Raw genomic sequence first — 71,775 nt, forward strand, 5'->3', positions numbered from 1 at the left:
TAAGAGACCTGCGAGAACTCCATCTTTTCCTCCTCTTTGTAGGCGGCGGGAGCTAAAGGACCTGCGAGAACTGAATCAAAGGTCCCGGGGTATTTTCTCGGTGGGGGCTCTCCGATGCTTAAGTTAGCACTCCTATTGTAGAGAGCTTTGGAGATAATATGAGAGAGCTAGAGAGCAGGGGTTACTTCCCTTTTTTCATCCCCCTTCCCTTTGCAGGGTGAGGTCTTTATATACCGGAGTCCTCGCGGATTAGGTGGGTGAAAAGCCTCCAAACGGTAAGACTCATCGCATCCTGTCAGAACCGGGGTACGGTGGTGAACTCCTCGAGGTCGTCAGACTGGCGCTTGTGTCAAGCGGCCAGGTCGGCGCCTGGGCCGGGTTGTCAGAGGAGCGCCTGCGTCAGTCGGCGGGTCAGTGTCTACACCAGGTCATCAAGCTGGCGCCTGTGTCAGTCGGCAGGTCAGTGTCTAGCCAGGTTTGTCGGTGGGCGCCTTATAGGCAGCTTAGTTGGATCATGCGCTAGGCTGGTCCAAGTCGACCAGGTCGCACAGGTCGCACGCCGCACGCAGTTCGCGCAGGCCGTGTGCAATACACGCAGTTCGCGCAGGCCGCGCACGCGCAGGTCACGCCAGGCTGGCCAGACTGGTACCCGGGTGGGTCACCAACTTCGTAAGTTTGTTGGTTGGGTGTTTTCCTAGTTGTCACGAGGTGTCACGTGTCACAATTTCACTGGGGGGCCAAATCTGCCCTCATCAATAGCACCCCACTCCCGAGCTGAGAGTAACTCAACGAAGGGAGTAGATTTCTTTTGGCCCGTAAGTTGATGAGTTAGTAAGTGTTGATCCAATTACTAGTGTGGCCCGTAGGCTTTGGGAGCGACTAGTAGTTTACTCTTCTTTAACTTTTGCCCGTGTCGGAGAGGAGATCGGGTCTTTAGTAGTAATGTGGCCCGTAGGCTTTGGGAGTGACTAGTGGTCTACTCTTTTCTAACTTTGCCCGTGCCGGAGAGGCGACCGGGTCTTAAGTAGTAATGTGGCCCGTAGGCTTGGCCTGCATCAGCTTTGTAATGCCGGTCACCTACTCCTACAAGAAGCTACTAGGGGCTCGACCTTCGGGGGCAACACTACTAACTTTAGGTTGCCAGCTCACATGAGAGCCTTGGAAGGCTCGACTAGTAAGGGCGCCTATGTAGTCAGTTGGCCGCCAACTCCCCTGGAAGCCATGAAGAGCTCATCTTTGTAGGGGGGACCTTGCGAAGAGGACTAATGTGGCATTATCTGAATTGAAAGTAAGGCTGGTAGAGCTACTTAGTCCGTTAGCTCCCTGCATAGTCTCTGAGTTCATAAAAAATGTAAACTATAAAGCGATAGCTTCAATTTCTAAAAAGTGAGGAGTTAGTTTTGGCAAGATGAGAACTTAGCTTTCGTAGGATGAGAACTTAGCTTTTTGTAGCGTGTTCCCACAGACGACGCCAATTGATGTGACCGTTTTCGGCCACGTACCAATGTTTTGTGATGTAAAATTTTTTGGCTAAGTACCTCATTATTTGACCCGGTGGTGGCGTGCCTTAGTGATGAGCTACTTGGTGGTGAACTGCCTACTGGCGAACTGCTCGGTGGAGAACTACCTGGGGGTGAACTGCCTGGTGGCGAACTGCCTGGTGGCGAACTGCCTGGTGGCGAATTGCCTGGTGGTGAACTGCCCGGTGGCGAGCTGCTCGATGGTGAACTGCCTGGTGGCGAATTGCCTGGTGGCGAACCGCCTAGTGGTGAACTGCCTAGTGGCGAACTGCCTAGTAGGCGGCCGGTGACTTAGAGAATGCTGGAGCTCCTTGATGCGGCGCAATCCGACTGCTCTCAGCATGAGGTGGTCTTCTTTCCTTTGTAGGCTGCGGGAGCAGAGGGACCTGTGAGAACTTCATCTTTTCCTCCTCTTTGTAGGTGGCGGGAGCTGAGAGACCTGCGAGAACTCCATCTTTTCCTCCTCTTTGTAGGCGGTAGGAGCTAAAGGACCTGCGAGAACTAAATCAGAGGTCCCGGGGGTATTTTCCTGGTGGGGGCTCTCCGACGCTTAAGTTAGCACTCTTATTGTAGAGAGCTTTGAAGATAATATGAGAGAGCTAGAGAGCAGGGGTTACTTCCCTTTTTTCATCCCCCTCCCCTTTGGGGGGTGAGGTCTTTATATACCGAAGTCCTCGCGGATTAGGTGGGTGAAAAGCCTCCAAACGGTAAGACTCGTCGCATCCTGTCAGAACCGGGGTACGGTGGTGAACTCCTCGAGGTCGTCAGGCTGGCACTTGTGTCAGGCGGCCAGGTCGGCGCCTGGGCCGGGTTGTCAGAAGGGCGCCTGCGTCAGTCGGCGGGTCAATGTCTAGGCCAGGTCGTCAGGTCGGGAACCTATACAAGATTTGTAAAGGTTTCGTTACCTTTCTCTTTTTTTTCCTACTTTTTCCTTCAAACCAAACGCAGCCTAAAGTTTCAAACGCAATAAAAATGATATGCCAAAATCAGATCATGTCAAAGCTGTGATGCATTGATGATTCTTAACCCTTTTTAATCAACTCCTATGCTTTCTATCCCTCTAAACTTCACGGCTCTCTGACTAGACGAGAATCCAATGCCCAAATCATCTTTAGCGAAAGTGAAATATATCTTGGCAAATGTTTATATATGTATCACTATGTCATGGACATATATAAATATAATGAGGTTTTGTGGGTCTAAGGCCATGTGCCTTTCACTTTACTGGTCACGTTCCTTTGTCTTTAATTTACCCCACCACCACCACCATAAACTATTCCTCTCCTTTAGACCATCCTCACAAGCACTGAAGCACTCAGAAGAAACCAAAAGAGGCTCTGTCCTTTCCAAAAGCAATTACTCTCCTTCCTTCCACATGATTCCAATTTACCAGCTAGCACCTTACTTTTTCTTTCTCATCTTTTCCATCCATCCGTATCAACTTTCTACCAGACCTTAGACTCCTCTATCTACCCTCCCCCCCAATACCTCTTCAAACTACCACTGCATTACTTAACACATACCATTTGTTCAGTTGAGGGTGAAGATATATTCGCCCAGGCCTCAGGGATTCAGCTCTGGTCATTCCCAGAAGGAAATAATCAAATAGGATATGTATGCTAGGGAGAAAACAAAAACAACTCCTTAATTTAATTTTTGGTCCAAGAATGTGCAGAGAGAGGAGAGAGAGTGGGGGGGGGGGGTCACTAAGTGTTTAAAACACAAACAAGAATCACAAATATTTTTATTCATCTAAAGTCAAAATGGTACAGAAGAGTAGTAATGTCCAATCAATCTCCAATCATCCTCATCACCCCTCACAAAAATCACCAGAAGAAAGAAAATAGAAAAAAGAATACACAAATAATTACCTTAATCTACACCACCAAGTAAACAAAAGTAAAATTCCATATAGCTATCAATGACAACCGTTCTAGGCAAGGAATGCAACTCCTCCGAGCAATGTTGCGAGTAATGCCAAGCCACTTCCATGTATAAATGCCCCCGAGGTGGGTGACCCTGGCTCCGACGCTGGTGCCGATCCTGCGGATGGCGGCACGGCAACGGATGTAGGTGGTGTACCAGCAGATGGCGAGGCTGCGGGAGTGCTTAACGAACTGGGCGACGATGCGGGTGCTGTTGGTGGTGCAGGGGGGCTCGCAATGGGACCACTTACTGTCGGGGCAGATGAGGGCGGTGGCGATGAAACGGGAGGAGTGGCGGTAGGGGGCGGAGACGCAGCGGTTGGTGGTGGAGATGATGCAGTGGGAGGTGGGGTTGAGGCAGTAGGTGGAATCGCCGTGCTTGTGGGTGGAGCCGCGGAAGCCTGTGGCGAGGCCGAAGGTGATTGAGCAATGCAGGTGGCCAGGAGAGCTAGCGACATGGCAAGAGCGAGCATGGGACGCGGCAGAGCCATGATCTCTGCGTGTAAATGAGTGATGAACCTAGAGAGAATGTGAGGGTGAGGGTGAGACAAGAGAGGGAACGTTGTGAGGGAGAAATGTGAGTGGAGCGAAGATAATATATAGATTGAAAAGAGGAATACAATTCTTTGCTGGGGGACCTCCGCCTCTCTAACTAGTAAGAATTAAGATGAATGAACAATAACCAGCCAAGCAAGTGCAAATGAAGTGGGCCGAGGTTTTGATGGGCTTGGGCCAAAGTTATGTGAAGGAAAAGTCTGTTGGAATTTGGAACTCCTTTCTTCGGTTATTTTAATTCTGATAATCATGCTGAGTGTGAGTAGACCCTACGCGTCATAATCACACGCGTTTCCCACTATATTATTTTTTTCATTAATCATAATTTTCCACATAACAAACACCTACTAGAACAACTGCAAATTTGATATAAATTAGAAGGGGAGGCCCACCGAAACCGATTGAATTTGAATAGTGAGGATCAATTGAAGGAAGGTGCTTAGGGTGGCCATTTAACTTGCGCATTGTGCGTACGTAATCAATGAATACTACCCCAGTCCCCTCGCCGAACCCCGTGACCAGCCGGTGGCTTGCTTTGCTTGAGTCACGGGGATATCACTTATCAGGTAGCGAAGATTAAAGTCTTACAGGAATATTGTTCCATAAGTGCGCACTTTATGTAAGTTCATGGCAAGGCCAAAAAAGTCAGTCTAACAAATTGTAATTACCATCTATGGTTATAGTCGATACGCGTATCTACCTTGACTTTTTTTGGAAGCTTCGTGAAAACAGATGGGGGGATTCGGGAACCAGAGTGGTGAGTACTGACTGACTACTCAGTGGTGGTGTGGTGTGATTTCTCAAAATGGATCAGCGAGTGACCGGCAACTGGAATGGTTAAAATCTAACATACGTAAGGATGTTTTTGTCATTTTATAACATCTCTTTAGACTTTTCCGTCGCTTTGCTAAAGTTGCTTGCCACAGCCCTGTGTACGGACAACAGACCCTAGTTTCACTTTGAGGGAAAATATACTATTTTAAATCTCGACATCTCGATAATGATTTATCCTTTTCCATCTGGTAATTACAAAATAAATCCACTCTTAATTGTTATTGTAGCTTTTGAAATGTGCAACAAAGGAGACAACCAGAAGAACCAAGACTCGGGTGACTTGTAAACACAAAAGAACATTAGAAACCCCGGAGTTGTTTCTCGGAATGGATACTCCAAACCGAGAAATTGTGAAATTATTAATAGTAGAGGTGCAAATCGAGTGAGTTGGATCCTAAGAATTAGGGCATGGGGCCCGAGCTTCAGGTCAAGCCTGATTTATCTAATAATCCGAACTCAATCCACATTGCATCTGAATTTGGGTTCGGGCTAGTAAATCAATCTACCTTAAAAATTTAATATTATATATAATGTGTTTATATGTGCATTTATATATATATATATATATATATATATGAATTTGGATTCAAAGAATGTTGGGTTAGGTTTGGGCTTGGCTCAGGTTGTCTGAGGGTTAGGCTTGAGTCCAACATGAAAATTAAGAAAGCACAAATTTTTTAGTCCAACCCCAACTCGAGGATTGAAGATCCAAGCCTACATCATATAAAATTGCAAGCTGGATTGACATGGATCAGTGTCGTTACATAGAGGAAGAGTCTGGAGATGTTTTAACCGCACATTGGGAATATTTTTTCTACTTAATTTTGATAAGAAGATATTTTCAATACACAGTGAGATGTGGCTGTGAGGTCAATATGAAAAACGCTCTATGAGAAGCAGATTCCAGTTTATAAAGGAGTACTGGTCAGAGGAGAATTAACTTTCCTTGTGCAGCTTGGTTTCTTATTTTGCACAGTTTTGCTTGCCTGGCTTGGTTTTTTGATGGTCATACCTTCCAATTCGGATTTCCCCCTTTCCTAAAGATCAAATCAGCCCCCCACAACATCCCACAGAACATCTCTGACGTTTATTGGGCATCTCCCTCATGATAATCCCAGAAATAATGATGTCATCATCAAGAGATGTTTCCAATACATGGCAGGGATGTGCTGTGGGATGTTGGGGGGGGGGAGGTGGGCAATCTTGTGGGGGGCTGATTTGGTCTCCCTTTCCTATTCTTTTATGTCAGCAATTTTCCCAATTTGCCCTTTGGTGAGGCCATATGTCACCTTTTAACTGAGGGAGAATGGCGGTTCAACCCAGGATCAGAATTTGCAGGCTCAAAGTACATTTGGGGTATGTGTCAGCTCAAAATTGATGCCAATTCACGGACAGGTATGGGTGCATAGAGTATGGATTTTTAACATTTTGAATGTTTATAGCTGTATAGTGGAAATCAGAAATCTGCATTAGGCCTCTCTGTACTTCTCCGTTTAACTGATGGTCTCAAAATGATGACATATCAGTTATTTACAAAATAATTTTTTTTATTTATCACTAATTAGATCCTATCTTGCCGAGTAGAAACATTATTATTTACAAATACACACACAAGCTTGATAGAAAGAGGTGAATTAATTATCAAGTACCTAAGAACAACTATGCAGCTTGATATCGATTTTAGGGAATTGAATACTTTAATAAAAGAAGGGATTATATATATATAATAAATCTATACTACTTTAAAAGAGCACAAATAGCCTCTGTAATATTTCTGAAATTTTTTGTAGATAAAATTTATCATTTCATATTTAAATTTATTGACAAAAAATGAGGGCAAAAGGATAATCAATTATTACTATTAAATGAGTTGAAAAGAGACAATTATAACATATTCAACGCATTAAATTTCCTCTTATTAAATTCAACACTTAGACTATGTTTGGTTTGAAAGAAAAGGTAGGGAAACTCATACAAGGTTTGTAAAGATTTCCCTAACTTTCCTTTCCTTCCCTACTTTTTCCTTCAAACCAAACACAGTGTTAAGGTATTAATTTGCATTCACCTTCATTGAATCATATATTTGAGGCATCGTTATTTTTTCTCATCATTAAATTCTATTAATTAAATCCATACATAATAAATTAATAATTCCAATAACATAAAAAACATACTTATAAAATCATCTTAAAAAATAGTTTTTCATTTAGGTAGTGATAAGAAATTAAACCATTTCAGGTCAAATGGGTCAATCCATGATGTCACAATTAAATAATAAAATGCAAAAATATAGAAATTAACAAAAATTGAGAACATTTTTAACATCGACATATTAAACAATAGCAAGTATGATAAATAAGAAATGTTTTTATTAATGAAGGAAATAGAAAGTAAATTTTAAAACCAATTAGAAATAAAACTATTTTCCTATTTTCTCTCATTAAATCTCATATTAAGGTATATTCTCTCATTAAATCCACAAATTAATTTTAATATTTTGAAAACAAAACTATTTTCTTCCCTCCCAATGGTGGGTAAGCAATGCAACCATTTTGGGTCAAATAAGTTAATAAATAATGTTATAATTAAATAAAAAATTTAAAATGCATAAAATATATAATACAAAAAATAAAAAGAATTGGACACACCTCTAATATTTCATATTCATTATACTAAATTAAAATACATATGAAATGTCAGAAGTAATTTTATTAATTATGAAAATGGAATGCTAAAGTTAAAATCAACTTATAAATGAAATGACGTCACAGTTAAATACTAAATTTAAAAAAATAGAAAATATAAATAATAAAAAATAGAAAAATTTTGAGCACAAATCTAATGTTATATATTCATAAAAATAAATATTGGGTACATCTCTAATATTATACATTCATTATCAATGATGGAAATGTAATATAAAATTTAGTGTCAACCCAAAAATCAAATTATTTTTCATTTTGGGTTGTGAGTTAGTGGTTTGGGTAAAATGGATTAATTAATGATATTATAGTTAAATAATAAATCTTTAAAAAATAAAAAAAAGTATAAGTAATCAAAAAAATATATACAAAAATATATATTGATTATTAGAGGGGCACGACCATGTGGTCCACGGAATGGCATGGCACGACACGATCGAGCGAGCCACGCCGCCCGTGGCCTGTAGGTTGGCATGGCCTAGCTCGTAGCTTGGCCGGTGGTATGGCCCATATATATATTTTATATATATTATAATTATATAATAATATATAGTATATAATATATTAATAAAATAAATATTTTTTTTTAATTTTATTATACTAATTTATTTAATTGTTGCATATATAAGCAATTTTATACACAAAATTCATATAACTTTAAAATTTTAAGTTTTTTTGTTAATTTTTTTAAAAATAAATAGCTTTAGCCCAATGCACGGCTTGACCCGGCCCAAGGCTCGGCCCACGGGCCAGCCCGGCCCGTGGCACAGCACAGGCCCACATGGGCCTGGGCCGTAGGCCATGCCGGGCTGACCCCCAAATTTTTCACTAGGGAGAGTGGCACGGCCCATAGGCCAACATGTGCCGGCCTGACACGACTCACTTTACACCTCTATTAATTATGTCAAAAAATTAAGTATGATAAGTAAAAATTATTTATATAATATAGATGACATATAATAAATATTTAAAAAAATATAAAACACAAACAATTAAAATGTACAAAGTTCTGTCGCATTTGGGAACATTTATTATATTATATATTCATCATAATAAATACAATATTTTTAAATTAAAATTTATTTTACTTATGGCAGAAATGGATTACAAAATTTAATAATAATAATAATAATAATAATAATAATTGTTATTGTAATTTAAAATTTCTACATGCAACATACGTCTACATTTACTAATTGGTTGGCATTCATTGAATCCAGTTGTGTGCGTGTCAAAGATAGCTTGTCACTGCCCTCAAAAAAGAAAAATAGATCTATTACTGTTATATGAAAAAGATAATATATAATACTGAAATAAAAGACAAGAGTCTCTCTCCATCTCTATCTCTTGAAAATGATGGATCAGGTCCACCTGTGGAGTCACAATTACAGAGGTCTCTATAGGTGTCCTTGACCCAGAAGATAACATACAGTTGGTACGTATGTGTAGGGGGTGGGGGTGGGGGGGGAGAACTCAGAATGTATGTTGACGAAGGAAAAAAGAATTGAAACATATCCTTTCCAGCGCTACTGCTTAAAGATACAGAGAAAGTTATGTATCCTTTTCACCAAAAATCATATATTTTGATTGTTTAGGCCATGGTGGTTATGTCTTTGCCTGTCAGGTTAATGCCACTGTGTCCTTTCAAAGTATCAACCGTTGGAATACAATATTTTAATGGAAAGTTCTCAAGTAATTTCTTTGTATAAGAAATTTCTCTCAACCTTCTGTTTCTATCTTTATTTTGTATTAAACCAAACATAACGATTAAAAGTGTGCTTATAATTTAAATGGCATTAAAGGAGTGGTGAATTAGGATTCATATAGCAGACCCCATATAATTGGGACAAAGTTGAAATGAATCTGTTATTAATTCAAGTGTTATAGCTTATTTGAGTTTGTATCAATTAATAATTTGAGAACATGATCCAACTCAAATTAGTCAAATTCACTAATTCAGTATTAAAAGATTACCCAATTCCGTTGCCGATTTGGGAAGGATGAACTTGATACCATGGTTTTTAAAAACGAACTAGTTAGAGGTCCAATTATTGGTTCGAACGATCTAACCATTTATCCCGAATGGCCGGTTCATTCTGACATAAAAATAAAATAAAAAATAAAAAATTGGAAAACCGTTCAAACAGTTAATTGGCTGATTCAGCGATTCGTTGACCAAAATCAACAGTTTTGAAGAAAATAACTGTTTTGGAGGAAAACAGAACCGATCAAGTGACCAGTTCCTGGTTTTTCCGATCTGACCGTTCGATCCGATTTTGAAAACAGTGCTTGATACAGACCTAACACCTAGCATTTTGCACAAAACCTCTGGTCTAAGTTTCAAAATTCAAACCTATGCTCTAGAACTTGTTAGCCTGATACTTCACATTACAGGATCATATTCTTGTTTGTAGAACTTTCTTTTTTGCTTGATGACAGTAATAGGGGGTTCCACCCTCCACCAAGCAAATCAATAAAACTTAGCTTATAAGGTTTAACCCTTAAGCTTTACAGAATGAAAAGTTTCCTCTTCCTTTACAGAGATGCAAGTGAAGATTGGGAACCTATCTATAATGCAGTCTGGGTTCCAAAACCCTGATAAGATGCCTCATTTATATTCCAATCAGGACGACCCACCAATGTATGGCTGCCACCAAAGGGAAGGACACACACATGCTAAGAAAGGTTTGTGTAGTAGCATTCATTACCTGTGGGAATTTTCAGAATTGTAGTCCAAAGCGTGCTCCAAAATAACATCTTTGCTTTTATATATGTTTGAAGCTATTGTTTGGATTCCTAAATCTCCATATTGGGACTACAGAAGGGAGTGTCCCTACTCCCTAGCTAACCTCTGACCATGACACACCTAACAGGCTAACAAGCTATGGAACCTCAAATGGCTTTTGTAGGAATTGTGGCCCTAAAATTAAGATTTTTCCTCAATTATCAATTTATCATTTATTTCAGGTTCTTCCGTAGAAGGTTTCCAAAAACAAAAATCAACAATGCAATGGCTTTCAGCCATCTCATTTACCTGAAAAATACATGCAATGGAATGGTAAAATGAAAGATTTGTAGTAGCTAATGGGGAGGGGATTTAAGTAAACTTTAACAAAAATGGTTTTCAACTTTCATGAATCAGGCCTGGCCTGGGTAATGATAGGAGATGTAAATGATATGATAACTTCTACAGACTATGAAAGAACCAGCAGCTCTTCGCATACTTCGATCCCTCTGAAAGAAGTAACTTTCTCTCAGAAATAGGAAGCTCCAAACCCTATTTCACTTAAACCAATAAACAACAAAGTTTGGAAAGAGTATAAATGCGAATATGTAGAGTGCAAGACCTTATATTTTGAATTATTTTGTATATATTTATATTGTACATATTTATATTTATACTCTTTCCAAACTGAGCCTTATGATCAATTGTTTTTCAGATATTTTATCTTTTCCATATCATAGTCAAAGCAAAATAAAAAGTTTTGCACTCTACATATTTACATTTATACTCCTTCAAAATTGAGCTAAGGGAACCACATGGAATCTGCCCTGACAGGTTAACCCAAATCAAATGCCATTTTTAATACAAGCCCAATCCTCCTCCCTTGCCTATATTTGGGCTTCGATAATTCCAATTTCCAAGCAGTGACTATCACTTATGAGCCCACAGTGTGCTCAGGGTTTTCCATGGACATTTTCCAAGCCATACCCAAATAATCATACCGAAGACTCCTAGCTACGTCCAATAAGCTAGGGCCGTTAATGGATCAGGTTAGAATCGAATCTAACCCAATTAAAATAGGTTGGGCAGACCAATGTGTTTTATTGAGTTGGATCCATGATGTTATAGGATTGAATCTGATATAATTTGAATATCCAAACAAAGCTGAAGCAATCCTTGAAATCCTTGTTTGAATTCATGGGCTGGGTACAGGTTTGACTTTTGTCAAAATTTAAATAGGGCCTGGCCTGAAGTTCAAGCCCGAAGCCTGGCCTATGAACATGTCTAGTTTGGAGCATCATGTCTTCAACTTCTCTTTCTCTCTCTCTGCCATATATCTAGGACAGCCAGCTAGCTCTGAACAAGTAAGACCATACCAGCGGCCTCTATTAGCTATAGTTGGTCTTGGTTCATTCCTAGCACTGCCCATGGGCCCATAGTGTGCTTAGGGTTTGACATGGACACCTTTCAAGCCACACCCAAATAAGCATACCAAGGACTCCTACCTAGGCCTAATAAGCCTAGTGCCTTCAAGGCTTAGTTTGGAAGGAGAATAAATACAAATATGTAAAGTGCAAAATCTTGTATTTTGTACATATTTAGACTGTACATATTTGTATTTATATTCCTTCCAAACTGAGCCCAAATTACAAACGAGATGAGTGTAAATTACAAAACCCGCTTTGCACGCTCACTTGAACTAGAGAGGATGTATTTGTGGCGTGCAAAGTTTGCACTTCTTTCCAAATGAAGCCCAAGGGTCATGGATGAATGGAGATGATAATCTTACATATGGTGCATTAAAAACATAGAGTGGAAAATTAGGATGATCCTTTTGGGTTAAAAAATACATTATTAAATACTTTTTAATTGTTAGCAACCAAAGTTTTATTGAACAAAGCATTATATACTAATATGTTTTTTATTTTTATTTTTTTTAACTTTAATACTAGGAAGCCAAGTCTAAGTCCTAGCCTTTAGTTGTTTACCAAAAAAAAAAAAAACTTAATTGTAGGCAAAAGGTGCCAAGGCAAGTTCAGCCTCACTTTGGTTTGGATACAATTTTTAGCTAATTGATTAAGTATGTTCTTACTATTTGAAAATTGATGAAGTATGTATTTGGTACCGTTTATGTTTATTAAATAAATCTTTGTATTTTATTTACTGGTAAAACCGAGAAATGTAATAATTATAACCGTTTATGACAACTGGGTGCCACTAGGTGCCATTAGGCACCACTTCAACGTAACAGTGAATAAATGCCTGGCCGTTTGTAAAAAATTATAAAAGTAACTTTTACAAACAGCTAGTATGCACATAAACCAAAATTCACTTTTTATATTTTCAATGTATGCAAAGAACAAGAGAGAGAAAATGCTGAGGTGGTGCCTATGTGGCATTATCAATAAATGTTTACTAAACTAAAGGGCACCAAACATCACCTAAAGCTACCCCTATTGTTTATAACAATTGACTAATAATTCTCTATGGTTAATATTCCGTCATAAACCATTCAAATATATATCACCCTTATTGTTATTATTTTCAAAAATACCCAATTCACCCTTATTATAACTTCCAACACTGGCACCGGCGGAATATCTCATTGTCTCCTCTGGCACCGGCACTGGCATCTCCATTTTTCCATCTGGGACAAGCACAGGGATCTCAGAATTCTCCCTAGCTCTCAGAATTCCGGAAAAGAAAGGTTTTGCGTCCAAAGAGAAGAGAGAAGGAATAATTCAAATTTTCAATAAATTAAAGACAAATTTTCCGGAATTCTCCCTAGCTCTCAGAATTCCGGAAAAAAAAAGGTTTTGCGTCCAAAGAGAAGAGAGAAGGAATAATTCAAATTAGACGAATGAAGACCGATAATCTCTTGCATTAATAATCTCATCAGCGATTGATGGCTGATGGCTCAAGAAGAAAATGAGACTGGAGAGAAAACAAATATAATCAATATCTGCACCAACTCACCATGTACAAAACTTATCTAGACGTTCTTTAACGGCCAACAAGAGCTTGTAATTATCTTGGTCTTCTGTCGCAAAAGCCCTCGACGATCAAGTTTCCTGACATTGATCGTCTGCGCCTAAGATGGCAACATTCGTTTTTTTCGAGATGGTAATATTGCGATCGAGGCCCAGATAAGTTCTTCCTCGTCTTTGGCAAGCGATTCAGCGTTCGAAGGACGAATAAATGAGTCATTTCCGGCTTCTAATTCAAGCGATTCGCGACTCCCGTCTTTGAGATCTCTTACAGATAATAGCCACCACATCATAATCCCAAAAATCAACCAACAACTTCTATTATTCACAGCAAAAACAAAGAAACCACCATAGCTCGGCGGGGGACCAAGCTTTGATCCTACATCTTCCGAAGGTAGTATTAGTCAATTTTCAAACAATAAGGATACACTTAGTCAATTAATTAAATCATAAGGGTAGTTTAAGAAATTTAATTTTTTTTATAAGCATGCATTTGTTTAGAGCGCAATCACAAAAATGTATGGTGCACATGCAGAATTGTATGGTTCTGGTGAGAGGTTGGCTTCTCTCAGGGCAAAAGAAATTTACCTTTTGCAACCTTGTATAGGGAATATCTTCCCGTGAAATACAATACATAAGTACAAAGATATTCTCAATGTAAGGCAGTAAAGACTATTCTAACGAGCTTTGTCCTAATTGAAGCTGAACTCTTCAGAAGAATACATTCTTGAACTATTTTTTTTGTGTAGCTTTGTACTCATCCTATTTGGTTGTAATCAAATAAAATAGAAAGACTATTTTATGAGGAGCTCACATTGTTTATCCCAAGTGCTTTCTATGCTGAACAATAGAAAACTGCCACACCACATTTTGCTTTGAAACTTAAATTTAACGAAGTCTAGACTTAAGTGCAGTTTAGACTCCAACACTCATTTTAATTTTAAGGAAATTCCCAATTATTATCCGATACTTTGGTCACTGAACTTTAAAATGCGACAATTCAATATATGAACTTTCAAAACATGACAAATTAGTACTTATTATTAACTAGACGTTAAGTGACATTTGAAAAGACACAAATGCCCTTCGAGTGTCATCTAATTTTCTTTATCAACCATGCAAGCGTTGATAAGAAAAAAACAATCCCAAAGCAGAAAATTGGGGTCATCAGACTGCCCATTGAGACGTGACCCCAACTTTCTTGAATAGAAGGAAAAATGATTTGAGATTGTTCATTTTCTATCAACGTTTGGATGATTAATAAAGAAAATTAGATGACACTTTAAGGGCATTTGTGTCTTCTCAAATGCCACTTAAACGATTATTCATCAGCAAGTATTGGATTAGCACGTTTTGAAAGTTCAAGTATTGAATTGTCGTGTTTTAAAGCTTGGGACCAAAATGTTAATAGGCCCAAAGTACAAGGTACAAATCAGAATGTTCCCTTAATTTTATTAACTTGCCCAACCCAACCCTCTCTTTCTTACGCTCTTCTTTTTTTCTCTCCTCCATCGCCCGTCTTCCTCCTCCCTCTTCATTTGTTCCCTCATTGCCACTGCAACTAGAAACCTAGAACCAGTGGAAATTTGACCTTTCTCAGGATCTCCATGACATCTGAGTTCTTAGTTAATCTCCCTCTTTCTGCCTAGATGAAGCATAAACTTGTTTGATGTAAAGACATGCTACTTGAGGTTGATCCCTAAAAAAACTCAAGAATGTAAACAATGCATCTTATTTCTGAGATAACCCATCTCATCCTCCTCCTCTCTCGTTCAACCACTGTCGCTGCAACCAGAGAACCAAACATTTCTCCTCTTTGTATCCCCTGCAAATTGTAGCTCCATGGAATGTTGGTGGAAAATTGCCTCCGATTTGCTTAATAGAACCTTATTTAATTCCTTCTCTTGTAGATGTCAAGAATTTGTTCGACTGAACGTGGGAAATGTTTCAGGAGTAGATGGCCTCGCAAGAAAAAGGTTAGCTATCATTTGAAAGACTTTGAATGTTATGGTCCCAAATAGGATGTAAACGTAAAGAAAATTAATTCTCAATTAACAAAGATAATTATCATAATGGTTTAATTAAGAGGAGAATTACAACTTAAATAAACTCTTAAATAATACTTGATCTCCATTATAATCCACTATATACTTTTGTGCGTAAAGACTTCAATTAACAATCTTTTATTCTTTCCCTAATACTTAGGTGGGTGGACCCACTAACGGATATGTGACATTCCCTGTCCCTTGAAAATGACATTGTCCTCAATGCCAAAGTTTTTAACAAGTCTAATTCAGCCCAATGATGTGTTCCCTGTATTAGATTTTTCAATGGTTCAATGGCTGCAATTAAGATCAACTCAAAATTTCTCTTAACGTATACATATTAGATTCTTTCAATGGACGTATAGGTTCTCCTTTGTGTCATTTGACACTAACCAAAGAGCATCATGCAATGGTGCTGCATATGTCGAGAGCAAAATGGCAGAAAGTAGGCACATGATAGGCAACAAAACGACTTGTAAATAGGCATCAACATCATCACTTTCCTTACTCCTAGTTGCTTTTGAACTGGTAATCCAAGCATGATTGAGGGCCGTCTGCTACCAAGGTGGATGGTTCATGCAACCCTACTCGAGTAACTAATACATGCTTTCTTTGCTCGAGGTTGAAGTGAGGGACAGCATGAACTCATGCTGGTGCTTGCAAGTGGTTCATTCTTCCATGGGAAAATCCTATTGCCACTAGTTTAGTAATTGTTAGACTGCATGCAACCGTATAAAATTCACTAGTTTGGCTAGTGACCATGTGCATCGAATCATAAAGTTCCTCAATAAAGACATTTCTACACCTTAACCACACCATAGGAATAGGACTCAGTTCAGATCCTCTTCAAGTTACTCCTTTAGTCTCCATCACAGAAATAGTAGCGTGCTCATGCCCGTGGCAAGAGTGATTAGTCAACAACTTCACCCTTTTACTTTGCCTGTGAAGACTCCAATTGCTCTAATATTTCCAACAAATTAACCTTCCATCATGTGTTTCATCAACTCCATTATGTGTGGTTGGTTAATGGCCAATAATCGGATCTTTCCTTGTACTTATGCAAGCTGGTGCTCAAATCCCGAAGAATGTCACACATCCATTAGTAGTATTAGGGAGAGAATAAAATGTTGTTAATTGAAATCTTTAGGCTGTGTGTGGTTGCACTGCAAATTTATTTGCACTAATACAAATGCATGGGAGTGCAAATGTAAAGAAATGCAAAATTTTGGTTTGGATTTTACTTTATTTTACTTCATGTCTTAATTTACTTTATTTGTATTGCAATCAAACACAATCTTATATATAAGGTGTGCACCAGATGTTTTGCCAACTAGACAAAGTCGAGGTGGAAGGACAAAGCCGTGCATTAGGATTTACAACCAAGAGAAAAAGTAAGAAGCCCGAGGAATTATTCCCCAAGTAGGTGCTCTGATGCTCAAATCAATTGAATAAAAAAGAAAGTGGTCGAGCCAAGCATGTTAGAATAGTAATGGTTCGAATAGAAAAGATGGTGCAATGATATTATGAGGGCTGAGTGTCCTAAAATGACAGGGCTTTGGGGTTGTTGGGATAAGATCCTCTATCGAGGTTTCTCCTTTTCCAACGGAGTTCGTTTCTTTATCCCAACTTAATCTTGCTCTCTCATCACGCATGATATTGATGTAACTAGCAAGAAGGCAGCTACGGGTCCGTGGCATCCTTAGCCAGTTCAGCCATCATGATCACTCTCAACCGCTCACAACATCCAAAAAAGTATTTTGAGCAAAAGGCTAGTGTTTATCGGAATGATGATATGATATGGCAGAAACTGGCATCGCATGCCATATTAATGGCAGCAACATTGTCAAACCGTTTCCTGGCCGTTTCTAGTGAGGTGTTGCACTGCTGTTTCCGATAAAAAAACACCTCACTGACAACAGCCACGGTAGTCATGCCTAGCGTCTGTTTCTGGCTTGGTTTCTACCCACCCAGGTGCGGAGCACATTAGTCCAGCCGTGGAAGCACTGGTTTCCAATTTTCTAACGGCCATCGGTTCTTATTAATTTAGAAGAAAACCAAACAACCAAAGGGAGGGAACATCTGAACAAGCGAGCAAATAGAAGTAATCAAGCGGGAAAACAGAAAGAAGAGATGGCAGCGGAAGATAATGGAGAGTTCTATCTTCGGTACTACGTAGGGCACAAAGGTAAGTTCGGCCACGAGTTCTTAGAGTTCGAGTTTCGTCCCGATGGAAAGCTTCGCTACGCCAACAACTCCAACTACAAGAACGACACCATGATCCGTAAAGAAGTCTTCCTCACTCCCGCCGTCCTCAAAGAATGCCGCAGAATCATATCTGAGAGTGAGGTTCGTCTTCTCTCGATCTCCCTCTCTCTCTCTCTTCTTGCGCGTCTCTTCTTTTCCTCTGTGAAATTTGGTTCAGTCGTAGGTGTTTTTAGGGTTTCTGTATCTTTATCTATCTCTGTTGGTTAATCTCCTTTGGAATACTTAATAAAGTTTGGTTGGATTATGGAGAATTTCAGATAATGAAGGAAGATGATAACAACTGGCCCGAACCCGACCGTGTTGGGCGTCAGGAGCTTGAGATTGTGATGGGGAACGAGCATATCTCGTTTACTACTTCGAAGATTGGGTCACTCGTTGATGTTCAGAGCAGCAAAGATCCCGAAGGACTTCGCATATTTTATTACCTTGTTCAGGTAAGTAATTGTATAATCATAACTGACTAAGGCAAAGAAGAGATCCTTTTGCACTAGTGAGCTTGCTTGGATGTTTGGATTTGTTTTTTCTGTGACAATTAGCCAACCTTCTACATCATTGATTGTATTAATTAGGTGGATTTTGAGAGCACAAAAGTCTGTCAAACAAATATTAACATCATGATTAAGGGTACGGTTGATTATAAACAAATTAGGTCGGGATTTCAGAAGATTTGGAAGGGACCATTGCGTGTTGCAATGGTAAAATCTCAGCCTGAGAAGCATGAGAATGTCAGTTCGAGTCTGAGAGCGGCCATTCTGTGCCAAAAAAGCGCAAAAGTTAGCTCCATGTCTATATCATCATTCCATCCCTCGCAAGACCCCGGATAGCAGGGGGCCAATATTAGTCAATGGTCCCCATTTTATCGGAGGTGTTGTTTTCTTAGTGCGGGAAGGGAAATGGGCTTTTTCTTCATCACTTGTTGGTTCATTATGTCTTACTAGATTGTGGTTGGATTTTAAACCCCATGGAAAAATTATGCTGCAAACTTTCTGCAGTGCCTTGGAGTTGATAGAAAGGCATAAGATTTTCTGTGATGAGTTTGATCTGGAACTGGATAATAAATTTGCTCTTTTCCTCTCCTCCGTTCTAAATAGTGTTGCATGGACATAGACACAGTATTTGGAATTTGACATATTTCCAAGTGTTTGGCAAGATGAGAAAATATGGACTTGTAGACACGTCCATGGAAAAGTATATACTATTAAAATAGTTTATACTTTTTGAATTCTAACATTATATGGTTATACCTGCAATTAGAGGGTTTACAACATTGCCTTTTTTTTCCAAGTAACGTTTGAGATGAAAAATGACATTCATCTTGCACATTAGCTGTTCATTTACATCAAATAATCCGGGAGACAAAAAGGAAACGATACATACAAAAATGATTCTAAAAGAATTTAAGTTTACTTCTTTTGTGGGGTTTTACAGAGCTTGAGTCATGTAGGGGTTGTTCTGTACTGTGGATATTCTGTGGATTGTTCGGTACTAAAACATTGCCACGCCCATTAGGCATTCTTTTAGGGGTGTGACATGTTTTAAAATCATATGTGGATGGTTTTGGACCACAGGATATCACATTTCTTGAACCACCCAAATCTTGTTGATTGGTCTAGACTGTGGTAAATTGGATGATTACCATATGTAATGTAATAAATTATTGAAATATTTCATTTAAAATTTTTCTAACAATACATCCTCACCACAGTGCAGAACACCGTATGTTCAAACCATGTGGTTCTAACCATGCCACAATGGGGCTCAATAGATTCAAAAACACCAGACATTAGGCCACAATACCAAGCCCCCCCCCCCCCCCCCCCCCCCCCCCCCCAAATTAGATGAAAGGGTTGAGTTGGTTTCTTTGGGTCTCTCTTTGTCACTGTGCTACCCTCGCTTAGTTAACCTTTATAGAGTGATGGCCTTTGAGATGTATATGTTACATCAATGACTATAGACCTCTTTTTTCCCTAATGGAAATTTGCTATCAAAATAAAAGGCTAAAAGGGAAAAGGGAGAAAGAAAACAAAACGATTCAAAGGAGCTTTGTTTATGAACTGTATGATGTTTAAAAGCCTATGCATAATGCACTTGAATTAATGAAATTATAATTACATTGACTATGATATCTTGTCATTTAATCAAAGGGAACTGATTAGTGTGGAAAAAGGGTGGAACGGGAACATTTTTGTCAGCTACCTCTATAGCTTGCAAGAAATGGATTGGGGTCCTTTTATTAGTCAAGAATCTAGCAAATGAAAGTTTGTGGATTTTATATTTGAACCTGACCTCATTTTCAATGCTTCGCTTTTCCTCTTTTTCATGGTAACGGGTGAGTATCATGTTCCCTCTAAATATCATAAATCAGAGAGGTGAATCAGGTGATAAGGGAGATTTGGTCTTGTTGACTTGGGTTACAATAACAAAAGTGTGAACTTGGTTTCCCCATTTAGTAAGCCTATGAGGATAGGTGAGCCACTCAGGATCCAATAAACATCTTTGAGTTCATGGTAGTTCTTGTTGGATTCAAGTTCACTATTTATAGAAAGTCAGTTTTTTTTTTTTTATCAATATATTTATAGAAAGTCAGTTGCCATCAACTTATGAGAGTTTGAAAAACTAAAGCTGGGCAGTTATAAAAAATAAATCAATAAATAGATAAAACTGAAGCTGGGATTCTTCTTTGCTTGAGGAATTGCATCCTGAAGTGTTCTTTTTACTGGCTCCAATCTGGATATGGTTTCACACATTTTATGCCCAAGATGTTTGTATTCTTGATTATTGTAGAAATGGAAAATGCTAGAGAGGCCGGTCGAGTGTAGTTTCAAAATGAGGGAAAAATTCACAGATTAAAATGTTTTTCCAGTGCATTATGTGTCATTATGGTATTCAGAAATCATAAAATTCGTGAGTTTCTTGAATGATGAATTGCTTTGTTTTTGAAGTTGAGGGGAAGAGAAGGGCATGTTATAATAAGTAATAGTAAAGTCAAGGGTTGGAGAATTGAAGGAATCTTCAATCGGCCTTCAGGAGTCCCTTTTCCATTTTAGCAATGATTTCAACGTTACTAGGTCTTTTAGACTATGAATAGGTAGAGTTTTACTTATGCCTTTACATATCAAAGGTTTTCATAGAACTAGTTACTTTTTATTGAAACTCCAGATTTTATTAAGTGGAAAAGATGATACACTAGTAGTATGCCAAGCACCTCAAGTGTCAGCTTACGCCCCAAAGAAACTGATTCCTTTTATCTCTCTGTTTCACTAGGTGATTTGGTATAGCTTGGTTTGGAAGCTTTATAAACACAGATATAGAGAAAATGATACAAGCAGTACTAGGCTGAAAAGAGATCCAAAAGTTTCTGTTGCGTTATAGATGGATTTACATCTATACCTGGCCCTTGTGTCCCCCATAAGAGCTGCTCCCTGGTTACTCCGGTCAGTGCAAGGGTATTTGCTAATGAATTAGCGGAATGATGTATCCATCAGAACGAGCAGTTCAGATTGGATGCTAATGAAAGTGATTCTCTTAATCACCTGTCAAATTAACCAAGGGCCCTCCTTTTTGTTCTCCATCCAGCAAAGGGTGACCTTGCAGTCCCCTTCAACCGTCAGATTTGACCATCCTAATGAGTGGACTATTTTCGGGCCTTGAATAAGTGCAATAATTTCAGCTTTTATTGAGTTTCCTTCTCCAATTGGCCCTGTGAAGCTCATAATGATATTTCCATGATGGTCTCTTACAAACACCCCCTACGCACGAGGGTCTCAGGTTGCCAAGGCTGCATCCATCAAGGTTAAGTTTTGATTTCCTCCTCAGTGATGCTAACCAAGTGGTATTAATAGAATTCTTTCTATGAGTGAGTGAAGCTTACCACCATGGCCCATCCCCTTAAATATATAATCAACAGTCAATCTTTTGAACTCTTTGCTTGTCAACACCCAGTGAGCTGTCTTCACCATGACGTTCTCCATTATGGTGTCTTCATCTTTAGTTTTGTTGTCAACTAGTAGCATTCTTTTCACACCAAAGGATCCAAAGCACTAATGCTCTAGTTCATGACCAAAGAAATTCCTCCCTTTTTGAGTTTGGGGGCATATTTGAGTTCTGTGAACTTTTTTGAGGTTTCTTAAAGTTGTGTTCAGTTGTACAGAAACTTGTACAGTGAGCAGATATGTTTGTTTTTATCCTTTTGATTAATTCAATTTTTACTTTACCTTTTCAAAAAAAAGGACATGACAATTTGATTCAAAGAGGATAAAGAAATCATTCTGTACCTTCGATGAGGAGCAAGAAAGAAAGAGATGGTCAACACTTTTTCTGTTGATAAATAACAGAGTACTTGTAATTAGTTGGTAGTCAACACTTCATGTAGTTCTGATATTTTCTTTAGAGTGAGGCTGCACCTCGAGCCTCCCTTTGGGTTTATGTGTAACAGATCTCTCTTTGATTAATGAATTAATTCTGAATTATCAAAAAAAAGAAGTTGGTGGTCAACACTTTCCCCACAACCAAGGCAAAGAGCACACATGTGGAAAGAGGCACCATGATTTCCTCATTGTTTGAGAAGTGTCACACATGTTAATGATCTTGAAAGCAACTTCTCATATGAATGCTTTTATGATCTTGACTGCCCAACGCTTTGCTTAATGCAACATAGCTGGCTTTACAACTGTTTTATAAAATTTTCCTTTCAATCTAAATGTTTTTCGCCTATCACATAAAACCAAGGTTCAAAGTTTCGATACGATACACCCCGTATCGGGTGTATTGAACCCATGTAGTGATCATCAATATTACCATCTGCCCCTTCCATTTTCAAGAGTTCCAATTGGGTTTGCATGTCTGTGAACTCATCAAAGTTTGGTTTAGGGTTTTGTTCACCTTCAACTGAGTTACCTAAAAATTGCTCAATTGCTAGTTAGTTTTTATTTTTTTCCATGGTACCTTTGTATACCAGTCAATAGATTTTTTTTTTCTTTTTAAATTTATAACCACCATTTTGTTAAAATTAGAGTTTGACAAGCATGAGAACATGGGTTGTAGTCTAAAGCAGCCACTGTGTGCAAAAAATACAAAAGGTTAGGTCTGTATCCAGGCTACCCCACCCAAAGACAGGTTATACCAGTTAATAAAGATATAGAAGATTCCACAGACATTGTGACTCAGGTTAGAGTAGAAAGCAACTTAGCTGACAAGGAAAATGAAACTTTTTTTTTTTCTTTCACAAGAAAGGCAGAAAATATCTGAAAAATCCGAAGGTAACAAGGAAGATAATACTGAACCAGAGACGTCATTGGGACAGGTTTGAAAGAAGATGAAATGTTGGTTAATAAGGGGATTAAAGGAACTAAAAAGTTTCGCAGAATAAGACTTAAAAGAAAGAGGAATTATAAAACGAAGCCTCTAGAGGATAAAGACGAAGAAGAGGGTGTGGTTATTAATGAAATACACCAGATTAACAAAACTGTGGACATGGAAAAAGGTGGTGGCTGTAGAGGTAAAGTTTAGCAAGGTACTGGGACTGAGATTTATGGGAGGTGAAGAGTATGCAAAGAAAACTTTTAAAGAATTAGAGAAGTTTCCTATAGCAAGCAATTCTGGAATTCTATCATCTGGTCTATATTTAGAGACTGAAGATGGCTTAGATATCAGGCCAGAGGAAGAGAGAAAGGTATTGGACAAGGAAGGGGGTGAGGCGGAGGCTGGTTTGGTTCTGGATAAGAATGCAGTGCTAGAGCTGGAAAGAACTAATGAATGCTCCAAGGAGTTGAACGAAGCTAACAGAATTCCGAATTCTGTAAGAAAGTTTAGAAGCCAGGAACACAATCAAACTGTTTGTTTTTTTTTTTTTTTTGATCAATAACTTGAAGATTTCATTAGAATATGCAAGAGGTAGAAAGTAAAATACAAAGAGGTAGAGAGCAAAGACTGTGAGAGATAAAATCTCTTATCTCTCCCCAACCCACCCCAAAAACATTTACAATTGTGCCCAGAACAAAAAATCTCTCACCACCCCTTGTTTAGCTTATGCATCAGGCCATCAGCTATAGAATTTGCATCTCTCTTAACCATCCAATTCTTGGAAAACAATCAAGCTGTTAAGGTTTCAAAAGTTTTCGCAAGGCTAAAAGGAGGCTAGTCAAAGAGAAGCTCCAAGAAAAGTAATGAAATTTTGAACCAAGACAAAGGAAAGGCTGATTAAGGGAGGCAGGGTGTTTTAGTTTGTAAATTGGGTTTAGAGGATGCCAAAATGTTTGATAAAGGATATTGGTAGTTTTTTTGTTTTTTTTTTGCTGAGACAGAGCTGGGATTGTTTTTCTTTTTTTTTTTCCTAAGCTGAAATTTTGAAAGTTGTTTAGGATTTGGGTGTCTTTTGTATTTGGTTTTCTTGGGCATGGGAATTTGTCATGTGTGGGTTTTGCTTGGTTGTGAATTCTTGTTTCGGCTTGGGTTTAAGCTGGGTGAAATCTGGATGCAGCTTGTTTTTTTCTTCTCTCGGGTGATTGCTGGTCACCTTTCTTGTACCTTCTTTTTGTTTTTCTAATAATTTTTTTTTATTACAAAAAAAAAATACCAGTCAGTAGATTATCGGTTGGATTTCTCTGAAATTGGCAAGTACTCAGTAGGAGTCTCTTTCATCTTCTTTTTATTCATTGTGGTTACAAGAACCATTTGTACATCCAGTTCAAGTAGTAGCAAAAGTTTTGTTGTAAATTGTAATTTTTGTGCTGCCATACTGCAGGAAATGGGCCCACCATCTGTTATCAGTTATTTACAAATGATTTCTCTTTTTTAAAACTATGAGCATGGGGGGGGGGGGGGGAGGGGGAGGCCATTACACGAAGCAATGACCCATCACTTTTACCTAAAGGTAATAGATATAAAGAGGGCAAATCCTTAATTATTTGTCAAAATATAAATGTATTTTAAGACTTAAGTGTACTAACTTTTATTAGTATATAGAAAGTATAAATAGCGATATCATTTGTCTTTTCACTGGGATAGAAATCAGTCCACGAAAATTAGAAGCTTTTAGAATGTTGTGTATCTAAAGCCTGTAGCATCCCTGGGTATAATATCAACTACGGTCATTGAATCACTAGGGCATTCTTTGTGTACATGTATAACTTGGCCATGATTGTACACAAAATGTTGGTTATGTTTAGATTCAATACAAAATGTTGGTAAAATAAATTGTTTAAGTTTTATAGCATGCATACGAGTAGTGTTCTACATCAATGCCAGACAAAACTAATATCAGGATATATAAAGCAGCGACTAATTTTGTTTGACATGTATGCAAGTCAAGTAATTTCCCTATCGAGGGACAGTGTATTATACAAGTGGTGGTTGACAATTCTATATAACATGCTCTCATGATAGTGTGTCTTTCTGTTGCAGGATCTCAAGTGTTTTGTCTTCTCTCTTATCTCACTCCATTTTAAGATCAAGCCTATCTAGTCGAGGATCACTACCTTTTCATTACGAGGCCAGTGGGAAGAATTGCAATTTGTTTTCAAAGCGATGCCGGCATTGTTATGCTTTTTGGATCTGTTTTCTGGCCGCAAGTGTCTACGAGGTTTGATTTGGACTTCTTGGGTAGTAAATGGATGGAATGGATTCAGGTTTCTGGCTGTGGGTGTCTTGTACAAACTTTTATCTAGTTTATAAATAGCATTGATCGGCATTATATCCTGATATCCAATTAACGTGCTTTATATTACTCTTTGTTGATGCTTGGTAAATTACCTATACATGTCAATGGAAGTCGAAAGAATGGAAGACATTAATTGGTAGTTTTTATGACTGTTGGAAACTTGGCTTTGGCCCCTTCAATGGTATCCCCCCCTTTTCCATTCCAGATCAGCGTTAGTTTGAGATATGCATGTATTCTTTGAATTTTTAATCTCTCTTGTGTGTTTACACCAGTGTTTTAGAACCACGATTGAGCTAGCTGGTCGGACTGTTCAACAGTTTTTAGGTGGGTTTTTAAAACCTCCTAATTTAGTCATTTGAGCCTTAGATTTCATGTTATTTGTTGAATCTATGAGGTTTTTGTGAGTTTTCCTAATATGTTTTTGCCCATCCTTAACCTGAAAATCTTGGGTGCAATACTGAAATCGTAGTAATCCAACCCTGGTCAACAATAGTTTTTCGAGAACTAAAGGATTATTAATATAATAGAAAATTTTCTCATGTGACAAATAAAAGAGATGTTTCTAATATACGGCTGAGACGTGTTGTGAGACTGAGGTTGGTGTGAACGTGTGAAAAGCAGATCTGGAGCCGTGTTGTCAATGGGCTGAATTTGGGTTGGGACGTTCTTAATAGTATTTGGAATCTAAAAATCCCCATAAGATAAAGGTTTTCATGTTCTTGCTTCTTAGCAGCAAGCAAGGTTTAAAGGATTGGAAACGCAAGGTGTATTGGAAAGTTAATTTTAAGAGGCGTATCGGGATACGCTTTAGATATGCATGGATATGGATGAAAAATCAAGATACGTATCAATATGCTAGAAAACTCTAAAAGATCTTAAAAAATATATTAATAATAATAATTATAAATTTTATATGATTATAAATAAGTTATTATATTAATAACAATAATTATAAATTTTATATGATTATAAATAAGTTATTTAAATGCAAACAAACATAATTTAATAGTTTATGTAAAATGTAACACAATTAATAACCATTGAAAAATAATGGAAAATTTATACATTAATTTTCAAATAATCGATATATTTTTTAATACTTAATTAATTTATAATTAATAAAGAATCCTAGCATTTATCAATAAACATGGAACATCCACTAAGAAAAAATAAAAACTTACTTAAAACAAAAAATTATATGACCATAATAAACAAATTAGTGTGGCTTAGTGATGAACATATATGGTCATTACTCATTAGAACCTAATGACTAAGGTTCGAATATTGTTATCACTAAAACTTTAGATTTTATGCTTACAATTATAAGAGCTAAAATTAATGGCTAATGTAATTAATGAGTAACAACTACATTAATGAGAGAAAGAATCATTAATTAATGAGAGAGGATTAGAGAGAATTGGGCATTAAATGTAGATTAATGAAAAATAATGATAAAAAAACTCTCTAAATGAATTAAGTGTATTGGACTGTTTTGGGCTTGTATCTATGGGCCCATTTTGATCGATACATACAAAAAGAAACAAGAAGACAATTTCTACACGTTTTGCATATCGGACCTTTGTCAGAACGATACGTAGTTGATACGAAATTTTGAACTTTGGCAGCAAGTTACCTACGAAAAGAAATTTAATCAATAAAGGTTTGAAGATAGATGGTACATGCTGCCACTGTGGAGAAGAGGAAGATATTATCCATATATTCAAAGATTGTGATTATGCGAAGCAAGCCTGATCTTACTGGGCCGATAAATGATGCATCCATGTATGATTGGTGGACTTGAATTGTTGGGATGAAGTGCCCATCTGATGCTCTATTCAAAGAAAATGCGTTGTAATTTGCTAGTTTATTTGAAAAACCAAAAATGACATTATTTAATAATAGCACTACTCAACTGCCTATTCTCCTTAATAAGGCCCACTCCTATTTTTTGGAGATTAATGTAAGTCTTTTAAAAGAGGAGATTGATTCTAGTGATGAAGTTTGGGGCCCAATTATTTGGGGCCCAATTATTTGGGTCTGCCCTATCAAGATCAATTTTGATGTCTCGGCGCAACTTGGGAGGTCACTGTTCCATCGCTTGCATTGTATCGGTATCACTACCATTTACTCTGCCGAAGCTTGGGTTCGATGGGAAGCACTCAACATTGCCATCAACTTCAGAGATTACCATGCCATCCTTGAAGGAGACTCGAAATTCATCATCATCAATTGTTTGAAGAAGGGTGTGAACCCACCGTGGAGATTGCATAAGATCATTGAGGAATGCCATCATGTTCTATCTCCTTTAAACTCAGGTATCTCTTTTTGTCATGTTTTTTCTTAAAGCAAATTCGGTAGTGAATTGGTTGGGTCGTGATACTCTTATTGCAGGCGTTATAAGTTTGGATGTTTTGCCTTGTCTCTTAATTTTATTTGCTTCTGTGATGTTTGGGACGTGCTACCCATCTTGTGTATCCCCTTCCAATCATTTAGAAAAAAAAAAAAAAAAACCAATCTGAGTTGGGATGGTGGGTCAAGGTAGGTCCAGTCCTGACCTAAACGCAAGCTATAGGGTTTGTTGAAACTAACAAGTAATATGTTATGTGCCTTAGGAGAATACACCCCTAAAAACTAGTTGTTAGAGGGAGGGAATCCGAGTACATATATACCCCACAACAGCATCCCATACTATCAACATGGGACAAATGGATCATAGTATTTCACCACGCTCTATAGTCCCGACATCCACGTAGGCTGGCTTTGCATTAGTCCACCTAGTCCTGGTCGAACACTGCAATACCGACATCACCACCTACGTCACACGATTGCAACTGGGAGGCATGATATAGGCTCTGATACCATTTGTTATGTGCCTTAGGAGAACTCACCCCTACAAACACATATATATTCCACAACAGCATCCCATACTACCAATATGGGATACCTCACATTAGTATCCCATACTACTAATACGAGACAAATAGACCATAACATTCCACCATGCTCTACAGTCCCAACGCCCACGCGGACTGGCTTTGCACTAATCCACCTAGTCCCATTTGCAATACTGACGCCACCATTTGTCATAATCCCAAATAGGGTGTAATGTGAATTTCGTCTACTTCTAGGGAGATGAAAACCTCCAACAAATAAGAATATCAGTTATAAAAGATAATTCTCATAATGTCTTAATTGAGAAGAAAAATACAACTTAAATAGACTCTGAAACAAATTCCTAAAATCTTGATTCCAACATTAATCCATGTATCCTACTCAATACAACCATTATCCACATAATTTCCCAACATGACATTACTACTTAAACTCAACTTATAACTCTTAACTGACCCATGTAAATATTTCTCCATAAAAATCTCAACAATTGATCCTTATCCACCCAATGACTCCCCAAGTTTCTCTAATAACTTTGACCCATGGGCCCCGTTAGTGTGTCCGTGACATTCTCACCCTCTTAAAATTGACCTTGTCGTCAAGACCAGAGCCTCCAACAAGCCAAACGCAGCCAGCTTTGACATATATTGTGATGGTAAGAATTGGGGCAGATGAGTGTTCGTCTCTGCTTTCTGGCGACACCAATGGGTGTCTTAGTAGCATCCCAGATCATCTTTTCCATGCTTATGGATACAATTCATGGCCTGAGTATTTGCAAGAGATGACGCCACGATGAGACTCCTTTTTACATCTCTATTTTTGTCATTTACTGCAATAACACACCTTCTCTTAGCCGCAAATAGTTTCCATCCAATCTCCGCAAATCTTGTGGGAACAGGTAGAGTGTGACATTTAAAGCATCAACTACCACTCTATCCATTAAGAGCTGCAAACTTGATGCTGTTTGTATAATTTGTAGTCCAAATTCCTTCAAAACCTCAGACCCTCTGTATAGCATTCTCCTGAGAACCTCTATTGTCATGACCAAACCATTTGCATTTAGCGAGAGGGTGACACCACCTGTCATCCACTTAGCTTCTAAAAACTCTTGGCTCAATCCTCTATATTGTTGATTGCTTACAGCTCCCAACGGTGATGTATAAATTATCTGCTGATTATCTCTAGAAGCCATTGCAATAACATAATGGCTAAGCTAAAATAAGCAACATGTAATGAAAGAACAACCACGCGTGATGCTTATAGAAACCATGAGAAGGCATATTTTCAATCCCAATTGTTGAAAGCGTTAGCATACACTTAATACTTAGTGAGGAATTGTGATACCTGCTCCAATGAATCCCATTCAGCCACCCAGCACCTAACGTTAACAACCTCAACACCTGGCGAGAATCCATCTTTAAACTGCAAAACTAGCATGTCCTTTACCAAATTTTTTTGGGTCACGTTGCTCCTGGATAGGCAATTGGTTTGCAACGAGAATTCTTTTTTCTGCACAGCAAACGATATGGCATCTGAACCTCTGCAAATAATAAGTAGAACAGTGGGGGGAATCTGTAGATTCGAAGATGACCTGCTTTAGATTAATCGATGGGGAAGAGTAGCAGAGTCATGGCTGATTGTTGTTACAATGGAGAGAGATCTCAGGCCCGCTTTGAGTAAAGATCCCAATGGAGGAGTCTGTGGATGAAGGATGCTTCCATTTCTCTAAGGTAGACTTTTCCATCCCTCTTCCTAGTTTGGGTTTCTTCCCTTGAATTGTCACATTCTCTACCAACCTTTTGAGCTTTCGACCACTGGAGACGCTCCTTCCCGTCATCGGAGATGGCTTCAATGTTCTCTTTGGTGTATACAACCGTGTAGGCTTTAGGTAGACCCTCTGTTGTGCCTATCTTCTCCTCTTCTTCTTCATGACCGTCTTTGTTGAGAGCCATCACAACTAAGGTTGAGACTTTTCTCTGCCAATGAGAGAAATTAGAGTTACAAGAAAAGCTCATGGAGTTGTTCCTGTTAGGGTGTTATGTAACAGACCAATCACATGACTCTTGCTGTGGTTGATCTCCATTGGATCTGCATGGTGAATAAAAAGCTTCAAGTTGATCAAGACGAGCTGAGAGACTCCAACACCCTAAACTTGTCTTGCTTCGTCACCAACAATCGAACCTTTGTTGTAGTTGGAAAAGCCGGTGCTCACAACCGGGATCCATGGCTGGCTCTAATACCATTTATTACAGTCCCAAATAGGATGTAACGTGAATTCTGTCTGCTTCGAGTGAGACGAAGACCTCTAAGAGATAATCTCAATTGTAAAAGATAATTCTCATAATTTCTTAATTGAGAAGAAAAATACAATTTAAATACTCTCAAACAAATTCCTAACAACTTGGACCCAACATTAATCCATGTATCCTACTCGATTCAACCACTATCCACATAATTTCCTAACATGACCCAACTACTTAAACTCAACTTGTAACTCTTAATTGACCCAATGTAAAATCTCAATAACCGTCCCTTATCCACCCAATGACTCCCCAAGTTTCTCTAATAACTTTACCCATGGGCCCATTAGTGGGTCCGATGTTACGATCCATTTGTCCTATGTTTGTAGTATGGGATGTTAATATAACGGGATGCTATTATAGGGTATATATGTATTTGAGTTCCTTCCTTCTAATAACTAGTTTTTAGGGGTATTTTTCTCCTAAGCACATTATATAATAACCCTCTAACAACTAGATTTTAAGGATGAATTCTCCTTAGACACATAACATAATAGCAGAGGTAGAACCTATTTAATTTTGATTGACAGTTAACAATATTGATGCATACTCATCCGACCCAATGACCATGGTCGTAACTTCCTCAAAACCCAACCCTAGCTGTTGGAATTTTGTATTGCTTATGTAATCTTACTACATCAGTGCCCCAAATAATTGTGTGCAGCCATTTGTCCTCCCACACAAACTGCACCCCTAACACGGGATAAACTTTAGCTCGTTCTGTTAGTTCCAAAATTTGCCCAAAAGCTCCATTCCCACCCTTGATTGAGACGTGTACCCTTACCCCTATTCTCTCTCTCTCACACCCATTACGATTAGGGTTTGATATTATTTTTTATTTTATTATTTTTTGTTTTTCAATTCAAAACAGAGAAGGGAACGTTATTCACTACCACCGCCATCTCAGGCAACCACTAGCAACAATAAACATGTGGTGCGCTTTTTCCCCTCTTCCATTCTATTCTTTTTTTTTTTTTCCCTTTTTCATTTGCATTTTCCCTCGGAAATCCATATACAAGGTCTGAAATGTTGGGAGAAGGTTTAACAGGTTTTGTTGTAGAGTCCATTGGCTGAAAATCTTTGCAAGAGAATGTAAGCAGATAACGTGGACCTGAACGATGCAACTGGGATTTTGCTTCTAGAATCATACCAGAAGGGAATGAGAAAATCAATTGAAGTCCTAAGTGAAATGTAAATGTGGGATTGCCGCACAAATTCCTTGTTCCCAAAAATATTCATTTATTTCTTTTCAACCTCATTAATTTGACAACTCCAAAACAAGTTCATTCATATAAACATCTATATCTATATATTAAAATGCAATGTGCCAAGGTGAAACTTTTATGCTTTGTAGTTTATTTTCAAATTCATCATCTTTTTCTTCTTGTTTCTTTTCAAAGGCATATATCTTTTTTCAGTTTTTCTTTAATTTTTTAATTTTAAAATTGAGCAAAATAAAAAGTGATCAATCATCTTTAACACTTTTAACACTCCTTATTTATACACCATTAAGTCATTAACTCTCTCTCTCTCCCCTCCTTTTTAATTTTTTAATTTTATATGCATTCATTTCAATTTACCCATAATTATATATATTAGTTATATTTGCATTAAATTGTAATTATTAGTAAAGATTAACTATATTGAAATTGAGATATTCAATAATATATTATTACACTAAATAATCTACTTCCATTCAAAAATTATATTCCATTTGAAAATAATAAAAACTAACTAACCATAATAAAATAATTTAGTAAGTTATTTAAATAAAATAAAAATAATTATTAATTATTGTTATTGATATAAATATTCTATTAATATAATAAAAATTTTAATTAATAAAAGGAATAAGATAAATCAAAAACTAATATCAATTTAAAATTAATATAAAACTAATACAAAATTATCAAAAAATTATTAGTTTTATAATTAAATTTTATTCATTTAAAACCAACTTAAGTTGTACTAAAAATAAAAATTTATAAAAATTTCATAAGGAATATTTAAATAAATTCAATATTTAGTATTTTTAAAAATTAATAAAAATATTAATTTTAAATATAGTTTAATTATTTTAAAATCAATTTAAATTTCATTTAAAAATAAGGAAAATTATAAAATCCTCATTTGGTTTTCTAACAATCCAATGAAACTTCCTTGTGTTGACCTTAACAAGCCTCCTCTATTGTTTTGAAAAAAGATGCAAATACCTTCCTTTCGTCAACATTCCAAATAAAAAATGTTGATGTAATACATTAATTTTACTTCACTTCAACCTTTTTACCTTATTTTGTCTAAGAAGAGTAAGGAGAATTATTCTTTGAAAATTATCTGAAAAAATAAATTAGTGAAGGATAAGGTTGAAACTTTAAATTATGTAAGATAATGCATTAACAATGATAAGGCTTCCATGTCTTTGTTGCTAAAAGTCCAGGGAAAGGAGGTATTTGCACTTTTTTCTAAAACTATAAGAGATGCCTTGGTTAGGGTAAAAACACAAAGGTGGTTTATAAAATTGTTTTAAGATGATGTTTTCTTATAATTTTACCTAGAAATAATACAAAAATAATAATAAACTAATAAAACTTAATAAAAAATTGTTTTTCAAAAAAAAAAAATAACATTAAGATACAAAAAATAATACAAATTTAGATAAAAAATAGAAAATTGACCGCTCTCACTAAAGCACGACTTAAAATGTGATTGGATAAACTAGATATAACCCCAAAAAACTAATATTTTAATTAACTTGGATATACACCACTTAATTGGAAATGTAGCTCCATCTTCAATTTTATTTATTTATACCGTAGATCGCACAGGTCCTGACTAATATATTATCGCACACCCAACTAATGACCTAATGTGCATAAGCTTCTATTCTAATTCTATGGCCCGGACCTGGAGTCTGGACACGAGACCAAAAGAACTGACCGGTCGATTCATGGGTTGACCCATGCTCCGGTTCATAAATCTGGTAGTGTTGGCGCTTTGCTTCCTCTCTCATTTCCCACACAACTCTGAAGTCTGAACAGATAAGGCTTCCCTCTTGTTTCTGCTCAAGCTCCTCTCTCTCTCTCTCTCTCTCTCTCTCATGAGTCGAAAAATTCTCTCATCTTAAGATCTCATTAACTCACTCTCATTGGCTCGTTCTCTTGTTTCTTCAATCATGGGTTCTAATGTACTCCCGCAGGTACTCTTTCCTCCTCACTTTCTTAGTTTCTTTTTTGTTTATTTTCTTCGTAGCTTATCGATTTGTTGATTAATATGCTTTTCTGTTTATAGGCTCTTGTTTCAGTCCCAAGGACTGTGTCTCCTTGTTCTTCAAAGAAGCAGCTACGGGTCTCTACTGTCTTTTCCTCTCGTTGGTCTTCCTTCAACTCTAACAGAATTACGGTTTCTAGGGTTTCTTCCAGTGGATTTGGCTTGAAAGTAGATCCAATTGCCGCTCGACGGAACAAATTACCATTCGTTGTAAAGGCTGAATCCAACTCTGAGGGAGAAGTTATTGAAACTACTGACAATTCTGAACCGGAGGAGACAGCCAATCCTGAAGTCCCCGCCGCAGAAACTGAGGTAGAAACAGAGGCCGAAGCTGCAGCGGCAGACGCTGAAGCAAAACCGCCTAGGAAACCCCGGATCAAGCTTGGAGAGATAATGGGGGTACTTTTCTTTGAGTTGATTATTTCATTTAATCGATTTATTTGTTTTCGTTGATCCCTTGTAGAATTTGGGATTTAATCGAATCCTTGAATTCCCTTTCTTGGAGTATTAGATTTTGAATAAGAGAGCTATTGAGGCATCAGAGAAGGAAAGACCCACTCCGGATATCAGGACTGGAGATGTTGTACTGATCAAATTGGTAACTGGGTCCCTGGTTTTCTATTTAGATATTGTTTTTTCATTTATAGAAAAAAAAAGCTTATGATTTTTTGTATGCAATCCACCCATAGGAAGTCCCGGAGAACAGGCGTAGGTTGTCCATCTACAAAGGTATTGTGATTTCCAAACAAAATGCTGGAATCCATACAACAATCCGAATTCGGAGAATTATTGCTGGTATAGGAGTTGAGATCGTCTTCCCTCTGTAAGTATTTGTTTATCAATATTGAATTGTCTTTCACGTGAATAGTTAAAACCGATTGGGCTAATTTTTCTTGTCTCTTCAATTGCTGTATATATGGACAATCAAACTTGACAAAGCTAGACTTCCTGATCAATAGACAGTGAAATATGACGGATATTGAAACACAGTTTCAAATATATAAAATAAATTGGATATATGAGATAAGTAGACTCATGCATAACGTTATTTTGCATTTTGAGATAATTGTGTTGGTTTCCTTTAACTAACTTAGAAAAAAATGTAAAGCCAAAAAACTTGAAAAACAATGAGTTCTTCATGTGTAATTGAATACTACCCTGGTAAATATATTGCAGTAATTTCAGTTTTTGGGTTGTTTCAGTCAAATTTATGTTGATTTGGGTTTTGTACTTTAAATTGTCAAAATTCTCTCTAATTTCAAACAGCAACCTGGTTTAGGCTATTCATTTCCTTGATGTCCGAAGTCCACACATTAGTCAAAGGGATAAATGAAAGGGAAAACAAAAAAATGGACTCCACTACAGTTTTATTGCAAAAATGTGTAGGTGTACATAAGCCATCTTGATTTAAGTTTGGGGCCTTAACATTTTAATAATCCTAGACTTTCCTAGTGTTTTAGAGTTTAGAATAGGAGTCATTACTTGGCATAATGGTAAATCTTGGGCTGACAAGTATGAGACCAATCCATCCCTCCCAAGACCCTAGATGGCTGGACCAACATTGGGTAATGGTTTTTTTTTTTTTTTCATTGAAGAGTTTGAAACGTTTGCCTTTGTTTTGCTATTGCTTTTGTTTTTAGTTGTTAATAAGTGGTAAATTTTGAACCTGTTCGGTTACAAATATAATAAAACATCAGATGATCGTGCACCATGTTGCTCATTTTCAAAAGAATCTCTATGCTAGCGTCATAAACCATCAGCCTAGGTCTCCAAACTGTTGGTATAGATTTTTACTGGTGGATGGCCAGCAGTCAATGTCATCAGCATTGGCACAGAGCTTCTCTGAAGAATGAAAATGAGCAACATGGGGCATGATTATTTTTGTGCTCCAAGTTACTTTTTTTGTGCCGTGGGTTCATTTTTCATTCTAAAAAGAGTGAGGCCCATGGCAGAATTTTGTAATCAAACGATCTCATGTTATTCATTCTTGCCTAGAATGAGTAAGAACTGGAAGAATGAGGCTCACAGAAGTTAACCAAACATGGCCTAAATTGACTTATAACCAAGTAAATCTTGTTTTCTAAATCCCCTGCATTTTGATTTGTTTCTTTTTGTTCTTTTCCTGTGTCCATGTAAAAGGAAAACTTGCCCTTTGAACAGGAGAACATTCGAAATATTGATGCCAAAATGACTTCAATTTTATGATACTCAGTTAAAAGTTTTATACAAACTGTTGAGTAATTTCTTTAACTTAGAAGCAAAAGCTGCATTCAGGACATGCAAAATGATTCTGAATGCCTAGGATGATCTTCACAGAAGATTTTCATTTATTCAAAACTAGTTTGAAAAAGCTGCCCTTTTTTGCTTGAGTTTCATATTATGCTCTCCTGGCTTTTTCTAGAGCACTCTCTGAGTTTCAATGGTTTTACCATGAAATTGAACATCTTTTGGCCCTACCTGGGAGATACCCCACCTGATAGACTGATTTGTTTTTCGGACATGATATATTTAGTTGGGCATCTATAAAGAGAAATTCTTGGTCACAAGATTCCTTAGACGTTTCCATAATTGGAAAGAAGTCCCACTTCAAAGGAGAACTGGGTTGAAACTGACAACGTAGCAGTAACTGTGGATGTTATGTGAATTGTAACTATGATTGTTTCTGTACTTGGCTGAGAGTAGACGTTAAGTGGTTCATTGCAAGTAATTTTATAATGTTTTGATATCAGGAATACGTATATACTATAAACTAACCCGTCTTAATTACAGGTACTCGCCAAACATCAAAGAGATAAAAGTTGTTAGCCACAGGAAGGTAAGGAGAGCAAGGCTGTACTATCTGAGGGACAAGCTCCCAAGACTCTCAACCTTCAAGTAAAATATCATCTTAGGAACTTTCGGCCTTCTTGTTGTTGCTTTCTCTCAAGGATTGTGAGAGCTGTAGTTTCTTGTCAACTGTGAATCAATGTTAGCCTTTTGTGGTAGATGGTTGGTGTTCGTGGAATGAACCAATATTCTGGCAATTTTTTTAGAATGGAGGGAAAGCCTATTGGCGTTTGTCGATCAGTTTTTTCTTATATAAACATTTGAAAGCGTAGAAAATATCCATTACGAGAAAGCAGAGTACAAATGAAAGCCAAAAAAAGCCATTCTCACGAGGCAGTTTTAGTGAGCCTGGTTCTCCTGAAAGGAAAGACTGCGTAAACACCGTGAGAACATGGTATCCATCCACACAATGGGAAGATCTGATTTTGCATATTAAATTCATAGAGAGATATTCCTGATGTGTGCAGTTGGATGCCGTGTTCTCAGGGTGCGTACAATTTTTCATTTTAGGATATCTTCTCTCTCTTTTTAGGGCATATTTGTCTAAATGCATTTATCTGTGTTCTTTTCATCAGTAAATTTATCTGAATGTGTTAAACAATTGACCATTTTTAGGGCATGCTTTGTTATTTTTGTAAACTTCCCCCCAATGGTAATTTATCAAATGATATCCATAGGAAAATTGTGGAACCCACAGATATCGATATCAAATGCACATAAGTTGATCAACTTATCCTCTCCACTCTCAACCAAAGGTTCAGCTAGGGGTAGATTTGAGCCGAGCCAAGCCGAATACTTGGTTATTCCAGCTTGGTTCATTGAAACTGTATTAGGCTCGAGTTTGAGTTCGAGCTTGGCTCGGTTCAATGCTTGTAAATTTGAGTTCGATTGCAGGTTATTTAAAAAAAATAAAATATGTATATATATATATATATATATATATAATTTTATATACAAAAAATTAAGAATTATAAAAATTATTTATTATTATATATAAAAAATAAAAAAATTATATATAAAATATTATTATTTAAAATAAAATTTTTTATTATATATTTATATGTATATGTATGTATGCATGCATGTATATAATAAAAAATATTTATTTATTATACTAGGCTCGTGAACCTCACGAGCCGAGTTTCACTGGTCTCGAGCTCAGCTTGAAGCTTGGTTTAAACCGAATCGAACTCGAATAGCTCGTGAGAAACTCGGCTCATGGCTATCACTAGGTTCAGCCCTCCAAACAAGGCTTACTCAATTCCACATAACTTGCAAATGCCCACTTATTTTTAGAAAACTTTTGGTTGTTTAGGTGCTTTCTTGCATATGACATGTTACTATGGGTGTGGGGTAAAATACCCATAACACAATGAAACCAGGTTAGAATTCATAAATTGATTTCCCAAATGTATTTATTCCCACCTTCCATATACAACATCCCCAGGTGAATTGGTAATCTTTCCCCATCTTGATACTAACCCGAACTATACAATCACATTGTGAATGTTGAGGTGGACTGAACTCAAATTATTCACTTTTTAAGCCTAACAAAATTGAAGTGGAAACGGTCCAATTCCCACTTCCAATGGTTAATTGTTCCAACTGACCTCTCTAAAGCCAAAAATCCAGATTTGATGGGGTTTAACCATTCCAACTTCCAATGCAATGCGAGCCCATTCTATCTCGATGGGGTTGGTTTACACTTTACATATCACATGCTCTTGAAGTTCAAACTACGTTTATATATGATCTCATAATTGGATCATTAATGGAACTAATTAGCAAAGCTGATCTAGCTCGTTGTAGCCATTAGCATCCTTTGGGAGGAATTTCTAACTAGATTGTACACAGTTCAAGTTCTCACCAAGATAATATCCTCTTGTTGATCCAATGCAGCTCTCAAACTTGAAGGACTTGTATAGCAACTAGCCCAGCATCAAATGCTCGAGCAGCGAGAACCACTACCTGATGGAAAAGATATGGTGTTTGCTCTGGCCTTAATGAGCACGACTATTTCAGTAAGGCATTGAATCTTCCACAAAGATGGACATGCTCTCCATATTTAAGAGAAATGGTAATTGAGCTCTTTTGTTTAGAATGATTTAGGATGTTAAATAATCTAAATTGGTCCTTGTTTCTTCATTCCTTGAGGTTAGAGCTAGACAAATCCTAGAGTTTATCTCCCCAAAGTGAAGAGCAGTCTACATGTATACTATTAGTGCTCCATCTTAATTATTATTCTCAATGTGGGTAGTTTGTATTCAGGAGAACTGACGTCTGGTGAAGAAGCTAGGATAGTAGGTGTAGATGAGGCCCGTGAGGGAGCCTCATTGGCAAGGGAAAGAAATGGGGGGAAAGGGGGCCAGGTTTTTGGTGTCAAGCACGGGAGCCGGTGAAATCTGAGGAGGATCTAGAGAAATGATGAAATCATAAAAAAAATATCAATAAAAGCATAGAGATAGAGAGTGGCACTAATCTCGCCATGGTCCAAGAATGAAGAAAGATGAAAGAGGATAAAGAGATCAAAGGAGGTTTTTGTCAAGTTTCAAACAAGGTTATTTTAGTAAAATTATATGTAAAATAATTTATAAAAGGGTAGAATGGGTATTTGAAAAAACTGGTGCATCAGTTATTTTAACGTTTTTCTGGATTGGTGATAGAAGAGCGGTATATTGAAGCATTATATACATAATTATACATTAAAATAATGTTTAGAAAATCTAGACTTAAATATATACAAATAAAAATTTATTCAAAAAGTAAAAATATTACTAAAAGATACATTAAAATATTGTTAAAAAGGATTAAAAAATCAGCATACATTAGAATCTATCTTAATAATTTATAAAATTAGATAAATGGAGAGAAAATAACAATAAATTATATTGTGCAAATTTTTTAAAATACCCCTATGACTTAGGAAATTGAGTAATTTACCTCTAATGTTTACATATTATCTTAAAATACCCTCAAATTTTTTGACAATTGACTAAATCTACTTACTATTAGCATCGGTTAACGGAAAGATGCAAAAGATCATTTAACCCATCGTTCTTATTTAAATTTTCAAAATGAAAGATTTAAATAAAAGATCGTGTTTATTTTGAAGTAAATTGTTACAGTTTCCTCTCCTGAATGTCAATGTCCGAGATCAAATCTGGTTGGTCTTTGATTTGGTATTTTAGTTTGTGAAATAAATAGTCTGCCAAAACACCGACTAAAGATGTTATGCCAAAAAAATATTAATCGAATGGCTCACTGAGATAACTCTGTATTCTTAAATGAAAAAATTCTCAGAATTTTTGTAGAAACCGATGCTAATCCCTATGAATAGAAAATATTAAACCCCGTGAAATGCAGCAGGACGGGTCAATTCTAGAGTGAAAACCTACGGGATTTCTGAATTTTCACATAGGGCAAGAGAACCCTGCATAAAATCCCATCGGGTTTGAAGATTGTAAGGTGAAATTTCAACGACCCATTGCAGTCTCCTGCTAATGTTGGTCTTCTTATTCAGGTATAAAGTCCCTGTATACAAACCCTTGTATTGCTAAAACAATGACCAAATCACTACCTCCTCAATATAGAACAATTTCTCTAATTTAAATTTAGTTAACCAAAAATAAATTCCCAGATTTCAAATCCAACCAAGCTTTATCACCAGATAATCGAAACGAGAGGAGAAGGAATCCTTTTTCTTTCCTACTTTATTTTGGTTGGTCTCCACTGTTTACAAAAGAAGATGGATATTTAAGTTTTATTTTGAAAATTTTAAGAACAATAGAGGGTAAAGTTGACCACAAAAGGGTAAGATTGGGTTTAAAAAATTATACCTCACGTAGTTTTACATGTGAACCAATTGTGATGGAACAATAATGGATGCTAACAGTAATGGAGGATTTAGTCAATTGTCAGAAAAATTGAAGGTACCTTAAGACAATATGTAAATAGTAAGGGTAGATTTAGGTAGCTTTTTGATAACGCTTTTAAGAAGTGTTTGAGTATGCCTTGAAAGTTTATCTGCTTAGACAGGTTTCAGATGTGTCCAAAAGTCTAAAATGCCCCAATAATATTCAAATAAACAATACATGTCCTTTTTTAACCCAAATTTCTTTAACAACAAAGGGACTTGCCTCATTGTCCAACTACTACACTGCTTGACCGACGAACACCTAACCATTTGTGACGCAAAGGGCAATGACTTTGTATTTTCAACAGTAAGGACTCCCCACGGCAAATATCGAAACCAAAATGGCCAGATCATGGCTTTCCTACAAACAACGGCCGTTGGACGATCTAGGTTTCCGCTCTAAAAAAGGCAACCCAACAAATCTCTCGGCAAATATTAAGAATAATTTGAATTAAGAAAATACTTGAAAAGAAGAGAGAACTCGTATGGGGGGAATTGACTTCAATGTATTGGATCACTAAAGCTAGTGGTATTTTATAGACTCTATTGGAAAGTTTGAATTACACATGGAAACATACAAGATAGCAATTAAAAACAGAAGATTAGATAGAGTACATGAGAGATCATGTTGATCTAGTCTCATCCTTATCTATCTCAGAGTCCTTATCAGAGTCCATATTAGATCTAGATTGGTTAAGCCTACCAAAGTCCAAATTAGATCTGGTTCGGTTAGGTTTATCTCCAATATGCCCCCTCAAGCTGAATGGCCGAATATGAAGCTTGGACCCTAGAAGATTGAACCGTGGTGTGGCTTGAAGTTTGGTGAAAACATCAACTACATGGTCTTCAAAACAAATATAACGGATGGATAGTTTGTTAGCCACACAGAGATCCCGTAGGAAGTGAAAGTCTACTTTTACATGCTTGGTTCATGCGTGAAAGATTGGATGTGCCACAATATAAGTAGCACCAAGATTGTCACACCACACTATGGGCTTCAAAACAGGAAAACCAAGATCGGTCAAGAGAGATTGAATCCATAGAACTTCAGTGACAATATTGGCAAGAGATCGGAATTCAGATTATGTACTGGAACGAGCCACAATATATTGTTTTTTTTTAGCTCCAACTGATGAGGTGATGATCCAAATAAACAACAAATCCTCTTGTAGACCGGCAACCATCCGAACAGCTGGCCCAATCAGCATCCGTGAAGGCATTCAACAGAAGAGAGGTAGAGGAGGAAGCAAAATGAAGACTATGATCAAGCTTGCACTTGAGATAACGCAGGATGCGTTTCACAACAGACCAATGCTCATCAATTGGTGTTTGAAGAAACTGACAAACCTTGTTGGCGGAGGAGATATCTGGTCTGGTTAAGGTAATGTATTGAAGTGCACCAACAACGCTCCTGTATTCAATATGGTTGGAAAGAGGTGTCTCTGATGTTTTGCTTAGCCGAGCAGATGCCTCCATCGGAGAACTGTAGGGTTTGGCTCCATCAAGTTTGGTACGATGCAACAGGTCCAGAATATACCATTTCTGAGAGAGGTGGAGGCCGTCAGAGGTCCATTGTGCCTCGATTCCAAGAAAATAGTGTAATGAGCCAAGGTCCTTGACAGGAAACACTGTCGAAAGCTGTTGAAGTAGGGAAGAAATAGTAGAGGGAGAGCTTCCAGTAACTATGATATCATCAATATACACCAAGATGTACATAGTAATGAACTTACTCTTGTAGATAAACAATGAGGGATCAACAACAAAATTCCGAAAAGCCCAGAGTAAGTAGAGTGGAAGTCAGACAAGAGTACCAGGCACGAAGAGCTTGCCTGAGTCTGTATAGGGCTTTCTTTAGCTTGCACACATAATCTGGGTAATCTGGATGTTTGAACCCCTTGGGTTGACGAACATAAATGTCCTCGACAATGAGGCCATGAAGAAATGCATTGTTGATGTCTAGTTGCCGAACAGACCATTGGTGAGTAGTGGCAAGAGCTAGAATGGTGCGAACTTTGATTGGTTTTACTATTGGACTAAAGGCATTAGTAAAGTTAACACCTAGTATTTGATGAAAACCTTGAGCGACAAGTCTGGCCTTAGAGCCATCTTACTTCCAGTTAATTTTATAGACCCAGTTAGTACCTATAGCATTCATGGACGGATGATATGGTACGAGATCCCATGTGCGGTTCTTCAAGAGGGCACCAAAATCCAATTGCATGGCCGATCTCCAATGTGAAGATTTGGCTGCTTCGATATAGGAATGAGGCTCCGTTTCAGAGGAAAGAGAGCTAAGCAAGGCAGTTGGTATAGGGTATCACGTGGTTAGATGGGACCAAACAGGGAGAGTGCCATCCATTGAATGTGTAGTCATAGAGTGTTGCCGGGGGGGTGGTGGAACAACCAGTGTGGTAGCCAACAACTCCTCCATCATATGAAAGCGAGGTTGTCTGTGTACAAGAGCTTCAATTGGAGAAGTATGTGCAACTGAGATGGAAGGAGAGCTTTCTAGTAAAAGGGTTGTAGGAGGCGACTGAACTGGAGAGGGAGATCCCTAAAGCTGAGGGGAAATATGCAAATAGAAACCAGGGGTGCACCAGAAGTGGATGATGGAGATGGAGATGGAGGAATGCTAGGAAAGAGATCCTCATCAAACACATGGCATGCAATAAACTCTCTACCTGTCTATGGGTGGAAGCATCTGTACCCTTTATGAGAATGACTATAACCTAGAAAAATGCATTGCAACGAACGATACTGAAACTTGTGAGCATTATATGGGCGTAGGAGAGGATAACAGGTTCTGAAACAACATCTGAAAAGGAGATGAACCTTGCAACGTGGGAGACAGAAGCCAGTTAATCAAGTATACAGATGTCTCGGCTGCATCAGCCCAGAAGGAGAAGGAACGAGGAACCGGTATGTTTTATTTGCAAACATACTGTTCTGCTCATGTGTGTGCGGATAGGACAACCGATGGGAAATACCCTGTGAACCAAGATAGGAAGAGAGCTTGTGATACTCCCCTCCCCAATCAGATTGAAAAGCACAAATTTTGGAGTTGAAAAATAATTCAGCATGTCGCTTGAATTTTAAAAATACATCAAAAACATCATATTTTTGTGCTAAGGGATATATCCACAAAAATTTGGAATAGTCATCAAGAAATAACACATAATAAGAATACCTTTTATTAGACTTAGCTGGGGAAGGACCCCACACATCAGAAAAAATTAGTTCCAATGGACTTTGAGACCTAGACGAAGACAAATGCAAAGACAAATGACGACTCTTACCCATTTAACAAGATTCACAAACAAATAAACTAGAATTTTGACCAGAATATGGTAAACCATCCTGAGAGATGACTTGCTAGATGGTACGAAGTGCTACATGACCAAGACATTGATGCCAACCCTGAAGGTTTGTCCATTCACCAACAAGAGTAAAAGGTCCAGTTGTGAGTTGTGTGAAATGGCTGATGTTGAAGGGAAGTAGTACAATCCTCCTCTATTGACTCCTCGAAGCAAAATTTTCCCCATATAGTCCTTCACAAAGCGACAGTCATGGTGAAACTCAAAGAATATATCTTTGTCCTTTGTAAACTTACTAACAGATAATAAATTCTTGCAGATTGCAGGAACATGATAGATATTAGTCAATGTGAAAGCATGCTGATTAAACAGAAGAGACGAGGAATCAGTATGTTTTATTTGCAAACCTTGGTCGTTACCCACTCTGACCTGATCTAAATCTAGATACTCTAACCAACTTTGGATGTTATCGATGTCGAATGTCATGTGATGTGTCGCGCTTGAATCTGGATACCATGTTGGATCAAATGATGAATTATCACTGTTGTATGAAGGCGCAGTAAAACTGTTGTAAGCGGCGGGTTGTAATTTTGGTCATTATTATTTGCAAAAACATATTTCGCCTTCCTATAGGTGAGCGCACCATGTCCTGGTTTGTTGCAGATCTGATAGATAATCAGAGGTGCCTTACCTCGTTCACCATTGGAGAATTGATTCTAATTGTAATTTTGTTGTGGATTAAAGTTCTGAATTTTTTTTTGTTGATCTCTCCTTCGACCTTTACCATGGCCGTAGGTATTCTGAGATTGTTTTTGTTGATTTTGGAAACTTGAATTGTTTTTCAGTTTCACTCCAACTACATTAGCAGCTGGTGAAATACTCGAATCAGACGAGATGTGTCCTTACTCTTCGAGCCAATTCTCATGGTTCAGAAGAAAGCCAATAATATCATGCACACCAAGGGTATGTGCATCTGGTCTGTTGGTTATAACTGTCACAACAGACTCATATTCATTCCCTAACCCAGCTAGAATATAAAGAACCAAATCAAATTTATGAACAGGTTCAACAACAATAGACAAACTATCTGCTATAGATTTTGCTTTTTGAATGTAAGAAGAAATTGACAGAGACCCTTTCTTTAAACTATGCAATTGCTTCCTGAGTTGTAGGATGCGAGATCTATCATGGGTTGAATAAGAAGTAGCAAGAGAAAACAATACCTCTGCTGAAGTCGAAAATTCCACAATTTGGGCCATGACGCCCTCAGTAAGAGGAGATTAACCAGCTTAGAACAAGTTTATCAGTATCATACCATTTAACATATTTAGGGTTCAATATACTCCCTTCGCCTACTAGATCAGGTATCATCTCTGGTGGAGGTTGCTTTTTCCCTTAAACAAGATCCATCAAATGGAGATGTTGGAGTATAGGAAGAAACTGTGCACACCACGACAGGTAGTTGTCACTGCCTAGCTTGATGGGGAGATAGTGCGTCACATTTTGAAGAGAGGGAATCAAAGATGTCGATCCTTAAACATTCAAACCATAATCCACATTGGTTCGGCTGCCATTGCTTCCTTGAGGAATTCCGACAGCTCTGATACAAAGTTTGAATTAAGAAAATACTTGAAAAGAAGAGAGAACTCGTATAAGGGGAATTGACTTCGGTGTATTGGATCACTGAAGCTAATTGTATTTATAGACTCCATTGGAGAGTTTGAATTACACATGAAAACCTAAAAGATAGCAATTAACAACAGAAGATTAGATAGAGTACATGAGAGATCATGTTGATCTAGTTTTATCCTTATCTATCTCAGAGTCCAGATTAGATCTGGATTGGTTAAGCCTACCAGAGTCCAGATTAGATCTGGTTTGGTTAGGTTTATCTCCAATAAGAACTCATTTCGTGGCTAGATGAATGATGTCAAGCAGTTTCATGATGGTTGCTCCATTGTTAGAAATGGTACCTTTGTCATTGTGGATCACTTTGTCCATCCTTTTCGGACCCAGCGTGGTTTGCACCACATCTACCACCATCATGTACGCATTGATGTTGCTCACCAGTTGTGGCTTCCCTTGCGACGTATCCATCCCTTCCTTCAAGTTGTTTCTACCAAAACAACGCACATCAACATACACAAGTACAGGGAAATACAAACATAAAAATTGTTTATTCCAAAACAACACACACCAACATACACAAAAGCATAGGGAAATACAAACATAAAAATTAGAGTTAAATATTTAAGGTCTGAAGTTGAAATCTAAGTAGAACATATTCTTCTCCCTCATTTTAAAGAAAAAATGTGAGATATGAAGAAGGTGGAGACTACCAGTATCGTCGCCATTGAACTGAAGCTTGGGATTGAATACCAGTGAGCAACCTGTAGGGTTAGGTTTCTTAGTCGTAAGTGTGGAAATATGAATTCAGAGCCTCACCCATTTCTTCCATTTTCTTTCTTCCGAAAGGGGGTAGAGTTCGGTTTCGTTGGCTTGTACTCTGGCCAATTTCATTGCTTCATGAATTTATTTGTCTTTTCAATATTATTTTAATTTTTAATAATGTATCTATAATTGTTAAATTTGTTATAATTTTTAATATTTTAATGATTTCAAAATTAACAAATAGTATGTTTTAGGGGTAAAATAGTAAAACCAAGCAATTTTAGATATTGGAGAATTGGTCCAATACAAACAACGATATCTATTCAGAACATCTAAAAAGTAGAAAAGCATTTATGCTGGTTTTCAAATTTTAGACACATAATCTTTCTTTAACTTTTCAGATTTCAGATTTCATATTTATCAAACACCACCTTAGTTAATTTCCTAAAGCATAAGGGTACTTTAAGAAATTTTCCCAATATAAATTTATAACTGAACAATAAGAGAGATATTCTTTTTTATAGTTTAACATGAACACTAAGAATGAAGAGGAGTAATAATAAACTATTAAAATGGCTAAAATGAAGGCAAAAAATTAAAAAGGTTAAATTTCTTAAACTATCGTAATGGTTGAGCTAATTGACTAAGTATACCCTACTATTTGACTATTGTTTAGCGCTACCCCTACTATTTCTTAACAAAAAGACAAAAAGACTATTTTACCCTTTATTCTTTTTCAAAATTTCAAAATAAAACAAGGAAAAGGAGAAAGAGAGAAAGTACATGTCAAGATACCACCTTCTAACTCTCTTTAGTTTTCACAATATTGAAATCACACTCCGGTTCCATTGCTGCTTTCTTCTTCCTAGCCGCAACTGACAGAGATTGACCAAGAGAAAATTTGGAAGAGAAATTAGGGGGATTCTCCTAGTTGTTAGACCACTCTCTCAAACTTCTCTAGATTCAAAGAGAGGTATTTGTAGTGGGGAAGAGAAACAGTAATATTGTTCTTCAGAAAATCATTTGGGAAGAAGATGAGATAATGGAGAAGAGAGACCGGATCCATAGGCACAACATAGGAAGCACATCCAGTGAGCACTTTATAAATATTTTGACAACTATTAAAAGTTGTCTTTAATCTTTTTCAAGAGTAGGTTGGGTGTATTTCAAGGGACAAATGTCAAAAAAATTTGAAAGTGCTCATTTAACGTGCTTAAAATGTAGTGCCTACCTGATTCGAACTCTGGAGGAGATCCATTAAGAAGTAAGCAATGCTGAAATCAAGAACCTAACTTTGGGAATTGGTGTTTGGAGAAGCGAAGCTGTGAGGAGATTGTTTTAGTAGAGCAAAAATGGCCAAGAAAACCGCAGGAGTTCCATGGGCTAAAGAGATGAAGCAACTGGAGGCTTTAGGGTGGTGTTTCGGGCTCCAATTGCTAAAAACAATGTTTCAAATGCTCGAAAAGTTCAGAAAGTTTTTGGTGCCTACTACGGTTGCTTGAAATTCACGAAGGAGTCTAACTGCAAACCGAAAGAATCATCACAGTCGGCCTTGAACGCAACTCTCAAAAACCCACTTGGTGCCACCAACTGCAATGTCTATCGTTGGTGCTATAGTTGTCGAGCATCACTATGCAACAAAAGCATCATCTTGAAGAAAGAACTCTATGAACCTATGGTCGGTGAAGATCAAACAAAAAACCCTAAACTCTGATTCAATCTCTCACCAAGAAGAAATCAAGCTCTAAGAGGACCTCCCCCCCTCGGACGATTAGAAAATCTAGTTTGTGCCTTTGGATTATGGGATTCAACAAAAACGTTGAGAATTCATTCCCTCGTCAAAATTCTTTGCTTCGGCATTTCTACAACTAAAAGCGACTTCGCAACACAACGTTAAATGTCGAGCAAACCTTTCAAGGTGATCGCATTTCAATGACCTCAAACTTGTAAGATTTATCTCTCATGTGATACCAACTCGTTCCTTCTCATGCTGATACATCGATGCAGATGTCAGTGTCAGTGCTGGAGATAACCAACTTCAAACCCACTCCCTCTCCCACTCTAACTAATACCAGTGATTGTCTCAACCATATAAGGGCACTTTAAGGTAGAATCGTTTCTCCTAAATGAAAAGGGCATTTTTTGAATATAAAATGTTAAGTTGGGTATTTTTGGAAGTTATAATAGTCACGTGATGGCAGATGTGAACAGTTTATGACACAAGGGAAGTATTAATCAATTGTCAAAAACAGTAGAGGTATTTAAGAAATTTATCTAAATAAAAAAGAAAAGCAAAACCATGGTAGTAGTGGCATTTTCCTTGCTTGGCAAGTTCGGTTGATGAAAGCAGTGACAAGAAGAAAACCCAATGGTGACACTCTACAATGTAGAGCTTGAAAATTAGACAAAATGAAACATGGGGAAAAATGAGTCACGAGTGTATTCAAACAATAGGTTCACCAAAATCAATGTCAAGGATGAGAAGAGGAAGCCTAGTGAACCTTTAATAGCAAGGAGAAGTGTTCTAAATTCTAGAAGAGGAAAGTGTTGTATTTGGCACAAGGTTTTTATTGCATTTCATGTTGGGATTAGTGAAGTGTGAAGCATCGTATCAATTTTAATTTGGTGTGGCGAGTTACCAATTTAGGTGATGTTTGGCATGCATGATGATTTCTTGAAAATCACTGCCATGTTGGAGCCACATCAGTGTTAGAGGAACGGACATTGAAATTTCTATTTGATTGGACGAATTTGGTGATTTTCAAGAAATCTGCTAAAAATTAATTATTGAAATCAGCCATTTTCATGGATCACCTTTTTTGGTGATTTCATGATTTCTAGCTGATTTCGATTTTTTTTTTTAGGATGACATGGCATTGAATAATAACTTTAATACAAAAATAACCTGCCCTTGAAAATCAGTACCAAATAGATTCAAAGTTGATTTCTCAAAAATTGGCTTACATAGCATAAATGATACCAAACAACAATTTTTGGTGATTTTTCAAAAATCACCGATCTATAGATAATCAACAAGGAGGAATCATCATCGATGCCAAACATCACCTTAGATTACAGCTAGAGCCATGTTGGATTAATGCAACGTGTTCAAACCGTTGTTGACTTGGATGGTCGGACCATTCAACCTGGGAATTGTTTAGGCAATCGGTTCCGTTTTACCCCAAACCCGGAATCTGGTAAAGAATGTCGAAAAAGTCAACAAACCATTGACCCGGGCAGTCGAACCGTCGACCGTCAACCCGCTCAACGGTTTTTGACCATTTTTTTTATTTTTTAAATTTTTTATTTTGCTGTCTGAACGGGCCGTTCATTCGAACCAGACGATCGAACTATCGACTAAAAAACCGGTGGCCAGAACGGTTCCATTTCCAGGTCATTTTTTAAAACGTTGGATTAATGTTTTTGAATTAGTAGAGCGATTCAGAACAACACCAACAGACAACAATGTATTTCGACCAAAAGTAAATTTGAGAATCCTAAGGCATAAACGTTTTTTCACCGTTTCTATGAAAAATATATTGCCAAACACATTTTTTCTACCTATTCCGTTTAATTGATGCTAGATTAACAAAAATGGAATGATAGAAAAACAATTCAATGCCAGGTGCCCATTATGGAAGAAACTGGAACCGGTTTTTTTAGAATCAAACATGGGACGCCGATTTCTCATTTCATTTGGAATGAAAAACACTTTACAGTTGCATCCAAACGTATTTTTCATAAAAAAATCACTAAAAACGATTATGTGAAGTGTGCCAAACAGGACACGTGCATCGTGGTGGAAACAATGGACCCGAGCCATTGCCCGATAGGCGATAGGTAACCCACTAACCAATTGATCCGGAGTGCCTTGAACCAGAATCCATAACAATCGGGCGTCATTATCGTTTTTAGACATGTCAATTTCTATTTTTTCTTCTCTCCCTCTTATGGAACAAATTGTCACCATTCATCGACTCTCTCATCGCTTCGTTCTTCCACTTTCCAACCAGCCTCAGGTCAAGAGAGAGGATGCGCAAGTTAATAACATTTGCACCGTTCCTCTTCCCTCTATTTCGTCTCTTCTCATCTCCGCTCCGCTCCTTCAAACCCTTTTTTTTCGATCCTGAAACTATCTACATTTCTCTCTGAAGAAATCCGACACCGAGGCCGATTTTCATGCCGGGGTCTTCGAAACTCCATTTGGACCCAGCAATCCATGCCATTATTGCCGTCAGTTCCACCGCATGTTAACTCCACAGCTTCTGTCTTCTATTCTCAATTCCCTTTAGGTTTCTGTTTGTTCCTTTCCTTCTGTGCTTTAACTCTCTCTCCCGTCCCCATGCCGGAGAAACTGACGTTTGAACATAATGTGTGTTTTTCTGTAACAGATTTCTGGTTGTTTTGGAGTTTGATTTAGATTGGAGACCTGTGTGGTGGCAATCATGAGTGGTAGCAACCAGTTGATCTCTGTTCATCCCGAAGAGCTCAAGTTCATATGTAAGCGATCTTTTCTCCGCTGTTAGGCTCTGTTTATGTTCATGATTCCTGCTTCGTTCACGTCCACCGTGACGCGATTCATGGATATAGTTGATCAAAGACAACAGTAGGTACTAGGTAGAAATATAATTGATCAAAAACCGTTCGTAGGAAGCTTGATATGAATCAGGTTCTGTGTTATCATTTGCCAAAGTGAAGAGATAGATATTCCAGTGAAACATAGAGGTTGATGTGTTCTCTCGAAAAATCCCATAGAAACAGAACTACACAAGTACTAGTGAAATTAAAGTAGTATCCAAAGGTTCCACTTCAATTGCTAGGGCAGAAACTTGATAAATTAATAGATTTCAGAAGCACGATTACATAAACATATATGAAAAGAAAGGTTAATCAAGTCTGAATGGCAGCAGCTTATTGCATTGTAGTGCTTGATTCCTGTGCTAAAGAAACTGATATTTTTATTCAATTATTTGCCGAAATCATAAAATTAGTTGGTTTGAGAAAAAGTACGGAGACACACGATTGAGAATTCTGAATTCCAGCCCCCTACAATTAGCACTGTCACCCTTATAAACCACATCCTGCCCGTGAATTTGGCATCAATTCACGGTCAGATGCATTCCCCCTGTACTTTAGGCCTAATAAATTTTGAGCTGGGCTGATTTGTACTTTTCCCTTTTTTTTACCTTTCTTTTCTTTTGTTATTTTTCATTTTTTGTTGAAGTGACGTATTGGTGTTTGGCATCGATGCCATTGTTCTAGAGCCATTTTATGGGAAAATGATGTTGTATGGATGAGAGTTTGTTGCATTATGTTTAAAGAAGACTACTTATTTCATTTTTTGGCATGATTCTGCCTCATAGAATTGATCCACATTATCCAATGGCTCTTTTTTTAACATTGACCCACAGAAATGGGATCTGCTCCTCACAAATGGGCACTTCACAGGCACATCCACCTTGTAGGAACATCTTCCGTGAATAATAACTAATAATTACGGGAGGTGTTCCCAATGCATGGTAGGATGTTCGTGTGAAGCATCAGGTGTGAGGAGCAGATCCGGTCTCTAACCCACATTATTCAATGGTTCCCATGATACCACATTATGACATTAGTGCCACGCATGTTATGGACCTTATGGTACCGTTGGCATCAATGGATTCAAAAACGAGAAAACACCAATTTTGATGTTTTCTCATACCACATCTCCCCGAATGCTAAGGCTTACTCATTTTATGGAACAGCAGTTCCAAACAAGCCTGTGTTTCGTGGCACACCATATTTTCGATGTTGTGCCAACATGGAGCTGTTTTCTCAGACAATGGCATGATGCCAAATATTGCCTAAGGTTGTGTTTGTTACCATTGTTGTTTCTACTTAAAAAAAAAAAGTTTTGGGTTAATCAATACAAATTATTGAAAAATATGTACATCACATGTGAGAGTTATTTTAGTTAAAATAATTAGACTTAATCACTTGGGTAAGAAAAACAAATTTAGGGGTGTTCTGGAGTGTGGATGAGAAATTTGTGGGTGTGGATTGGTCCACACCACACCCTAGTGGCAGAGACTAATCCACACCACACCACAGTCCACAGTTTTTCTAAACTGTGGACAAATTGTGTGGACTGGACCGGTCTACACCCAAAGTGGCATTCTATAGCATGGTGTAGACTAGTTCACACCACACTTTTTTGATTCAATGTATCTCATATACATTTTATGAATGATATACACAGTTAATCGTAAATATCTAATTTTTGCATTTATATGATAAATATTTTTAAAAAATGCATCAATGAATTAATATTAATCAATAAATCATGGTTTTCAAAACCGGACCGGATGGTCGCATCGAAAAAACCAGGAACCGGTCAGGTGACTGGTTCTATTTTTATCCAAAATCGAAAATTTGCAAAAAAACGTTGATTTGATCAACAAACCGTTGACTTGGGCAGTTTAACCGTTCGAACCGTTCTACGATTTTGATCATTTTTTATTTTTTTTTATTTTTGTCAAAATGGGCCAACCGTTCGGTTCGAACAGTCAGACTATTCGACTTGAGAATCAGACCCCTGATCGGTTCGTTCTCTAGGTTGGTTTAAAAAACCTTGCAATAAATATTAATTTTTTATAAACAATAGTAAAATAACTAAAATAAAAAAATATATTTTAAATATTTAAAAATATAGGCTCCTGTTTCTAATATATCCACGAATTTTTCCTATTGATGATATATTGGGATGTAGACGGGACTCGTCCATGCTATATTGGGGTGTGGCGTGGATGGGGGCAAACGAGCACTGCCTTAATGTTTCTAAAAACAACCTTTCACACATGCATTCTTAAGATATATCTATTTGGACCATAAATAACCTCAAATAACAATATTGTATGCCAATTTATATTGATCATGTACAAAACAGCAATGTTACCAAACACAATTTATACGGTGCAATATGTTATTTTTCTTTTCCTTTTTCTTAATATACATAATATGATATGAAATTGTCCAAAAAAAATATGCCTAATATGTTCACTTCAGTTATTTCTTGGTATTTGTCTTAATTCCGTAGCGTGAAATTATACTCTACCAAATTGTGTCTGTATTCTAATTTCTAAACAGCGGATAAATTACTTTCACTGAGGTTCTGGTCAAATACCGAAACCTTACACCAATTTAGCTATCGACCTATTCACCTCTTGTAGTTTGGGGTTAATTACTTGATCCACCCCTCAGCAATATGCCTTGACAGAAAATGCTTAGATGACATTTGAAAATTTTCAAAAGTCTGTATTTCACCATTTCTGGCACTTTCTTGAACAAATACCTTGGTTTACCCTTCTAAAGAGTGGTACAAATGATGATTGAAACCACCAAGGGAGGATGAAATAAAACGGGTTGGCCAGTTAAGCTAGTGTTTTTAATGGTTTTTATTTATTTGATAAACAGTGTCATGTCATTGTCATATGGGCATTTGTTTCATCATGCTATTTTGTATGTCTTGTAATCTTATAAATGGAAGTCTTAATTTATGTGCAAATCAATCATTGGAGAAAGTTTCATTTTAACATTTTCTTGAATACAAAAGTGTTTATTTACTATTTCACTTATGTGACACCTAGTGACATCTAACTGTCAACAAATATTAGAAAAAAATTTTCAAGCATTTTTTTCAGTTTTAAAGGCAAATCAAATAATAACGTTTATTTAATAAATGGAAGCTATACCAAGCACATACTTAGTGATATGCAGTCATTCCATCATGGGGCCCAAAAATGAAATAAAACGCATGGATCACTCAGATAAATCAATACATAATTCTTGCCCTAAAAATATTTAGGGCATATTTGGATAGCATTGAGAGATGCAAGAAAACTTGCAGGAACCATAAAACATGGAACTTTTAAAACCTAGAGGTTAAAATTCAATTTCTAAAAGGAAAACCTTTGGCTGTTTGCAAGAAACAGATTTTGCTGCAGGTTTTACTTTAGTTGCTTAGTTTCGTTTTAATGTTAACAAACAAAAAAAAAAAAAGCAAAATATAGAACAAAAATAAATAAACTAGAATTTGCATTCAATTTGTTCACTCCCATGATTTTTGAACTGACACACAAACAAACAAAAAAAAGAAAATTTTAGAACAAAAATAAATCAGAATTTGCATTAAATTAGTTTGCACTCGTGATTTTGCCCCAGTGCAAATGAAATTGCATTGCAAAGAAATAAGGCCAGCAAGTATGAAGTCTAAAGGTGACTTTTAGAAGCAGAAAAAAATCACCACAATTGATTCTCAGGAAGCACCAAGTCTTCTAATAAAGGCTTTTCTCTGTTACCAGAGGACTGAGCCTTTTTATTTTTCATCCTTTAAGTTTCAATTCTGCTGACCAACTTATCATAGAGAAGTTTCCTAGACTGATAACCAGTGGCACTTACGTGAACAGTTGAGCTGGAAAAACAGTGCTATTGTGATCTGAAAGTAGCCAACAAAACCGAACACCATGTTGCCTTCAAGGTTCTGCTTCGGCTTTTCAACTTTTGCATCTATTCCTTTTTTCTTGAAAGGGAAACTGCTTTAGCACCAATCATGTATTGCCGATTTCTTTTTGTGTTTTTTCTCCTTTTGTTTTGATTAGGTCAAGACAACTTCACCCAAGAAGTACTTTGTACGACCAAATACTGGCGTTGTACAACCTTGGGATTCATGTGTCATTACAGGTTCTACTCTCTATTTGATACAATCTACTACTTTAGCGCTTACTTTATTGTCATAATATTGATTTTCAATGTGCCTTCACATCATTCATTTGTGTCACTGATTTCTGTAGTCACACTACAAGCACAACGAGAATATCCTCCAGATATGCAATGCAAGGACAAATTTCTCCTGCAGAGTACCATAGTACCTCCAAATACTGACGTTGATGACATCCCGCAGGATACTGTAAGATTAATTCCTTGTCGAATAACTTTTCTCTTGAACAGATGCAATGGCTTCTTCTTTACTTTAGATTATGCATTTATACTTCCATGATAAAACATTGATGGTGTCCAGTTCAACAAGGATGGTGAAAAGGCAATAGAGGAGTGCAAGCTCAAGGTTGTATATACTACTCCAGGTCAAGGGACCTCAGAGGATGAAGGATCACTTACACAGAAGTCCAAACAGAACCTGAACTCCAACTCTGTGAGATTCTTTAACTTTTTGTTCTCTGTAGCCTTTTTTTCATTGTAGAAAATTCAGATAGATTATTTTTCACTTTCTAGTTTATACTTCGTGATAAATGGTTCAATCCGTTAAGACAAATTTTCTAGGCCATAACTAGTTACTTTTATTGACCGCAGGTGCTGAGCACTTCAAATCCTGAAGAGGTAAGTTCTCTTAATTGTTTGGTTTGTTTCCCTATTAGATTCTATTCATCTCTGTCTACCTAAAATGGTACAAAAGTTAGCCCACTAGAAATGCTTTGTGGGTGTTTGTTATAGTCAAATCGCCTCTGTGGCACTTAGGTGAATTCAAAATGATAACACAACACTACTATTTCAAATACTAAACACTTGTATCATAACAGAAATTATTTATTGAATGGTGTGAATTTCTCATTTTCTTGAGTTTCATATTCAAACAAGACAAACAAAACTCCACACCGTTGCTCATAAAAAAAAAAACAAAACTCCACACCGTGATTTAGAAGCCATGATAATGGAGGTATATGTCCTTATCCTTCTGACATATATGTCCTTTTTCTGTACTGTCTCATGGATGAACAGAACAACTGATTGGCCCTTCTTCCATTTTAGCATTTACATGTTTAAGTTATGATATATAATTTCCAACATTTCACATCCTTCTTGGGAGAGATATTCTTGCCTTAACTTGGCTTCCTTCTTTAGAACAGCACTGAATCGAGTCAGCACCACTCAATTTAGATGTTGTCTCATTTACATCTCAAAATTGAAATCTTATTCCTTGGAGATTAAGGAATGGTCATACTTAATGAAATGCTTCGATTAGGCATCATCCATTAATTGGGTTTTATTTTGTTATATATGCCTTTGGCAAGTCATAGACTGGCTTCTTTTTTTTATCTGTAAGAGTGAAGACATCCTTATTCTTTGTGGAATGTATGAATCTTTTCTCGGAGTTGGTCCCCTAATATGAACCTCATTGCTCTTAGATTTGTAGTTGTGTCTCAATTCTGAGGAGTGTAGAATATTTCATTCATGTTTTGCCTGCAAGATTCATGATTAAATTTTCCTAATTGTTCTTTTCTCTTTTCTTTTCTATTCTAATTGCCTAGCCACAGAAAAATTATTTGTGGTTGTCCAAATATTTCTCAAGAAGCTTTTAATATGATGCATATTTGAAGTAAATACCTTCACTCTGTTTATTGCAATCTTGTTAAAGAAAGTTGTGTCATTCACCTGGTACTGTCGATTTCTTTCTGCTTGTAGGTTCGTAAAGTGCAGCGACTGAAGGAAGAAAGAGATGAAGTTATTCAACAAAATCAGCGATTGCAAAGGGAACTGGTATTTATGCTATAAAAATTAGAACATCCTAGGATGAAACTGTGTATATCAGAAAGTAATATGATCTTTTCCTCACTCAGGATTTGATGAAGAGACGAAGAAATCGGGGAAGTGTTCCAGGATTCTCGTTAGCATTTGCTGCTTTCGTGGGACTCATTGGAATCATGTTTGGCTTCATATTAAGAGTTGTATTCTCTGCACCATCTGAAGAGTAACTTGACTATCTTCAGAATCTTGGGAGTTAGGCTTCCTGTCTGGAACATGTATTTTTTTTTTAATTTTATTTTCTGTCAAATGGAAATATGTTTATTTTGATATATCCATTGTACATCAATTACTATGCAAAAAGACATTATTCATCGTGGTTAAAGTGGCCCACCTAGAATAATGAAAAAAATGGATCATTACGGGTCATCGTGGCGATATATATATCTCCAGTTGTCATTGTATCATGTGAACATTAAAGTAAAGTGTGTAATACAAAGGAGAATGAATGGAAATAAAAGGAGTGATGGTGGAAATTTGGAAACTTGAAGCTTTGTGTACGCAATAAGAGATGTTGACACTCATTAATACAAGAACGAAAATTGAAGGGAAGTTTCAACAATTGTCAGAAACCCCAAGGAAGAATTCTAGACGAAACTGAAAACACCTCCAACAAGAGAAATAGAAGGTCATAAATTGGGAGAGAAGGGTTCTGGCTGATCAGTTTGGTAAGGTTGTAATATTTTGAAGAGTTTCTTAGTAAAAGACTACCTTGTTACTTTGCTGCAAACTTTTTCAGCTAATAAGTTTGCAGGGTTTTTCAACCTTGGAATTATTTTCGTAAGATAATTATATTAAATAATATTAACTCAATATAACACAAATACAATTACCCACCCCTATTCATGAGTCGAGACAACCGGATCCATCAAAAGATAAAAGAGAGGAAGACCTGGTGAATGGTTATCCTACTAATAAGGTTCATAATAGGGGTGATCATGCGTAGGCCGGGCCGGGCTTTACACTTATGACAAGGGCTATAGTTTAGGCCCAGGTTTGGCTCGGTCCAGGGTTTCGGGCCTGTAACATAAGTCCTAGTCAAGGTTTACATGGGTCCAGGCTGGGTCGGCCTTGATTTTATGCCAATGTCTTTTATATATAAAACATTACATATCTATAATATTTTATATTAAATGACATAACATGCATATAAATTTATTTTATATATTATATAATATAAAATATTACATACAACATAAATTATACATGTTATGTTATAATATTTATATATAAAATATATAATCTAATATAAAATAACATGATATGCATATATATACATTATACACAAAATGTATAAGTTTAAATATATGTGGGTCAGGCCGGGCTTGAAGTATTAAACCCAAGCCCAACCCTAAAATTTACAAATCTGATGGGAGCCTAGGCCTGAGCCGGGCCTGAACACAAAACCCAGGCCCAAGCCCAAAATTTTTGAGCCGGGCTTATGTGGGCTGGGCTAAGCGGGGCTGAAATGATCACCCCTAGTTCATAACATGAGACAATGAGTGTTCAAGAAAGCCAGGAGCCGTCTCCCTGCTAGTGACATGGGCTTAAATTCTCGTGAACAGTTTGACCCCTAACATGCATTGAATCAAATTGAACTTTTTGCAAAGCTAAGCTCAAATGGCTCGTGAATAATTTGACCCCTAACATGAGCTTAAATTCTCACACTAGTTCCATGCATGTATTAGAATCAAATCCTAAAATGAGTTCTACCTACATGTTACGAGGTATAATCCGTCCTGATCAGGAGATGATTCAAGTCAAATTGAGTCAAATATATATCTAGCTATTTAAACTTGACTTGGCTCAAGTCAATTTGATAATGGGCTTGATTTGAGCTAAAAACTTGAGCTCGAATTCAATTCAATTTAAAAACTCAAATGTTCAAATTCAACTAAGAATGAACTTAATATTATTGGGAAAATGGGGTTAAAGAAATTAGAGGAGAAACTCCGATGCATATTTAAAGATACTATATTTAGAATGTTATTTGGTTCCACACATTTTATTGATTTTGTTGTTGGGTTAATAATACATTCGTTTCCATGCCAATTTACAACAAAGTCTAGTGTGACAAACTACAACCAGTAAACTTGAAGATTCTCCGAAATTACCTTCTTGAGGCAGTAATATATTAAAATGAAAGAGACAATAGTGTTTTTTTTTTCAGTGAGAAATTAGTAAAAATTATGCATAAAACCAACTTGAGTTACATCCTTTTATAAGTTTTGAAGAATCATCATGAAAAGGGTATAAATTCAACTCTACCATCATTCACATAATGTTAGCAATTAATGACTATTAATATTTAAATAAGATCTCTTGATCACACCCGATTAAGTGATGACCATTGAATTAATTTAAAACAACTACTATCATAGCTGGGCCTCCAAACTCAAACACACTCTTACTTGCAATTTAATTGTATGAGGTGTCATCACATTAAAATATAGTCATTTCATATAAAGCACGCGGGTGAACTTTAAAGAATCTCATTGCACCGGTATTAAATCTTTATATAAAAATTTAAATCAAATTCAGTGATTTTTCAATATGAGACCAATTCAAAAATAAAAAATAAATTAATTTAGTGAAAACTCTTAAAACTATTTTTAAGATGCATGTGTAGAGATATATTCAAAGCTGCCATTAAATATAAACCGAGGTTTAAGAAAAGAGCGTATAGATTGGGCTCCGACTTTTAACTTGATTTACGAGTCAAATGGAATGATTTCATGCTAAGGTCGGTTCTACCCCCGCACGTACGTTTTTCCCTTGTTTTTTTGAGGTACCTCACCTACGTCTACTTCGTCGGAAAGGAACGCTTCGTGACGGATCCAAATCAAACTTTTCACGATCCAAACTCGAACTTCCATATCCGGTAGGTTGCTGCGAAATTTCTAGATTGTACTTACATATTTACCCTTGATTATAACCATAAGTATAAAAGATCTGTGAAGGGTAATTCAGTAAATAAGAACCAAACACGATCACAAGTTTGAACGACTAGTACAAAAGTCGTTGATCCAGAATCCAGAAGCCGCAGTACCACGACGCGTTAAATAGGTTCTCGCTCGTTTCCCCATTCGCAGTCTATACCTTTCATTTTCAACTGAGATCATCGTCTCCCGAATAAACTTTTCATTCTTGTTCCCTCCCCTTCCTCTCGTTTTCTTTATTTCTCTCTGAAATTGAAAGAATGGAAGCCTTTTCTTCGTTTTTCCAGTCTCAATCGAGTTCTCGAAGCGGATGGAGTTATGAATCCCTGAAGAATTTTCGTCAGATCTCTCCGACAGTACAGAACCATCTGAAACAGGTATAGAATACCACGAAAATATTCAACTGTGTTTTCATTCCTTGGTTAAGGTTTTTTCCCTTTCTTTGGATGCCTTTTCTTCTTTTATTGTGGGCTCTTTTGCTTGGTCTGGTCGATTTGACGAGGTTTTGGTTCGATTTTTTATTTTAAATGAATTTATATGGGGTAATCGTTCTATAAGTTAGTCTGCCTAGCTTTATTTTAACTGCTCTTTGTTTGGTGTTAGAGATTGATTCGTAGGGGCTGATTGCTATTGTTGTCTTCTGAGTTATTTCTATTTGTATATTGTTTTCCTTTTTTATGCTGTTCTTGTTTTTCTTCCTGAAGTGGTTGTAGTAGTTGATGCTTTAAGGAGACTACTTTTTGTTACCTGGATATTGGTTCTGTTCATTTTTTTTTTTCCTTTTTTCTCTGTGGGAATTTAATATTTAGGGTTTTCTTTGAATTTGCATATCTAATTTTCTTATATGTCTTCGTTATTGGCAGGTTTATCTTTCGTTATGTTGTGCTCTGATAGCCTCGGCGGTAGGAGTCTATCTGCATCTCCTTTGGAACATTGGTGGTTTATTCACAACGCTGGGATGTCTGGGTAGCATGGCATGGCTACTCTCCACGCATCCATATGAAGAGGTATTGGTGGTTTATTCACTTCTCTATCTCTCTTTATTATCCTCTGTTTAACCATTGTACTCGACTAAACTTTAATCTTCAACTTGTTTCCTTTTTTGGGGATCAGAGGAAAAGGGTTGGTCTCTTAATGGCAGCTGGCCTCTTTGAAGGAGCTTCTTTGGGTCCTCTCATTGACTTAGCCATCCAGATCGATCAAAGGTATATCTTATTTGTCAGTTGTTTTAGTTTTTCCATACTCTGGTTACTGTGGGTTATCTCATAGCTTAAGTTTGTTAAATGAAATGTTAGAAGTTAGATCAATGTAGAAACTTCTTTGGTAATGCTATCGATATATTCCATGTTTTCTGTTCTGTATTTTCTTGAAAGTTTATTGGTTTATGCTTCTAAATCCATCGTAAAAAATGAAAAAGTCTAAATCAGAAATTAGAATAAGGTGAGGATGTGGTGATTGGTGTATATGCTTGGTGTTTGTGTTTCTGTATATGAGGGGATTAGTATGTCTGAGTATTTTAGATAATAAATCACTTCACCATTTATGGTGTAACAAACTAACAATGGACTTCATTGCTAATTCCTTATGTTGAACTTCCCAATCTCATTGGCACACTTGGTAAATTTGACTGAACGAGAAGCAGCAATGAGAACGTTGAATGGATTACTAAAGGCTAGCTTTTATTGGCTTACTCCACTGAGAGACTAGTGACAGTAAATGGATGTTGAAATTTGAATATAAAGGGGTTGTTTTCAGATATGAGATGATCCTAATTGCTATATTTTAGTAGCTACGCAAGCAATGGCTCATTGGAAATTTTGCTGTTAACAAACATGGGTTTTTAAGTTGTTCTGCTCGGAGATGGAACATTTGACTACAATGATCGTCTCTACAAACTAACAGACTTCTAATGTGTACAGTTGATTGTTATTTTGACTGCAGCATTCTGATTAGTGCATTTGTGGGGACTGCTGTGGCCTTTGGATGTTTCTCAGCTGCAGCCATGCTGGCGAGGCGTAGGGAGTTCCTTTACTTGGGAGGCTTGTTGTCCTCTGGCCTGTCGATCCTTTTCTGGTTGCATTTCGCATCCTCCATCTTTGGAGGCTCCACAGCCATCTTCAAGTTTGAGGTGAGAAAGGATCTGCCCAAGCCCAACCCATAGTTGTCAACGCAACGCCTAGGCGACAAGGTGTCCTTTGAGGCTCGTCTAATTGCAAAGCAGTTTTGTACTATGCATTATAAAATACTTTTTTATTCTTTATTTTTTGACATAATTATAAAATAGGCATTATTAAATTAAATTATTCATTTTGTGTGTTTATATATTAATTTCTTTTTATTATTTTTTATTTGTTAGGGTTTAATCAATACAAACATTGCTAAGTGCTGTATTGAACCCTCAAAGTTTTTAAACCTGAACCAATAAGTTTCTACCCCCCCCCCCCCAAAAAAAAAAAAAAAACAATAAGGAAGAACTTAAAATTTTGTCTAATCAACCCATTTTCTATTACTACTTTTTTTCTTCTTTTCTTATAATAAAAATAAGGGTTCAGCCCTTATATTTTTTGAATGTTCTTTTCTTTCTTTTTCTTCTTCTCATTAGTATGTTGATTTTTTGTACTTTAATATGAATTCTATACATTTCTTATTATGAATAATTATTAAGGAAATATAGTTATAGTACCTAAGGGAACTACTCTAGGATCTATGTTTTCTACATAAAAAAATCCATCACCTAGGTGATTAGGCGACTCCTTGTCCTTGGCGCCTTGAAAACTATGGCCCAAACAAAGCACTCCCATCTGGACAATTTTTTAGTAAAGCGCATTTGTCTAATTGCGTTTGGTTCATGTTTGCTTATAAATGCAGCTATATTTTGGGCTTTTGTTGTTTGTGGGGTACATGGTGGTAGACACCCAGGAAATAATTGAGAAAGCACACTTTGGGGATCTCGATTATGTGAAACATGCCTTGACCCTTTTCACTGATTTTGCTGCTGTTTTTGTTAGAATTCTTATAATCATGGTGAGTTGAAGCTGACCTCTCTCTCTCCCTCTTCGTAGTTGGTACATTTCTTTCATGAATTTACAATGTGATTGAACTGTTATTTGCAGTTGAAAAATGCTGGTGAGAAGGACGCGAGGGAGAAAAGAAAGCGAAGGAATTCAACTTCATCAGAGTAGTGAGACCAAAGAATTGCATATGATTGCTCAGAAGTCACTTTGGTTATGTAGCTGATGTATAAATGCTTGGAAATCGGAACACATGTAAAAAGTGTGATAAGAGATTCCTTATTATTCGGTTGTGGCGAATTGTTGTAGATGTTGGTTGGCTTTTGGTTTCGATTGGTAATTTGTTTTGTATGGACGTTGTTTGTAGTCCTAGGGGTGCCCACAGTTCGGCGTTTCGGTTAACCCGAACCGTGGGGTTTTTTCAATCGAACCGACTTGATCGGTTTTTTTAAAATCTAAAGCGAAGTAACTGGTTAACCGTGGTTCAGTTTTTCAATTTTTTTTTCACTCAAAATTAAGAAAAAAAGGGAAAAAGTTATTTGGTCTGAGAGGTGGCGGAGCTGCGGAGATGAGATGAGAGAAACAATGACAGCGCCTAGGAGGTGGTGGTCCTGGTGGAGTTGAGGTGGTGATTGGTGTTTTGGTTGGTGGTTGTAGGGGTGAGCAAACAAACCGAAGTTGAGGCGGTGATCAGCGTTTTGATGGTTGGCATGATGGAGACGGAGATGACAGGCGATAGAGAGAGAAAGGGCCACAAGTAAGCATCGAAGCAAGAGAAGAATTGGCCACTATGTGAGACTTGAGAGGCCATTGGTCGGAGGACATGCCGGGGGAAAAACTAGGAAGATGAAGAGAGTCGAGGAGAAAAAAGTGAAGAATCACAAGAGAGACTATAAGGCCTTGTTCGATAATGCTGAACGCTTACCTCTTATCACTCACCATCTTCTGCCATTTCATAAACTCTTTTGGTGCTGTTTGTGCTGATTGATCGGATGCGAAAATGTTGCTGCTACATCGGAGAGGTTGGAGGTTGCCGCCAGAGGAATCTTGGCCATTAATCGTTGTCCGGTTACTTGTTGGAGTGATTTTGAAAATGTACATTCTTTTTATACTGCTTCTCTCAGACGGCCGGTTGGATCAATGCCGGAGTTGTAATCTCTGGTAAGGACAATAAACGTTGCCGAATCTATGTATTGGCGTCATGTATGAGTTGTCGGCGTCGTGTATCGGTTGAATCTTCATTTTTTCACTATAGACAGGTTCATCTATGTTTTTTCACACTCGAGAGGTTGAAGATGACCTCTCAATATGGTTTGTTTGGTCCACTCAGGTTGGATCGGGATTTATTATATGATGGAGTAGATTTGGCCAGACCCCTCGGTTGTGTGACACGTGGAAGAAGACGAGATGACCTGGCAAGAATGCTAGCTCGGCACGATGACGTAACGCGGCTGTCCCAAAGAGAGGCCCGAGCTCCCGAGATCCCGAACTCTTCAAAGAGAGGCCCAAGCTCCCCAAGAAGAGGCCCCAGCTTCCCAAAAGGGACCCATGCTTCTTGGGAGGCGAAACCCGAACTCTCCCTAAAGGATCCTGAGGCTAACAGTGAATCCCACGAAGGGTAAGGCCGAAACTAGCCCACCTCGGGTCAGTTCGGACCATATGCCAGTACTACGGGATAGTAGGACCTACTCATCCGAACTCAAGACTTCACCTCGCGCACCACTCCGGCACCTCGGCTCCAGGTCGCGCGACTGTGAAACCATATCTAACAGATCCGTACTCTAGGGCAGCACGCCTGACTGGTCCGGGTCTGATAGAGGGCAATCACGCCGTAACGGCCACCTGCTACTGCCATCTCAATTGTGACAGAGACGGCCTTGGTAGAAAGGACAGTGGCGGTTATACCTGCCCCCCACAGAGGCGGTTACACCTGACTTGGCAGAAATTTGGGAGTAACTGTACCAGGTGGTTATAAAAGGCCTCCCTCCCCCAAAGAAAGAGGTATGTGATATTTTGTGCTTTCTAGTCTTGAAATCCATCATTTTCCCTTGCCTTCTCAAGAGCATTAATTTTAGATTCGGAGCATTCCTACTGGTTCCTCCCCAGAAGTCTCCATTTTCTTCCTTGTTTCAGGCATCTTCAGCTCTGTCAAAGGACTTCAAACTCCCCCCACTAGACAAATATGATGGGTCCTTTGACCCCAGTGATCATTTTGATGCGTTCCAGTCCCAGATGCACCTGGCGAGGGCCAGCGAGTCCTGCATGTCCGTGGCCTTCACCACCACCTTCAGGGGAGTTGCCCACACATGGTACAGGAACCTGGCCCCCGGGTTGATAAGGAGCTGGACCCAGTTTGTGCAAGTCTTCACCGCGCACTTTGTTACCAGCAAGTGGTGTCCCCGAACCGAGGAGAGCCTCATCGGGATAGTCCAGAGGGAAGGATAATCCATCCGAGGCTATATCAAACGGTTCAACGATGCATGCTTGCAGATACCGAGCCTAGACCCCGTGGTACAGCTCGCGGTAGCCAAGAGGGGTGTGACACACAAGGAGTTCAAGTGGCACATGGTAGTCAACCAGCCCGTGACCGTAGCTGAATTCCTCAAGCTCGCAGACAAATTCATAAGAACAAATGAGGAGATCAACCAAAGGACTGAAAGCAGGATCGAAGAAAGGAAGAGGGAAGGCGAACCCTCCATCCTAGATGACAGGAGAAAGAAAGACCCAGCTCGGGGGACGAAGTCAAGCCAGCCGTTCTGAGCTCCCTTAGCAAGTCGGACGGACTACACGTCCTTAAACGCGAAACGGGCCGAGATCTTAATGATGATCAAAGACGCCCCGTATGTGAAGTGGCCACCTCGTCTGAAGGGAAACCCGAATGAGAGGAATAAAAACTTGTATTGTTGTTTCCATAGAGATCACGGTCATAGCACTGAACATTATAATAATCTCCGCGACGAGATAGAAGAACTTATCCGCTGTAGATACTCGAGAAGTTTTGCACAGCATAATAATAATAACAATAACAGTAATAAGACAGGTCGGTAGGGAGAGCACAACAGAGATGCTCCCGAGTCTAGCAGCCGGCCAACAGAACAGTCATAGAAACAGCCCCCGGAGGAAAGGCCAGTTTGGGGAACGATTTATGTGATCGTTGGAGGATCAATTGTAGCAGGGTGCACCTCGGCAGCAGCTCGGGCATCAACCCATGAGGCCGCCAGAGAAGAACAAAATCCTCCAAAGCGGCCAACGACGGAAGACCCCATATTCTTCACCAAGGACGATGCGCGCGGGGTTCACTACCCCCATGACGATGCCCTCGTCATAAAGGTAAAGATCAACAACTTCGAGTTTAGGTGCGTACTGGTTGACTCGGGCAGCTCGGCAGATATTCTCTTCATACCCGCGTTCGACCAACTTCAGTTGCAGGGAAGTGACTTGAAACCCGCAAGCACTCCTTTAGTGGGCTTCAGCGAAGAAGAAGTCAGGTCCATTGGAAAAGTGACAGTACCCGTGGAAGTCGGCACATGGCCCTGCGTAGTCAGAATCAACCACGACTTCCTGGTGGTCACAACCCCCTCCCCATACAATGCCATAATAGGTCGACCGATCACCCATATCCTACGAGCGGTGGTCTCCACTTATCATTTAGCAATGAAGTTCTTTATAGACTTCGGTGTGGGGGTAGCGCGGGGCGACCAACTCGAGTCCCGCAAGTGCTATGTTGCCGCCCTAAAGGGAAAGACCAAGGTGGCCGGCGACCTCGAACTGGAGCGGCCTACAGAGCAAGGTGAAGAACAAGCTACGCCCACGGAAGAAACAGTCATTGTTCCAACCTCAGCCGCAGACCCAGCTCGAACGCTTTAGATCGGTGCTTCTATCCAAGAACCCCTACGAACTGAATTGGTGAGTTTCTTACTCCAAAATTTAGATGTTTTTGCATGGTCCACGGTAGAGATGCACGGTATAAACCCTGACCTTATAACTCACAAGCTGAATATTGACCCTGTAGTTAGGCCCATTAGATAGAAGAAACACAACCTAGCCTCAGAGTGCTGGAGGGCGGTCGATGAGGAGGTCGAGAAGCTCCTCGCAACAGACTTATAAGGGATGTTCATTACCCGAGCTGGGTGGCCAACCCTGTTTTGGTAAAGAAGGCAAACAGAAAGTGGCGCATGTGCGTCAACTACACCGACCTGAACTGAGCTTGCCTGAAAGATTGCTTCCCCCTCCCTAGGATCGATCGCCTAGTGGACGCGACCTCGGGACACGAGTTGCTAAGATTCCTGGATGCCTACTCGGGCTACAACCAAATCAGGATGGACCTGTCTGACGAGGAAAAAACCGCCTTCATAACCGAGTTTGGCCTGTACTGCTACAAGGTTATGCCCTTCGGACTGAAAAATGCTAAGACAACCTTTCAAAGGCTTGTGAATAAGCTGCTTCAACCCTTAATTGGCACAAAGATAGAATGTTATGTAGACGACATGGTCGTCAAGACATAGTCTTCGCATGAATTTATACCAGACTTGCATTCTGTCTTTCAAATTTTGCATCAATTTAGCATGAAACTAAACCCAAATAAGTGTCTTCGGTGTCAACTCGGGTAAGTTCCTAGGGTACATCATCAACCGACATGGTATTGAGGCCAACCCAGACAAAATAATGGCCATCCTAGATATGAGACCACCCCAAAAAGTAAAAGAGATTCAAAGGCTAAATGACAAAATAGCCGCTTTGAGTCGTTTCATGTCCAAATCAGCAAATCGTTGCCTGCCCTTCTTCAAGGCAATAAAAGGCAAAGGGTTCGAGTGGAACCCGGAATTCCAGCTCGCGTTTGACGAGCTCAAAAGATACCTCACCTATATCCCAGTTTTGACCCAGCCCGAAGAGAGCGATGTTTTAGAACTGTAACTCTCGGCAAGCGACAAAGTGGTCAGTTCGGTACTGATAAAGGAAGCAAATTAGGTCCAACGACCCATCTACTATGTTAGTAAATTATTGCAAGGAGCAGAAACGGGATATCTAGAGATAAAAAAGCTAGCCTATGTGCTGGTCATTGCGGCCCGCAAACTCCGCCCGTATTTCCAAGCCCATACCATCATCATCCTCACTGACAAACCCTTGAGGCAAGTATTACTCAGGCCCGAGGTCTCTGGTCGACTGACGAAGTGGGCTATCGAACTCAGTGAGTACGACCTCCAGTACAAGCCATGAACTAATATCAAAGCCCAAGCCTTAGCGGATTTTGTTGCAAAATGCACGTTCAACTCCGAGGTCCTTAGCCCGGTTAAGCATGAGGTTCCCAGTTCGGGTGAGCTCGGTGCTCCCGAGCCGGTTGAGTCCGAGCCACGTGAGGTCGCACCTAGTTCGGTATCTCTCCTGGTTAGGCCGAGCATGAACTGGGACGAAGAGCTTTGGATCCTTCGCGTAGATGGCTCCTCAAATCAGCAGGGCAGAGGAGTCGGTGTAGTTCTTCACGGTCTGAGTGGCACGAAACTGGAGTACGCGCTACGCTTCAAGTTCACGGCATCCAACAATGAGGCGGAATACAAGGCGTTGATAGCCGGGCTAGCCTTGACGCGACAGGTAAAAGCAAAACACATAATTATCTGCAGCGATTCCCAGCTTGTGGTCAACCAAGTTACAGGCGAATACGAAACCCGCGAGCCAACTATGATCACCTACTTAGCAAAGGTAAAAGAGGCTCTACTTAGCTTCCAACCACACTTCATCAAGTGACAACACCATGAGAACTGCTTAGCTTCCCGAGGTCAGAGAATGCTAAAGCCGATGTCCTATCCCGGTTAGCCAGCACCAGTGACAACACCAATGAGAACTTTGTACATAGAGGACCTACCTCGGCCTAGCATTCTCTAGGGGGCAGAGGAGGTCACTCCTGTCGCCCAAGTAGAGCCGAGCTGGATTGATCCACTCACGAGCTTCCTGCTACACGGTACCCTCCCCGCAGACTGCAACGCCGCCAAGAGGGTAGAGAGCCAGGCATCCAAGTACGTCATAATAGATGGACGACTGTACCGGAGGTCCTACACGCTCCCCTACCTACGCTACTTGCGGCCTCCCGAAGCCGAGCTCGTACTCCACGACATTCATGAAGGCCTGTGTGGCAGACACCTGGGGGGCAGGGCCCTCGCTCAGAAAGCACTACGACAGGGGTACTATTGGCCAACAATGAAAACAGACGTCGTTGAGCTAGTCAGGAAGTGCGATAAGTGCCAAAAGCACGCCAATATTCACCACTAGCCCATGGCCCTTCGCACAATGGGGTATCAACCTACTCGGGCCATTCCCACCAGCAACGGGAGGAAGGAAGTTCCTAGTATGGCAGTAGATTACTTCACCAAGTGGGTTGAAGCTGAAACTCTCGTAACCATCAAAGCTCGAAACGTCTAGAACTTCTTTTGAAAGAACATAGTGTGTCGCTTCGAACTACCTCGGGTACTGATCTCCGACAATGGCAAGCAGTTCAAGGACATTCAAATTCCAAGAGTGGTGCCAAGACATGGGGATCCGAGAAAACTTCACGTCAGTTGCACACCCACAAGCAAACAGTTAAGCAGAAGTCACGAACAGAGCTATCCTCCGCGGACTAAAGGTCAGGCTAGACTGAGCTAAAGCGTTATGGGCAGATGAGCTGCCCAGCGTCCTATGGGCATACCGAACTACAGAGAAAATCGCCACTGGAGAAACCCCCTTCAACCTCACCTATGGCATGGGAGGCAATCATCCCAGCCGAAATCGAATTCCGCTCACTTCGATTGGAAGCATACCACGACAATACTAATAAAGATGAGCTATGTACCAACCTCGACCTGCTTGATGAGGTGAGGGACCTCGCATACATCAGGACCGTAGCGTACCAGCAAAGGGTAGGTCGGTACTACAATGCCAGAGTCAAGAGGCGAAACTTCCGCGTCGGCGACCTGGTTCTCCACAAGGTCATGGTACCTGAGCCCGGCATCGGCAAACTTGGGCTGAACTGGGAAGGACCCTATCGAATAAAGAGAGCACTTGGAGGAGCTACGAGCTCGAGACTCTAGAGGGTAGGCAAATACCTCGAGCTTGGAACATCGTCAACCTAAGGCGATATTACGTATAAGTTGCCGAACTGAGCGGACTTTAAGCCGCTCCCAAGAGCCTAAGGGCAAGAATGCCGAAGTAACGAAAACCTCGACACTACAATACCCGATCACCTCTCTGGCATGGGAAAGAAACCTAGGAAAATATCTTGAGCTAAAGCACCGAGCTGAGGATGACCTCGGGAAACTCATCAGCGTAAGCTAAGTGTTAGCACCAAAGGAACAAGCAGCACAAATTCGAAACCCAGGGTGTAAAGCTCACTCCAAGACAGGGAGAGAACAGATCGGGCATATAGCCTTACTATGTCAGCTCGCCTCAAGGAATCCCCCCCGTCTTGAGGACCTAACTCTATGTAGTTCGGCAACATAATCACTTTGGCAAAAAAGAAATAGCTATGCAACACTTGAACTAAAAAAAGGTATCTCATTACCAATATTTGCTTTACAATGTTCACAAGAAAAGAAAGAAGAAATGAGCTCGCAGGCTCGATACATTACTTTGGGCTCGCAGGCCCGGTACACATCACTACGGTGCTACATCCCCTTTACCCTCAGAAGGGACCTCTGCAGCACTCAGAGGATCGGCTTCATCATCAGAATCCGGATCTTCATCGACCGTAGCAGCCATCTCCGGAGTAATGCGCGTAGTGGTGATGGCACAAATATCAAGCTCGGGGTAGGCATGCCTTATCATCCACCGGCTTAGCTTGAAGTCCCTCCGGTATGGGCCCACCATTAGGTCATCAAAGCACTCCGATGCGATGTAATCATCGACGACCTTCACCTTTGTATCCTCAAGGGCTTGGAAGAATATCTTGGATTTCCCCTTGATATCGGCCTTGAGGTATTCCACCTCGTACTCCAGGGCACCCTTAGAAGTCGTGAGGTGCTTCGCGACTAGTCTCATAGCATCGTTCTCCCTCCGGAGTCTCTCCAGCTCACTCATCTAAACAGAAGCTTCACCTTCAAGGTGGTGGACCCGCTCCCGAACTGACCCCAGAGCCCCTTTGGTAGTTTGCGCCCGCTCCTGAGCCGACCCCAAAGCTTCTTCGGCAGCTTGTGCCCGCTTCAAGTTCCTCTCTGCCTGAATTATCAGGGCGTGAATAGAGGAATTTGCCTACCAAGCAAAGAGTCAGTTCGAAAAGAACACAAAAGAGAATGAGAAAAAGCACAAAGGGAAGACTTCGGCAGCCTACCACCATGACGTGAGACGCTGCACGTGCGCTGATGTGGCTGAGAGGGAGCTCAGACCAGGTCGTGACCTCGCTTGTGTACACGGCCTTCTGACTCTTGCGAAGAGCGCAGCCCGGAGTTAGCACACTACCAACCCTCTCCTGGCTCCTTGAGCTAGAGAAAGCAGTCGAAGTACGAGAGGCCTCCGTAGTCTCAGCCTCCCGAGCCTCTGCAGTGCCAGGCTTCGCTACCATCTCAGGGATGGGCCCCGCTGCCTCGGTTTCTCTGGGAGAGTCCAGGTTGATGACCAGAGGCTGGCTTGGGACTTCGGGCTCCATGGCCTGAGGAGACTCCACCCGAGTTCGCTTGGTGACCCGCTTTCTTCTCTTCATTCCGGCGAGTAAGTTGGCACCTCGAGTCTTCTCTGCTTCCATAATACCTGCAAAAGGAGCTCGACATCAGTACCAAAAAAAAGTAAAGAAGCCTACCCGGACTCAGATCGGCCTGAATAAGCTTGGCCTCCGTGAGGTATTCTTCGCACTCGAGCCCGACCCAGGCCCAGGATTGAAAGGTCTCCGCCATGTCTTTGTCTAACATGACACTAGGATCAGGGACGACCGCCCTCCAATGAATAGGAAACGGCCACCACGTAACACTTCGGACCACGAAGTAGTCTCGCTTCCACGCCGAGACTTTGTTTGGGAGTTTGTGAACGAGTTTGAACCCCGGGCGAGGTGACAGGTAGTAAGCCCGCCTATGCTCGGGAAGTTAGCTCGCTTGTCTCTTAAGCATAAGAAGGGTAGAGAAAATTTCCAAGTCTAAGGGGATGACGAACTCACAATAGAGGGATATGGTCTCG

The 71,775-nt window shown here is 38.7% G+C and overlaps 4 protein-coding genes across 5 annotated transcripts; all 4 read left to right on the forward strand.

Moving 5' to 3' along the window:
* The first annotated feature begins 16,977 nt into the window (after nucleotides 1-16,977).
* Nucleotides 16,978-25,419, forward strand: LOC148848361 (protein mago nashi homolog). Its single transcript, XM_088949912.1, has 3 exons — nucleotides 16,978-17,639; nucleotides 17,816-17,992; nucleotides 24,960-25,419. The coding sequence occupies exons 1-3, from the start codon at nucleotides 17,424-17,426 to the stop codon at nucleotides 25,017-25,019; spliced, it is 453 nt and encodes a 150-aa protein (XP_088806038.1). The 5' UTR covers nucleotides 16,978-17,423; the 3' UTR covers nucleotides 25,020-25,419.
* Nucleotides 25,420-33,305: 7,886 nt separating this feature from the next.
* LOC148848362 (Ribosomal protein L19 family protein) lies at nucleotides 33,306-36,740 on the forward strand. The gene is made up of 5 exons (XM_088949064.1): nucleotides 33,306-33,603; nucleotides 33,696-34,073; nucleotides 34,186-34,272; nucleotides 34,364-34,497; nucleotides 36,444-36,740. Exons 1-5 carry the CDS (start codon nucleotides 33,580-33,582, stop codon nucleotides 36,550-36,552), a joined length of 732 nt encoding a protein of 243 aa, XP_088805190.1. The 5' UTR covers nucleotides 33,306-33,579; the 3' UTR covers nucleotides 36,553-36,740.
* A 13,340-nt stretch (nucleotides 36,741-50,080) lies between these two features.
* On the forward strand, nucleotides 50,081-57,177 carry LOC148848363 (Plant VAMP (vesicle-associated membrane protein) family protein). 2 transcript variants are annotated; one of them, XM_088949066.1, is made up of 9 exons: nucleotides 50,081-50,410; nucleotides 50,510-50,618; nucleotides 54,563-54,633; nucleotides 54,755-54,836; nucleotides 54,947-55,062; nucleotides 55,174-55,305; nucleotides 55,464-55,490; nucleotides 56,574-56,648; nucleotides 56,729-57,177. In XM_088949066.1, exons 2-9 carry the CDS (start codon nucleotides 50,564-50,566, stop codon nucleotides 56,861-56,863), a joined length of 693 nt encoding a protein of 230 aa, XP_088805192.1. In that variant the 5' UTR covers nucleotides 50,081-50,410; nucleotides 50,510-50,563; the 3' UTR covers nucleotides 56,864-57,177. The 2 variants fall into 2 exon arrangements, with proteins under 2 accessions (XP_088805192.1, XP_088805191.1); XM_088949065.1 differs by having other exon boundaries at nucleotides 50,375-50,618.
* Nucleotides 57,178-59,355: 2,178 nt separating this feature from the next.
* LOC148848364 (bax inhibitor 1-like) lies at nucleotides 59,356-62,943 on the forward strand. Its single transcript, XM_088949067.1, has 6 exons — nucleotides 59,356-60,009; nucleotides 60,496-60,639; nucleotides 60,746-60,837; nucleotides 61,574-61,760; nucleotides 62,501-62,656; nucleotides 62,746-62,943. Exons 1-6 carry the CDS (start codon nucleotides 59,893-59,895, stop codon nucleotides 62,812-62,814), a joined length of 765 nt encoding a protein of 254 aa, XP_088805193.1. The 5' UTR covers nucleotides 59,356-59,892; the 3' UTR covers nucleotides 62,815-62,943.
* The last annotated feature ends 8,832 nt before the right edge of the window (nucleotides 62,944-71,775 follow it).

Source organism: Nelumbo lutea, chromosome 6, assembly GCF_056320005.1.
Source record: "Nelumbo lutea isolate HS-2025 chromosome 6, American lotus-T2T, whole genome shotgun sequence".
Taxonomy (NCBI): Eukaryota; Viridiplantae; Streptophyta; class Magnoliopsida; order Proteales; family Nelumbonaceae; genus Nelumbo; species Nelumbo lutea.

What these genes read in the sequence shown, in the direction of transcription:
- LOC148848361 (XM_088949912.1), top strand. Translation starts at nt 17,424, where the DNA reads ATGGCAGCGGAAGATAATGGAGAGTTCTATCTTCGGTACTACGTAGGG. An exon ending in GAATCATATCTGAGAGTGAG is followed by an intron (nt 17,640 to 17,815) that starts GTTCGTCTTCTC and finishes GGAGAATTTCAG; the next exon opens with ATAATGAAGGAAGATGATAA. An exon ending in TATTTTATTACCTTGTTCAG is followed by an intron (nt 17,993 to 24,959) that starts GTAAGTAATTGT and finishes TTTCTGTTGCAG; the next exon opens with GATCTCAAGTGTTTTGTCTT.
- LOC148848362 (XM_088949064.1), top strand. Translation starts at nt 33,580, where the DNA reads ATGGGTTCTAATGTACTCCCGCAG. An exon ending in ATGTTGTACTGATCAAATTG is followed by an intron (nt 34,273 to 34,363) that starts GTAACTGGGTCC and finishes ATCCACCCATAG; the next exon opens with GAAGTCCCGGAGAACAGGCG. An exon ending in GTTGAGATCGTCTTCCCTCT is followed by an intron (nt 34,498 to 36,443) that starts GTAAGTATTTGT and finishes TCTTAATTACAG; the next exon opens with GTACTCGCCAAACATCAAAG.
- LOC148848363 (XM_088949066.1), top strand. Translation starts at nt 50,564, where the DNA reads ATGAGTGGTAGCAACCAGTTGATCTCTGTTCATCCCGAAGAGCTCAAG. An exon ending in AACACCATGTTGCCTTCAAG is followed by an intron (nt 54,634 to 54,754) that starts GTTCTGCTTCGG and finishes TGTTTTGATTAG; the next exon opens with GTCAAGACAACTTCACCCAA. An exon ending in GCACTTCAAATCCTGAAGAG is followed by an intron (nt 55,491 to 56,573) that starts GTAAGTTCTCTT and finishes TTCTGCTTGTAG; the next exon opens with GTTCGTAAAGTGCAGCGACT.
- LOC148848364 (XM_088949067.1), top strand. Translation starts at nt 59,893, where the DNA reads ATGGAAGCCTTTTCTTCGTTTTTCCAGTCTCAATCGAGTTCTCGAAGC. An exon ending in GCCATCCAGATCGATCAAAG is followed by an intron (nt 60,838 to 61,573) that starts GTATATCTTATT and finishes TTTTGACTGCAG; the next exon opens with CATTCTGATTAGTGCATTTG. An exon ending in CAGCCATCTTCAAGTTTGAG is followed by an intron (nt 61,761 to 62,500) that starts GTGAGAAAGGAT and finishes TTATAAATGCAG; the next exon opens with CTATATTTTGGGCTTTTGTT.